Here is a 71,236-nt window from a genome sequence, read left to right on the forward strand (position 1 = left end):
GTGCCGGATTTAGCTCAAAGCTAATTTCCATCCGCAGTCCTCCGCCCTAGCATCACCTCACGTTATTTATTTGGGGTTTCCAACTTAGATTTTGGTCAATTATCACCTTAAAAAGGTATTTTGGTAGAGCCGATGCTTACTGCGACCTGCGTTTCAGGAGGAATGGCTCTCTGACCAAACAACATGAAATGACTTTTCCTAATATTGAAAGAACTGACGGACGACGTCCTCCCTTTAGGTGCTGAACGAGGTCCAGCAGGTGGAGCTTCCTCTGATCCAGGACCAGCTGCAGCAGCTGAACCAGGACCTGTCTCAACTACAGAGGACCACCTGGGGCTCTGAGGGTCAGACACACACACACACACACACACACACACACACACACACACACACACACACACACACACACACACACAGATCACACCGTGTAGACCTGACCTCTCCGCTCCTTTCCGACTCTGTTGTGAACGGCGGAGCAATTTGGACTCATTAAAGTCAATTAAAGTTATTCCACCACGTGCATTGCAGTAACTGTGTGTGTGTGTGTGTGTGTGTGTGTGTGTGTGTGTGTGTGTGTGTGTGTGCAGGTGTGCAGCAGCTGGTGGAGCAGCACAGACACACGGTGCAGATGTTTCACTCCTCAGTGCAGGAGGCCAGAGCCAACATGGAGGCCATGACACACATCATCCAGGTGAGTCAGCTGACCTCTGACCTCTGACCTCAGACCTCAGACCAGTGTTTCTGACTGCTCAGTGTGTCCCGGTGTGTGTGTGTGTGTGTGTGTGTGTGTGTGTGTGTGTGTGTGTGTGTGTGTGTGTGTGCAGGGCTGGGCGGAGCTCCAGCTGCTGCAGCGTTCAGCTGAGAGTCTGCTGCAGCCGGGAGCAGCTCAGAGCAGCGCCGCTCGCCTGAGGGAGGAGGGAGAGGAGCTGCTGCGCCTCACACAGGTAACACCAGAGACCAGAGCGGCATCTGAGAATGACTGATGCATCCTGGGTAATTTAGGGGCAGCGCCCGGCATCCCTCCATTGAAAAGTTCAGCCTAACTGTCTTGACAAACTAACTAACAAAAAGTTGTCTATTAACAGGCTATTTACAGACAACACTGAGCCAAAACCTCCCCGGTGATTCCACCAAATACGTGTAGATGTCTGGGTCAGACATTTCTGGCCACTGTGTGGAGTCATTGATCACTGTGGGAGGCTAAAGGAGCATACCGCTAGATTCATTCATTGTAATTTTTCAAGATAGCGTGAACGGTGGGTTTCAAAGAGGGTGTCAAAATAATTATGAGACAGATTTGTTTTGACTAGAAATGACATTTTGACTAGAAATAAGACAAATATTCTTGCTAAGATACTTGAGTTTTTGCAGTGTAATGCTGCATTAGCATCAAAACAAAGAAGGCTAAATAAAAAACCATAATACATACGTAGTCTAAGAAAAAAAAAGGAAAAGTTAGGGGGAGGGGCCCACTTTAGTATTCTTTAAGGGGGCCCAGAATTCATAGCAACGGCCCTGCATCAACGTGGCCAGTAAGATTTCTGGGAGCGGCCGCGTTGACGTATCGTACAGCAGCGTCAGAGGCGGCATCTATGTGTATATATCTCTGGGTAACACAGGTAGATGGAGGGGGGCCGGGGGGCCAGGTGAGCTGACCCTCCTCCTCTCTCCTCCTCCTCCTCCTCCTCCTCCTCCTCCTCCTCCTCAGGTGAACAGGAACTTGTACGGAGCCGCTGAGTCCTCTGAGTCCTGGACCAGATACCTTGACCACATCGATGACCGAGTCCAGGACGGACTGAGACAGATGCTGCTCACGGCGCTGCACTTCCTGTCTGACAACACACACAAAAAGGTACACACACACACACACACAGGTACACCAGGGTATCCACGGGGTCTTGAAAAGTATTAAAAGGTGATAAATCAATTTTGGGAAAATTAAGACCCTTAAAAGGTATTAAAAAGTATTTTCATGACTTTATAAAGTCTTACATTTTGAAGGTATTTTTTCTGAATTAGCTGTCCAAGAGTTTGAGTCCTAAAAAACATTGTAAAAGTGTGTGAATTTATTCATTTTATTAAAAAACAAAGATGAACCGGTACATAAAAAGAAAAGAAAGTTGTTTTTGTTTTTTGAGAGTGGAGCAATTTTTTATTTTTATTTTTTGATAAACTTTGCCTATAATTTATTATCCTAGCTTATTTTGAATTCTGTTGCATCATAGTGGTCTATAGTCTTTATCACAAACTAGAACTGTTAAGTTAAAAGTGTCACTGATGTAAATGGTTACAGCTTGAAGTGGTGGTGAGGTGTTGAAAAATATTGAGAAGGTCTTGAAAAAGTCTTAAAAAGGTATTAAAATTAACTTCAAGATTCACACAGTGCACCTCAGTGTAACGCTGTGTGTGTGTGTGTGTGTGTGTGTGTGTGTGTGTGTGTGTGTGTGTGTGTGGGTGTGTGTGTGTGTGGGTGTGGGTGTGTGTGTGTGGGTGTGTGTGTGTGTGGGTGTGGGTGTGTGTGTGTGTGTGTGTGTGTGTGTGTGTGTGTGTGTGTGTGTGTGTGTGTGTGTGGGTGTGTGTGTGTGTGTGTGTGTGTGTGTGTGTGTGTGTGTGTGTGTGTGTGTGTGTGTGTGCAGCGTTGCCGTGCTGCTCTCTTGTCCGTCTCTCTGCAGCTGCAGGAAACAGGAAGTGTGTTTGATCCGTCGGTGGGCGGCGGCCTCTCTGTTGTCATGACAACCATCATCAGCAACATTTACACGGCGGCCAGTCTGGTGCCGAGGATCTCAGAGGGTCGTCACGGCAACTACCAGGTAACCGTGACATCACGCCGACACCACAAAGTCAGCCATGTCTCTACCTGTCTGTCTGTCTCTATCTCTGTCTCTAGCTGTGTTTACATGAGCAAAACTTCTTAATCAGATTAAAAATTTGAGGGATCGGAAAATCCGAATCCACTGTTTACATGGGCACAAAATCAAATAATCCGATCATGACGTGCGTACACATGCACCAAGCTTTATTCAGAATAACAGCATTTTGACATGTGCAGAGCTGTCTTTTTCCCTAAAACAACAGCAGGAGAAGAGTTGTACTTCCTCTACTACTGTAAACAAACCAATAAACCCGGAAGTGGCTCAATTTATCCCGTTCAGTAGCCTACTCAAAATGGACCTGCACCAGATTTTAAGAGCTGTTGCTGTACTCCTATTGTACATCATAATTAAGCCGACTCAGCAACGTGTAGCCTACTACTGTTCTTGCCATTGATAAATCTCACCAGACCCATGAAAAGTACGGATGTGAACACGCCATATATGGTCAATGCAAATCAGCACGTGCATATTAATTAGCCATGTGCTAAAGCGAGATACACAGCAATATCGGGTCGGTAGGCTACTACTCGCTCTCTTTTTTCTATCCTCTCGTCAGCTCCAAACTCACTCCTTTACACCTCGTTAACTCAGCTGACAGAATAACAAGTCTCAGTAGATCAGTGTGCGCTGCTGCCAGTGTGTTTTTAAACTTAGCGGGTTTGATTCCTGTCGGACGTCACACTAGAGTGTGTAAAAGCAAAAAAATAATAAATAAATAAGAACCGAGTAGAACCGTGTCGAGCCGTGTCGCGCTAGTGGGAAAGGACCATAATAACCCCAATAACCCCCAAACAGGAAGTAACGATCGGAATAAGTGTTTACATGGACGTCGTTCAGAATAACGATCGGCATAAACCACCCCTCTCAATCCAAACAGAATTTCTTTCGGATCGAGCCGAATCCGATCAGAATCTTCCAATTGACGTGTTTACATGACACATTTTTATTCAGATCAGCCCTTTATTATGAATATTTGTGTCCATGTAAACGCACCTTCTCTCTCTGTCTGTCTCTACCTGTCAGGTGTTGCTGCAGCAGAACGTGGAGCTGTCTGCGGTGGAGCAGGAAGTGAAGCAGCACCTGCAGCAGGTGGGGGAGGAGGCGGAGCTTCTGAGGACGGGTCTGGACCGGTTCTCTCACCTGTGGCAGAGCGACAGACCGTCTGTGATGCAGGAGTTCCTGACCTACAGCCGCCAGCTGGGAGCGGAGGAGCTGGAGGCCGAGGAGACTCCCCCCACCCTGAAGGACTTCCAGAGAGAGGTCAGACACACCTGAGCTCACCTGAGACACACCGGAGTTTAGGTTAATAGGTTAAAGGGATAGTATCATTTTTTTTAAAGTGTGGTTGTATGATCTCCAAATAGCCCCTAAGTACTTTAATTGCAGTAGAAGACTCTCTGCACTCCTCCCGTTAGCAACGCCAGCCCATAATAGCCCTGCCCAGAGATTTACAACATACAGTGTTGTGAACAGACCCAAAGAAACGGCCTATTTTCACGGCCTAAAAGAGGTTTTACCTGAAAAAAATACACAGTTCCATTGTTCACTATAATATAATGTTTTCCAGCCCTTCAAAGTGCAGGAAAAACACAGTTTTTATTTGGACCTAACCAACTGCTGATCGGCGGGCGCTAACCCTAGGGGGATACGTGAGTTGGTTAGGTCCAAATAAAAACTGTGTTTTTCCTGCACTTTGAAGGGTTGGAAAAAATTATATTATATATTATATCAGTTTACAAAATATTGACGTAATTGTCAAAACTGACGTTTAAGGGGTGAGGAGGCACTCCGGATACGCAAATACACATACTAAAACAATGAAAAAGTGAGTTTTGCATAATATGTCCCCTTTAATGCTGACATGACTGGTTTCTTCTTATCCATTTTTTGACTTCCTGGGAAAAAACATTGAAGTCTGTACAAAGTTTCAGATGAGTTGGAAGATTGTTCCATGATTTGACAGATGTAAAAGAAAAGGCAGATGCTGGTGCTGCTGCTGGTCCAGTATCAGCTGAATCCTGGTCTGTGTTTTTTTTTATTTTTTTTTATTTTACTTTTATTTGCTCTTGCATTTAACTCTGTTTTTATTGTTTTGTTTGTTTTTATTCTGTCTTATGCTTCTTTTTTTTTTTAAATGTTTTGTCTTTATGTAAAGCACATTGAGTTGCCTTGGTATGAAATGCGCTATATAAATAAAGATGCCTTGCCTTGCCTTGTGTTTCAGATCGAGCTGCTGGGCTCTCTGGGCCGGGAGGTGTCTCAGCTGGAGGAGGTGACGGTGCTGCACGGCTGGCTGCAGGTGGATCAGCAGCCCTTCAGAGACTCACTGCTGTCCCTCATCAGCAGCTGGAAGGACATGTACACAGACTACCTGCTGAGCTCCGTCTGCAGCAGGTAATCACCTCTCACCTCACTGCATGTCCATATGACGGTTGAGAACGGAGCTCACTTTTCTTCGTAACAAAAAGACACACCAAAAAACATCCAGATACCTCCATAGTGCTCGTATGTAATGTCCCTCTTGTATTGAAGCCCCGACATGAGAAATTGTTCCGGAAAAATTAAATAAGTCTATGTTTTAAAGCAGATATCAGTGGAATGTTTTTGTTAATATAAGTCCTAAATAGTCCTATTTTCCGTCAGCAATCACTTACATGAAGTATTTCAGCCTAAACACGAGTCTCTCCGTCACTCTGCTCTGCTGTAACCCGAGGAGAAAATTTTCCTTGTGGGATACAAGTGTTATCCAATGAGGAGAGAGAACGGCATGAAGGGCTGTGTGTGCAGCCAAGGGATGCGCGTGAATGTGGTGACGTAGCACGAGGACCAATTGATGCCTGACAAGGGCGGGGGCTGCTAACTCATGGTGCGTTCAAAGAAACTCGTACTTTGTGTTTTTCCTTCCTGTGAAGTCATACCAGTTCGATCTGGTACGAGTTCACGGGTCGGAAGTTACGAGTGGCCGTTATAGGGAACTTTCACAGACAACAGGATGGTAAAAACACGAGCTACGGGTTACCTGGAACGCTACCAAGTCGTAGTTGTGACTTGAAGCTGTAACTTACGGTTTCAAAAGCCTGCCTTGAACGCAGCATTAGCCGAAACGGCCGTGAAGCTGATATCTGCTTTAAGCTTGTTTTGATTTGGACGGACCAGGAAGAGCAGTGCTGGGAGCTTCCGCTACAAACAAGCTTAAAATATAGACTTATTTAATTTTTCCGGAACAATTTCTCATGTCGGGGCTTCAATACAAGAGGGACATTACATACGAGCAGTATGGAGGTATCTGGATGTTTTTTGGTGTGTCTTTTTGTTACGAAGAAAAGTGAGCTCCGTTCTCAACCGTCATATGGACATGCAGTGCTGCACGGAGCCCCGCTGGAACTCAGAGAAGGAACGGAGGACTCTGAAACTTGACTTAACGTGTGTGTGTGTGTGTGTGTCCAGTCTGCAGCAGGTGAGCCGTGCTGCTGATGACTCCTCCTCCCGTGGCTCTAGTTTCCCTCTGACAGAGAGCATCCTGCTGCTGGAGGCTGCAGGGGTGGAGCTTCCTGAACACCTGGCGGAGCAGCTGCAGGTGAGTCAGCAACTAGCTGTCTGTCTGTCCACCAATCAGCTGACCTGCTGTCTCTCTTTATCATGTCCAACCCTGTAACTATGTAAATGTACTTCTTCTGTTATCTACTGGTCCTCCGTGTTTATGGACTCTTTATGTTAATAGTTGTATTGTTTTGGGGACTACGGATGTAATTTAGCACATGTGCTAAATCTGGTGTATTTACTGTGGGAACTCTAGAGCAGTGGTTCCCAACTGGTGGGTCGGGACCCAGAAGTGGGTCTAGACCCGTTCTGGATGGGTCGCGGACAGCTGGTCAAAAAAGTAAATAATATTTAATGCACATCTGATGTTGGACATGTCTTTTATTTTGAAAAATAACTTATTTTGAAAGGCACGAGACACGTGAACACATGCAGTTGTAATGCTCCTCCTCACTTTCTTATTATTTGCTCTGAATGCAAAGATATCAGTTTCTTATTAATGTGGCCTGATGCAGTGAATCTGGTTTTGTTTTGTGGGTCTTTATTTTGTGCAGTTTGATATTTATCCACTTTTGTGAACATGCTCTGAATGCAGAGATGCATTAGAAGTCAAATATATCGTTTTGTTGGTCTCCATTTTTTTATTCACTTCTGTACATGCAGTTGTCATGGTAACTCCTCAGTTTCATTCATGTGCTGTGAAATGCACTTTGCTCAATAAAGAGCTAAATGAGTTTTTAAAGGCTTTAAAAAAAATCTTGGTTTGAATTCTATAAAAGTGGGTCGTGACTTAATGACCATGGGAAGATGTGGAGCCCAGAGTTAGACTAGTTAAGTTGAGAACTCCTGATCTAGTACTCACTGTTCATTAATATGCACTGTCCCGACTAAATAAACAAATAAAGTAAAGTGTTTCAGTGTCGACCAATCAGGTGACCGGCTGTCTGTCTGTGTTTCAGTGTTGACCGTCTCCAGGAAGTGACATCATCACCTAATGATCCAGATGTGTTAACGAGCTGAGAATGTGTTTCCATGACTCTGATGACAATAAAGACTGTCAGCTGATCTGAGGTCAGGATGTTCTCACCTGTTTCCTGTCTGTCTCCACCTGTCCTCTTCACATAAAGGTGCAGCCCTCATCAAAGGGACACAATGAAATGAAATGAACATTTAATTATTTTAATAGACCTAAATAAATTCAGAATAAGTGACGTTTACCACATTTACCAACTGTTGATCAGCTACATTGACCTGAGGACTCTGAATGAAGCAGGAGACACTGAACCAACCAATCTGTAGTTTAACACCTCACTTTTGATTTTGTATTAGTTTGATGTAGGGATGTCACGATTACTTGTTTTCACAATTAATCGTGGTATTAAACGCCACAATTAATTAATCGCAAAGATTCCCAAATAAGTTTATGTAGGAACCGTATCGGCAGATGTGGCGCCAAAATAAAGGTGAATGCTCAGATACTGGTCCACTTATCTAACGTAACATTGAACTGGTTGGAATTTAAATGTTAGTGTGTCATTTGTATTAAAAAACTAAACAAAAAAGGAATAAAAACGTAAACATTTGGTCTAGATGACAATTTATGACCTGAATAGGGGGATTAGGAATTGGTCATATATTAATAGATACTTGAAATATTTTGTGTAGATAATGAGTAATGTAATTATATTTAGACTATATTTGATTTTACACATTCATAGAGTCATGAAATTAATTAATGCATAATAATCGTGATAATCGTAACACTGTGATTATTTCTCTGACAATAATCGTACCAAGAAAATTTATAATCGCAACATCCCTAGTTTGATGGTTTAATTTAATGTTTTTATGGATGATATATTATTTCATGTCTATTGGAGGTTTTCTGAACATTAATGAAGTTAATCTTCACCTTAATCCTGCTCCAGACCATGATTGGCCGGCAGCATCAGTCACCATGGTTACAACAAGGCTGCTGGCATTCATGCTAAAACCACTTTGATGGGACGTAGGTCTGGGTTTAGCCGTTTCCATGGTTACCGAGGTGGAGCCCACAGCTCTCACCAGCGTCAGTGAGACACAAAGAACAACGACACGTTAAATAAACAATTTAATAGAATTTCTCTTTTGTCAAAAGATCTAATTTACACTGACGACTTCCTGTTCTCACACTCACACTCGCACACACTCACACACACTCACACACTCTCACGCACACACTCACACACACTCTCTCTCTCAGGTGACAGACAGGCAGGTGAGGTGTTACAGTCTGGCAGTCGACAGAGACCAGAAAGTAAAAGAGGCACGATAAAGAAGATGAAGATGTTCAAACTACAGAAAGAAACCAGATCTAAAAAAAAAAAAAAAAAAAAATCAAAGTCATTGAGTCCTCGTTCACACTCTACGTCTCCATGGCAACAGAAATAAAAACAAACATCAAGTCTCTCGGCGGCCGGCCGGCTCCGATACCACAGACAGACAGAGAGCCCCGCCCCCCCCAGCTGCTGACGTCACCGCGGCAGCCAATCAGAGAGCAGCTAGCTAGCTAGCGGCGGTAGACCCCGAACATAGATATATATACTGACTAGATGGCGCCTTCTGCTCCTCAGCGTACGTCAACACGGCGGCCATCTTGGTACAGAGTTACTGACCATAGACATAATATAGTCTGACCAGCAGTCAGACCAGTCAGACCCTGTAGAACATGTTTCACTGTATTTATGCATGTGGGTGTGTGTCTGAGTATCTAAGTGTATGTTTAATACATAAAAAAGAAATAATAAAAAAAATTCCCAAAATGTTTGTTGTTGTTGTATCATAAATATCTGTCTGACATTTATAATAAACCAAACGGCTTGAAAATCGGTTGAATATTCGGTGAGTTATGGTGATTTTAATGGTTGATAGACCTCTAGTGCAGGAAGAAGACACGGCTTCCCCCTGACCAAGATGGCCGCCGCGTTGACGTATTCCACTCAATAGAGCTGCCTGGGAACGCTGCATCTAGTCAGTATATATATCTATGGACCCCGAAGGCCACCAGGCTGAGGAAGATGGTGACTCAGCCAATCAGAGAGCAGCTAGCTAGCGGCGGTAGACCCCGAAGGCAGCCAATCAGAGAGCAGCTAGCTAGCTAGCGGCGGTAGACCCCGAAGGCAGCCAATCAGAGAGCAGCTAGCTAGCTAGCGGCGGTAGACCCCGAAGGCAGCCAATTGGAGAGCAGCTAGCTAGCGGCGGTAGAGCAGCTAGCTAGCGGCGGTAGACCCAGAAGGCAGCCAATCAGAGAGCAGCTAGCTAGCTAGCTAGCGGCGGTAGACCCCGAAGGCCACCAGGCTGAGGAAGATGGTGACTCCGACCAGCGAGGCGGTGGCCGGCGCCGTGAAGAACTGGCGGTACTGGATCTGACAGTACCAGAGCACGGACAGCATGAGCACCAGCAGCGGCACCATGAGGCTGCCCACGTTGAGCGCCACGGCGACCTGGTCGGCCGGCCGCGGCCCGGCCCCCCGGCCCCCCTGCTGGGAGATGTGGCAGTGCAGAACACAGTTATGGGCCAGGTTCAAGGACGCCAGCGTCTGGGCGTCGTCCTGCAGCAGCTGGCCCTGGTAGATGAGCCGCACCTGCTGCTCCTGGCCCGCAAAGTAGGTCCTGAGGGGTCAGAGGTCAGAGGTCAGCATAAGTGGTCACATATCACTACTGATTATGAAATTAAAATCATTTTAACTTCTCTCTTTAAGGGGCTGTGTCCACCAAACGCGTTTTTAGCTGCTTTCCCAGCGCTTAGCGCTCTCTCTCTCCCTCGTCAGAATGCCGCTGTTGCTAGGTTACAAAACAAGTCCGCGTGGTAACGTATGTCCGCTGTGGTAACGTAAGTCCCGCCCCTTCTTGATTCTGATTGGTCCGTGCGGGGAAAAGTGACATTGACGAGCGCGGCGCTGTTCTAAAAGTTGAACAGATTTCAACTCGAAGCGCTCTGAGCGCCGCGACAAAAAGAAGCAAGCGCCGAGGGCGTTTTACCGCCGAGGGCGCTGAGCGCTGTGAGCGCCGACTCAATAGGGTTTGAATGGAAAGTAGACGCCCAGAGGCTGAAAACACGTCTGGTGGACACAGCCCCTAAAGGGACATTGTGTAGGAATTCCTCCCATCTAGCGTTGCGGTTGTATATCGCAAGCAACTCAATGGTATTTTTCATGCTGCATTCACCTGAAATTGGGCAGACAGCAGACTAGTGTTGTCACGATACCAACATTTTGGTACCGGTACCGTATTACAGTAGTATTACTGCAGTATTTGGTACCGTTTGATGTATCTGATGCTGTCCTGTGGTTTATACCAGTAGTACTACAGTATTACAGTAGTATTACTGCAGTATTTCGTACCGTTTGATGTATCCGATGGTGTCCTGTGGTTGGACCTGAGCCGTTCTCTCTGTGTCGTTGAGGAACTTCAGTCTGACCACCATGTTCCTCTGGGACGATGAAGCTTCTTCTCCTCCTCCTCCTCCTCTGCTCCTCAGCCCATCTGTTCCTCCTCCTCCAGGCTCCTCCCCCTCCCCCCGCTGCCCCCCCTCCCCCCGCTGCCCCCCCTCGCCCTGCCCCTCCCCCTCCTCCTCCTCCTTCTCCTCAGGGGAGGAGGCGAGGGGGGGTTCTGTGATGGAGTCATCGCTGACGGAGCTGGGGGGTGAGGAGGAGGAGGAGGTGTTGGAGGAGGCGAGGGGCGTGTCCTCCTGGTGGGCGGGGCCTGTCCTGTCGGAGTGGGCGGGGCCTGTTCTGGCGTTGTGGGCGGGGCCTGTGGCGGCGGCGGGGGAGGTGAACAGGTGCTCCGAGGGCTCCGAGGTGCGCGTGGAGACCCAGGCGAGCAGCAGCACGGCGAGCAGCAGCAGCGAGCCGAACAGCAGCGTCACCTCGTCGCCCACGCCTTCGATCAGAGCCATCGCCCCGGCAACAACGCCCGCTGTGATGTCAACACAGGTCACACACACACCTGCACAAAAAAAAGGGGGCGGGGCTTAGCGTCAACAACACCTGACACGGTTACTCACATCCTGTTAGACATTAACCAATAAGAACCAATCAGCTCATTTCAAACAAAAGTTGTACCTCACACCTGTACCTCCTTTACCCCACACCTGTACCTCCTTTACCTCACACCTGTACCTCCTTTACCCCACACCTGTACCTCCTTTATCCCACACCTGTACCTCCTTTACCCCACACCTGTACCTCCTTTACCTCACACCTGTACCTCCTTTACCCCACACCTGTACCTCCTTTACCCCACACCTGTACCTCCTTTACCTCACACCTGTACCTCCTTTATCCCACACCTGTACCTCCTTTACCCCACACCTGTACCTCCTTTACCCCACACCTGTACCTCCTTTACCTCACACCTGTACCTCCTTTACCCCACACCTGTACCTCCTTTACCCCACACCTGTACCTCCTTTATCTCCTTTATCTCACACCTTTATCTCCTTTACCCCACACCTGTACCTCTTTTACCTCACACCTGTACCTCCTTTATCTCCTTTACCCCACACCTGTACCTCCTTTACCTCACACCTTTACCTCCTTTACCCCACACCTGTACCTCCTTTACCTCACACATTTACCTCCTTTACCCCACACCTGTACCTCCTTTACCTCACACCTGTACCTCCTTTACCTCACACCTGTACCTCCTTTATCTCCTTTACCCCACACCTTTACCTCCTTTACCTCACACCTGTACCTCCTTTACCTCACACCTTTACCTCCTTTACCTCACACCTGTACCTCCTTTATCTCCTTTACCTCCTTTACCTCACACCTTTACCTCCTTTACCCCACACCTGTACCTCCTTTACCTCACACCTGTACCTCCTTTATCTCCTTTACCCCACACCTGTACCTCCTTTACCTCACACCTTTACCTCCTTTATCTCCTTTACCCCACACCTGTACCTCCTTTACCTCTACCTCACACCTTTACCTCCTTTATCCCCTTTACCCCACACCTGTACCTCCTTTACCTCACACCTGTACCTCCTTTATCCCACACCTGTACCTCCTTTACCTCACACCTTTACCTCCTTTATCTCCTTTACCCCACACCTGTACCTCCTTTACCTCACACCTTTACCTCCTTTACCCCACACCTGTACCTCCTTTACCTCACACCTGTACCTCCTTTATCTCCTTTACCCCACACCTTTACCTCCTTTACCCTACACCTTTACCCCCTTTACCCCACACCTGTACCTCCTTTATCTCCTTTACCCCACACCTGTACCTCCTTTACCTCACACCTGCACCTCCTTTACATCCTTTACCCCACACCTGTACCTCCTTTATCTCCTTTACCCCACACCTTTACCTCCTTTACCTCACACCTGTACCTCCTTTACCCCACACCTGCACCTCCTTTACATCCTTTACCCCACACCTGTACCTCCTTTATCTCCTTTACCCCACACCTTTACCTCCTTTACCTCACACCTGTACCTCCTTTACCCCACACCTGTACCTCCTTTATCTCCTTTACCCCACACCTGTACCTCCTTTACCCCACACCTGTACCTCCTTTACCTCCTTTACCCCACACCTGTACCTCCTTTATCTCACACCTTTACCTCTTTTACCCCACACCTGTACCTCCTTTATCTCCTTTACCCCACACCTGTACCTCCTTTATCTCCTTTACCTCACACCTTTACCTCCTTTATCTCCTTTACCTCACACCTTTACCTCCTTTACCTCCTTTACCAGGATGACCTGGTTCTGGTTCTAGTAGCTGGTTAACTATCTGGTAGCTGGTTAACTATCTGGTAGCTGGTTAACTATCAATGACCTGGTTCTGGTTCTGGTAGCTGGCTAACTATCTGGTAGCTGGTTAACTATCTGGTAGCTGGTTAACTATCTGGTAGCTGGTTAACTATCTAGTAGCTGGTTAACTATCTAGTAGCTGGTTAACTATCTGGTAGCTGGTTAACTATCTGGTAGCTAGTTAACTATCTGGTAGCTGGTTAACTATCAATGACCTGGTTCTGGTAGCTGGTTAACTATCTAGTAGCTGGCTAACTATCTGGTAGCTGGTTAACTATCAATGACCTGGTTCTGGTTAACTATCAATGACCTGGTTCTGGTTCTGGTAGCTGGTTAACTATCTGGTAGCTGGTTAACTATCAATGACCTGGTTCTGGTTAACTATCAATGACCTGGTTCTGGTTAACTATCAATGACCTGGTTCTGGTTCTGGTAGCTGGTTAACTATCTGGTAGCTGGTTAACTATCAATGACCTGGTTCTGGTAGCTGGTTAACTATCAATGACCTGGTTCTGGTTAACTATCAATGACCTGGTTCTGGTAGCTGGTTAACTATCTGGTAGCTGGTTAACTATCAATGACCTGGTTCTGGTTCTGGTAGCTGGTTAACTATCTGGTAGCTGGTTAACTATCTGGTAGCTGGTTAACTATCAATGACCTGGTTCTGGTTCTGGTAGCTGGTTAACTATCTGGTAGCTGGTTAACTATCAATGACCTGGTTCTGGTTAACTATCAATGACCTGGTTCTGGTTAACTATCAATGACCTGGTTCTGGTTCTGGTAGCTGGTTAACTATCTGGTAGCTGGTTAACTATCAATGACCTGGTTCTGGTAGCTGGTTAACTATCAATGACCTGGTTCTGGTAGCTGGTTAACTATCTGGTAGCTGGTTAACTATCTGGTAGCTGGTTAACTATCAATGACCTGGTTCTGGTAGCTGGTTAACTATCTGGTAGCTGGTTAACTATCTGGTAGCTGGTTAACTATCAATGACCTGGTTCTGGTAGCTGGTTAACTATCTAGTAGCTGGTTAACTATCTGGTAGCTGGTTAACTATTTGGTAGCTGGTTAACTATCAATGACCTGGTTCTGGTAGCTGGTTAACTATTTGGTAGCTGGTTAACTATCAATGACCTGGTTCTGGTAGCTGGTTGACTATTTGGTAGCTGGTTAACTATCAATGACCTGGTTCTGGTTCTGGTAGCTGGTTAACTATTTGGTAGCTGTTTAACCATCGATGACCTGGTTCTTGTAGCTGGTTAACTATCAATGACCTGGTTCTGGTAGCTGGTTAACTATTTGGTAGCTGGTTAACTATCTGGTAGCTGGTTAACTATCAATGACCTGGTTCTGGTTCTGGTTAACTAGCTGGTTAACTATCGATGACCAGTCGTTATTGATGAATCACAGATGTCAGACCTCACACTCAGCTCACCTGACACACACGGTTAGTACCGGTTTATCCCTGGTTTATCCCGTTTTAAACCCGGGTTATCCCAGGTTTATCCCGGGTTATCTCCGGCTGTGTGGTGCTGATCAGCCGGGTATCGATCCCAGCTTCACTCCAACAGCCTGGAGAGTCTGTGGGGATCGATGCTAACCTCTGAGCTAACGGCTAACGGCGCTAGCCTCGGCTAGCAGCGGAGCTAAGCTACATGCTACATGCTGCTACCGGAGACCGGTCGGAACCGGTCTGAGCCGGGTCACGGAGAGTCCGAGTTCACGCGGATTAAAGATCAATAAAGTTTAAACTCACAGTTCAGCTGGTGGACGTCACATCCCCGCGCTAGCCCGAAGCTAATCAGGCTAATCTGCTCCGCTGCTGCACTTCCTGTTCCCTCTTCTTCTGCGGCGTCGCCGAGCAGACGCACCGTGACGTCATGCTGCCCCCTGCTGGCGCTGTTGAAGCAGTGGAGGTTGATAACATTGCACAAATCTCTTACCATCTAAAGTAAAATTCATACAGCACAAATACAAGTGACCAAAAGTGCAATGGGTGAAAATGAATTGAATATAAGAACATTCTGCAGTCTGATGCTTCAATAAATTGCAGATAACAATGTTCAAATGAGGTGTATAAATTATCTGGAAGGTGCCTGCTCATGCAATTGTATTCTTGTTTTCTTCCCTCCCTATAATAGTCTTGTAAACCAGTCAACAAACAATGCAATAGAAGTAGGTCGGTTTAAGTCAGTACCTGATGATGAAAGACTATGCACATTATGTAATTTAAATGTAACTGAGGATGAACTGCATTTTGTGTTTCATTGTCCGTTATATCACGAAGCCAGAACAGGAAGTTTTTGTTTCAGAAAATGCAAAATGTGAAGCCTGAGTTGTTTTGGGCTGATGATGATGATGATGATGATGATGATGATGATGAGGTAAAGTTGGAATGGTTCTTCAGAAAAGAAGTCTTTACTAGAGCTACTTTCATAAAAAGTGCCTGGTCAAAAAGAAAAAGTGAATTATTGATGTGAACTCCATGTGGTTTCTGTTTCTGTTTGGTTTTGTCTGAGCTCTGATGATTTAGTTTGGTGTCTAAATATGATGATAATGTGTCTTGTAACTAAGCCCTGATAGGCTGCATGGGCGCCTTAGACACGTAAATAAATATAAATTCATTCATTCATTCAAATTCATGTAATCCTTCCTGCTTTTCTGCCGGGTCTGAGATGGACCAGCAGCGGCTCCAGCAGCAGCATCAGAGGACGTCATGACAACAGGAACGTGATGTCATCGATCACCTGACATGATGTCACTCTTATTGTGACATCACAGAGGAGCTGATTGATAATCAATAAAACAAGTCATCTATTTATAAACAGGAAACATCCCAGGCCTTTTCAAATTAAGGGCTTTTTGATGAATGGTCTTGGATTTTCAAAGTAAAAGACGGATGAGGGTCTCTGACTTTGCTCTGGGTGATTCACTTCATCCATAAACACAAACACAAACACACACACACTCTCTCTCTCTCTCTCTCTCTCTCTCTTTAATGTGTTCAACATCCGGGGCAGCAGGTGGCGACACACACACGCACGCGTGCACGTCGATGGAGGGAGGACGGTCTTTAATGAACCTTATTAATACACAGATCCACTGTGGAGTAGCACACACACACACACACACACACACACACACACACTGAGGGCCTTTATTTATTCATTCATTCTGTTTATTTTGGGACAAAGTTGATGAAGATGTAACAGTCTGTATTTAATAGAAAATATATTTCATTTATAGAAGAACACTTTGTCTCACACACACACACACACACACACACACACACACACACACACACACACACACACACACACACACACACACACACACACACACACACACACCTATAGACACTTTGCACAGAGGACAGGTGTATGGATAGGTTTGATGTATGGATTGATCGGCTGTGTGTGTGTGTGGGAGGGGACCGGGGGACCGGGGGGTCGGTGAGCTCCCAGCCGGAGGAAGGTGTGTGCTCAGCGGGCAGGATGCCATGTGGATGCCGCTGCTCTCCTCCAGGAACCAGGGGACTGAAGAGCCGCTGAAGAGCCGCTGATGAGCCGCTGAAGAGCCGCTGATGAGCCGCTGATGAGCCGCTGAGAAGCCGCTGATGAGGCGCCACAGGCCGGGGAAGCAGCGCGGAGCAGCGGCCGGAGGACCAGGACTCTTCCCCCCCTCTCTCCTCCCTCTCTCCGCCCGCTCTCCGCACCGAACCTCCGGCCAAAGTCCTGTCGGCGGCTGGCCTAACCTAACCCGGGTCCACATCTGGACCAGGACCAGGACCAAGACCGGGACCAGGACAAGTGGTTCTGGTCTGAAGGCAGGATGCACTGAGGTGAACTGGGACTAAAAGACTCATTAAGAATAAGAAGAATTCAGTTAATTATTATTATTATTAGTGTAAATCAGGCAGTTTTCTGCGGCTGTGGCTGGTGTCTTAGCCGCTGTCTCTAGTTTCATCCTCCGCCTTTGTCCTCATGTTTTCCCCCGGAGTTCCTCCCCCTGCGGCGCTGGGCGGAGTTTCATACCGGACTAGACGCTCCTTTTGTCGGATTCGTTTCGACCTGACTCCCCGGGGTTTACGGCTCAAAAAAACACACTTTGAAAGTCCAGAAATCCTCCGGACCACCACGGTGCTGTGCGGAACCAACCCGGGTTTCTGTCGGACTCAAAAGGTGAGCGTGAAGTCGTGATTTTAGAGCAGATTTCTGCGGTTTTCTGCTCGTTTGTCCCCGAGTCTCCAGAACCTTCATGGCGGCTTCGCAGTGGAGGCTTCTGGGGCAGCGGCGCCGCATCCAGCCCGCTCTGCGACCCAAACCCCCGGCCTGGACCCCCGCCGCTGCACCGCTCGGTACCGGACCAACACGTCGTCGTTTTACCGTCGTTATTTTTATTTTTTATTTTATTTTTTTTTACAACCGATGTCGACACATTTTATCATTTTAACGGTTTTTTCCTCAAAATAATGAGATAATCCGCTGCACGTGTCGCTCGGAGCTTTATAAAGGTCTTTATTTTAAACATCTACATTTATTCGTGTTTTTATTTTCCAGGTTTATTTGGTGGATTTTTTCGTATTTAACCCAAAAGGTGAACGTTAGCTCCTCGTCTTTAGCTCTCGTCGTGCCAGCGGAAGCTACGTGGTGACTCCTGCCGGAGGACGGAGGGCTCCTCTCGGCCTCAGCGCGGCCTCGGACAGGGCCGTAGCTAGGAATTCTGGGCCCCCTTAAAGAATACTAAAGTGGGCCCCTCCCCCTAACTTTCCCTTTTTTTTCCTTCTTAGACTACATATGTATTATCGTTTTTTATTTAGCCTTCTTTGTTTTGATGCTAATGCAGCATTACACTGCAAAAACTCAAGTATCTTAGCAAGAATATTTGTCTTATTTCTAGTCAAAATGTCATTTCTAGTCAAAACAAATCTCATTCTACTTAAAATAAGACTCATCATATTAAAAGTAGCTTGTTTTTAGACACTTTTTACTTCTTTCAAGCAGATTTTCACTTGGAATAAGAAGAAAAAATCTAGATAGAGGTAAAGATAGTTGAGCAAGTTTTTCTTCCTTATTACAAGCACAAAAAACTTACTTTCACTGGCAGATTTTTCTATTTATTGTGAATTTAAGTGAAAATGATCTAAAAACAAGTTCATTTTTAGGTAATGAGTCTTATTTTAAGTGGAAAGAGATTAGTTTTGACTAGAAATGAGACATTTGGACAAGAAATAAGACAAATATTCTTGGAAAGATGTAGAGTTTTTACAGTGTACTATGAGTATTAGTCAGGGTCTTACGCAGAATAAATCAGTCATACAAAGATTAGACTACTGGGGTTTTTTATGGGCCCCACTGGGCGCTGGGCCCCTAGAATTATCATCACCTTTCTCCCCTATACAACGGCCCTGCCTCAGCCCGGCCTCTCACCGCTGGCCCGGGCCCGTGAGGCGTTCAGGTGCCTCGGAACCAGAACTGTGTCGAGTCGACGGACCGAAGTTAATTTACCCAGAGTTGAGCGTTGTAATAAGGAAGAAAAAGTTGCTCCACCATCAGATTTTTTCTACTTATTTCAAGTGAAAATCAGCTTGAAAGAAGTAAAAAGTGTCTAAAAACAAGCTGCTTTTAATATGATGAGTCTTATTTTAAGTAGAATGAGATTTGTTTTGACTAGAAATAACATTTTGACTAGAAATAAGACAAATATTCTTGCTAAGATACTTGAGTTTTTGCAGTGTAATGCTGCATTAGCATCAAAACAAAGAAGGCTAAATAAAAAACGATACATACATACGTAGTCTAAGAAAAAAAAAGGAAAAGTTAGAGGAAGTATTCTTTAAGGGGGCCCAGAATTCATAGCAACGGTCCTGGCTGCAGCTGCCAGTTCAGCCAGGCTGAGGGTTTATTTACTACAGACATAAAGTCTGGTTTTAGCTCGGTGTTCATATAGTTTCTTTATAAACCCACAGGTTTGTACTCGGACTGTTTAAAGGGATAGTTCACCCAAAATTGAAATTTGACTCATTATCTACTCTCCCCCTCATGTGGACTAAGGACTGGGAGAAGTTTCAGAGTCCTCCGTGGCTTCTCTGAGTTACAGGGGGTCTCTGTGTAGCAGTGCATGTCCATATGACGGTTGCAAATGGATACCAACTGTCTTCGTAACAAAAAGACACACCAAAAAACATCCAGATACCTCCATGCTGCTCGTCTGTAATGTCTTGTATTGAAGCCCCGAAATGTGACATTGTCCCGAAAAAAATTAAATAAGTCTATATTTCAAGCTTGTTTTGTAGCGGAAGCTTCTCGAAGCTCCTCTTCCCGGTTCGTCAAATTTGGACGAACTACGCCGAGACCCCCTGTAACTCAGAGAAGCCACGGAGGACTCTGAAACTTCTCCCAGCCCTTAGTCCACATGAGGGGGAGGAGATCATGAGTGAAACTTCAATTTTGGGTGAACTATCCCTTTAAACTCTGCTCCGAGCTCCGGCACCAACACATGTCACAGTGCCCACAAACAGAGCCCTGTCTGCGGGTTGACCTTGTCAGTGGCTCGCTGTGACCAGCAGTGATGGGAATAACGGCCACTAATAATAATATCAAAATAACTAATAAAGACAAAACGATATTTATCTAAATGGACCCAGTAACAAGTGGTAACTTAACCAGATACAAACTCCTCCTTGTTGCTTTTTTAAAGTAACTTTTGTTGTTGACCCTTCATTATTCTTCATTAGTTATCAACTGTTAGGCTACTGTCTTTGAGAAATGAGAAATGATTACCGGTAGTTCTTTATTTGAAAAGACCCCCCCCCCCCCCCCCCCCCCCCCCCCTTCAGAAGCCCTGCCCCCAGTATAAATAAATGGTAATAAATGTGTTGCTATGGCAACGACTCAGTTGTTGGAAAAAACATTTTATTAATCAACAAACAGAAAAACAGAGTTACGTTATAAACTACAGTGGGAGGTTTAGATTGTTTTTGGTACATTACAGTGACACAGGAGTTTTACAGTTACAGTTAACATGAAGCTAATATGGAGCTGAAGGTATCATGACGCTAATATGAAGCTAACATGAGGCTAATATGAAGCTTTTTTCTTTTTTTCTCCCCTTTTTTTTCCAATAAATCTTCATTGACAGAAATATAATCAATACAAGGCAGTTATTATTAATGTACCTTCAAAAAAACAATTGAACAACAGCCAGGGGATAGGCTATTAAATAAATACAGAGAATAAAGAGCACAAATCATACGTTTTCATAGCTTTCTCTAATATGAAGCTAACACGGAGCTAATATGAAGGTATCAATCATAGTGCGAATTACAGGGGGGTTTGACCATCCCAATTACGACTTCGACCCCCCTAAAAGAGGTACAAATAACAGATAGGGGGGGTTGAAACATTTATCTTTCTTATTGGTAATCATAAATACTACAATAAACAGTATTTACCATAGTCATGCCAGGAAGATGCTTGTAGTAACATTCCAGACCCCCCTATAGTGGACTAAACCATTTCATTGCCTGAGAACTGCGTGTCACTGACTGGCTCACATCCAAGTCGGAGCAAAAAAAAAAAAAGACTTCACGCCACCTCATGGAGCGCTATAAATTAGTGTAAGTAGCTACCAAGCTATTTAATACACTTACTAACTAACTTTCAGACTTTCTGAATTATATTGTGTCTGTATGCCTCTTACCTTTAGTTTATTGTTGTTGCTAGGAACACCTGGCCTTTACCTGCTCGTCCTTCTCTGGCGTCTTCATGTTGGTTTTCATATCGCTGCTTCCTCTGACTCTTTAACGTCACTATTCCTCACCGTCCGTTTGATTTTTCCTATGATAAATGGGTCCATGTTGTGCCCTGTGCAGTCACTCTGGTTAGCGAAGCTATCGTAGCCTGCTAGCTGCACTGTGCTAGGTTGTAAACAAAGCCGCATGCTGCGTTGCCAGGTTTGACATTTCCCCCCTTTTGGAAACAACATAATTGAAGTGAATGAGTTCAGTTCAGTTCAATTTTATTTATATAGCACGTTTAAAAACAACCATTGTTGACCAAAGTGCTGTAGAAGTCATATCAGACACATTATATCAAACACATTCAGCACAAATAGACAGTTGCACAGTATACATAGTAAACATAGAGTTGAGTTGAAGGATTTTAATGTGGATGTTAGCCTGTTTGTAGTGCAGTGTTGGGCTATTTGTGTAGCCTATATGTAGCACAAAAAAAATTCATTTTAAAGGTGTACAGAAAAGAAAATTGAATTTGAGCCCACTCTGGGTCATAAAATTAATGTAATAACTCATCTATCAGACGTTGTAGGCCAAACTTTGTGCAAAATTCTATTTTTGAGTAAATCCGGGATGAAAGTGTGTTTTTTTTCCCGCATTGGATAATGTAGGCGCACGGATTATACGTCAACCTGTACACGATTCACCAGCCACTGATATTGGATCTGTAATCTGTCAATCAAACGTCTGACACACGCACGCACACACACACACACACACACACACACACACACACACGGAGCATATAATATGACGCTAACATGAAGCAAATATGAAGCTAACATGGAGCTAATATGAGGCTAACATGGAGCTAATATGAGGCTAACATGAAGCTAATATGAAGGTATCATGACACTAATATGAAGCTAACATGGAGCTAATATGAAGGTATCATGACGCTAATATGAAGCTAACATGGAGCTAATATGAAGGTATCATGACGCTAATATCAAGCTAACATGGAGCTAATATGAAGCTAACATGGAGCTAATATGAAGGTATCATGACGCTAATATGAAGCTAACATGGAGCTAATATGAAGCTAACATGGAGCTAATATGACGCTAACATGAAGCAAATATGAAACTAACATGGAGCTAACATGAAGGTATCATGACGCTAATACGAAGCTAACATGAAGGTATCATGACGCTAATATGAAGCTAACATGGAGCTAATATGACCCTAACATGAAGCAAATATGAAGCTAACATGGAGCTAATATGACCCTAACATGAAGCAAATATGAAGCTAACATGAAGGTATCATGACGCTAATATGAAGCTAACATGAAGGTATCATGACGCTAATATGAAGCTAACATGGAGCTAACCTCACCTATTTTCCACTTCGGTGACCAGGATAGATCACGTACTCATCACTAACGACTGTAGACGACATGATACACACAACATACAACATTGAATTAACTGTGTGTGTGTGTGTGTGTGTGTGTGTGTGTGTGTGTGTGTGTGTGTGTGTGTGTGTCTCCAGAGGAGGGCAGGGCGGAGTCTTCTCCGTCAGGTTCTGCATGATGAACGGCAGCAGCAGCGTCTCCACAGCTCAGAGCTCGAGGGGCAAGGGTGAACCAGGTAACACACTGCCTTCATCATCATCATCATCATCATCATCATCACCATGACATCATCATCACAGGCTGCTCCAGCTCTGCTGTCGAAGGGACAGATACAGGAAATCTTTCCTGCCACCTGCCATCACACTGTATAATAACAACTGAAAAACTCTGCTCATAACTTACAGTCACTACGCACTTTATTTTCTACACCCAGTTACACACATCGCACATGTTCTACTTTGCACTAAAATCAACGCTGACAATTTGTTGTTGTTTATACTTTTGTACATCACATTTTATTTTATTTGCTATTGCTATTTTATCATGTATAGTTTGTTCTTTATATTCTTATACTAGATGTTGTTATCGTCACTGTGTGTCTGTGTAATGCTGCTGCTGCACTGTCATTTCCCAGCTTGGGATCAATAAAGTCTATCTATCTATCTATCTATCTATCTATCTATCTATCTATCTATCTATCTATCTATCTATCTATCTATCTATCTATCTATCTATCTATCTAATGACGCCTGTGTGTGTGTGTGTGTGTGTGTGTGTGTGTGTGTGTGTGTGTGTGTGTGTGTGTGTGTGTGTGTGTGTGTGTGTGTGTGTGTCAGATGACTGGACTAAGGAGGACTGTCTGACTCTGCTGGAGAGGATTCGCAGTCTGCTCCCGGACCTAGACGGCATGAAGTATAAAACCACCGAGTCGCACTTCGACTGGGAGAAGGTCTGCTTCGGAAGCTTCACCGGAGACATGTGTCGCCAGAAGTGGCAGAAAGTCTCAACAGAGGTACCTGAGTCACACCTGGTCCTTACACCTGTCTACACCTGGTCCCTATGGTCCTTACACCCAGGGCCGTTGCTATGAATTCTGGGCCCCCTTAAAGAATACTAAAGTGGGCCCCTCCCCCTAACTTTTCCTTTTTTTTTCTTAGACTACGTATGTATTATCGTTTTTTATTTATCCTTCTTTGTTTTGATGCTAATGCAGCATTACACTGCAAAAACTCACGTATCTTAGCAAGAATATTTGTCTTATTTCTAGTCAAAATGTCATTTCTAGTCAAAACAAATCTCATTCTACTTAAAATAAGACTCATCATATTAAAAGTAGCTTGTTTTTAGACACTTTTTACTTCTTTCAAGCTGATTTTCACTTGGAATAAGTAGAAAAATCTGATAGTGGAGCAAGTTTTTTTTCCTTATTACAAGCACAAAAAACTTACTTTCACTGGCAGATTTTTCTATTTATTGTGAATTTAAGTGAAAATGATCTAAAAACAAGTTAATTTTTAGGTGATGAGTCTTATTTTAAGTGGAAAGAGATTAGTTTTGACTAGAAATGAGACATTTGGACAAGAAATAAGACAAATATTCTTGGAAAGATGTAGAGTTTTTACAGTGTACTATGAGTATTAGTCAGGGTCTAAGCAGAATAAATCAGTCATACAAAGATTAGACTACTGGGTTTTTTTATGGGCCCCACTGGGCGCTGGGCCCCTAGAGTTATCATCACCTTTCTCCCCTATACAACGGCCCTGTCTACACCTGGTCCCATGTAAACCAGACTCACCCTGTTTGTGCTGCAGGTGCGTAAGTACCGGACGATGACGGAACTGATCGTGGATGCCATCGAGTTTGTGAAGAACCCGTACAAAGGAAAGAAACTGAAGGTGAGTCCGGACCAGACTCTGATCCTGGATCTTAAAGGGATAGTTCACTCAAAATTGAAAAAGTTCCCTCATTATCTCCTCCCCCTCATGTGGATTAAGGGCTGGGAGAAGTTTCAGAGTCCTCCGTGGCTTCTCTGAGTTACAGGGGGTCTCGGCGTAGCAGTGCATGTCCATATGACGGTTGCGATCCCTCATCAAACTCATCAAATACAAAATCCCAAAACTCCAAAACGCTTTCGTGGACAAGTTGTGAGCTGCACATTCACCACGCTATGAGATAATAACACAACGTTACCACACAGAGTTGTTTTAGAGGGAAATACAGAGACTGTTGATGAAAAACTGTCCCTGAAGGCAACGTGCATCAGCGGTTTTGCATGAATTTCCCTCTAAAACAACTCTGTGTGGTAACGTTGTGTTATTATCTCATAGCGTGGTGAATGTGCAGCTCACAACTTGTCCACCAGAGCGTTGTGGAGTTGTTGGATTGTGTATTTGATGAGTTTGATGAGGGAAACCAAGAAATCCCATAATGAGCCTCCGTAGCGTAGCTCTGAGCAGCTCACGGCTCTGCTCCGCCGTTCTAAAAACAGCTTGCACCGACAATTAAAGGTAACGAACCTACTGCTATGACTATAGGGATTATGGTGATGGGACAATTTGACTAAATGTTGAACTATCCCTTTAATGAAGTGAACACACACTCATCACGTGACCCCGTTGACCCCGTTGACCTCGCTGACCTCTCTCTCTCTCTCTCCCATTCAGACTCACCCAGACTTCCCTAAGAAACCTCTGACGCCGTACTTCCGCTTCTTCATGGAGAAACGAGCCAAATACGCCAAAATCCACCCGGAGATGAGCAACCTGGACCTGACCAAGATCCTGTCCAAGAAGTACAAGGAGCTGCCCGACAAGAAGAAGGTGAAGCCCGAGCTTTTTAACAACTTTATTGACAACAAGAGTATACACAGGACTGAATACAGTTAGATGAAATAAGTGTATACAACATTAATACACAACCAAACCATCATAAACACCCCAGGGGTTGACAGCAAGACAGAAAAAACATAAAGTTAAATAAATATTTAGTAAAGCTGACAGAGATCAGACGTTTTAACAGCTTTTTATTCTCACTATCACAGAGGGAGGAGATATATTATATTGACCAACATGCAGACAGTTCCAAGAAGTTTGGCTTCTTACCAGAACATTTAGACTCATGTATATACAATTTGGATAAAATAATTAACAAATGAATCATATAAAACTGAGAATTTAGTTTTTTTTATCATATTCAGTGAAGCCAAACAAAACATTTTTCCAGCATAAATGAAACTGGGGATAAATATGATCAGTGATAAAGCGTGCTGGTCTTAATGTTCTTCTTCTTTATTCTCCCGCAGCAAAAATACATCACAGAGTTCCAACGAGAGAAGGAGGAGTTTGAGAAGAACATGGCTCGATTCAAGTCAGTTCCCTTCATCTGTCTTCACCTTCCTTCCTGACTTACTGCTGCTGCTTTAGAGCAGCTTGTAACTGCATTTGTACTTTACTTGAGTATTAGATTTCTTTGGTACTTCTTACTCTTACTTGAATACATTTCCAAGACGAATATTTTTACTTTTACTCAAGTTAATTCCTAGGAAGGCTGAAAAGTACTGGTTACTTTCAGGTCTTTTTCTAAACTCCTATTGCACTGCAAAAACTCAAAATCTTTCCAAGAATATTTGTCTTATTTCTTGTCAAAATGTCTCATTTCTAGTCAAAACTAATCTCTTTCCACTTAAAATAAGACTCATCACCTAAAAATGAACTTGTTTTTAGATCATTTTCACTTGTTTCAAACTAATTTTGAGTTTTTTGTGCTTGTAATAATTAAAAAGAGTTAAAAGCTCCTTACATTCATTTACAAACAATTAGAGTCATTCATTGATGTGAAGAATAAGACATTTACTCTGACTCTTACTTTGACTTAAAGGGACAACGAGGAGTTTTGTTAAAGCGAAGTGTTTCCACACTACATTTATGAGCCTCCGCACCGTGAAATTCTTTGACCGGTGCAAGACAGACTCATGTTTTCATTCATCAAGAATTAAAGTCAGAGGTTGGAAGACGATCACATACCGTCGTAGTTCCCACCATAAACGGAGATTCGGCGGCGTTATTCTCATGACTCGCCACGAAACCTAAAGTAAAGAAACGCTGGTCGGCTCGCCCAGCATTTCCACCACCACTAATAATAACAAAATAACCATAGAGACAAAACCATAGATTTATCTAAAATGGACCATTAACAAGTGGTAACGGAGATTCATCCACATTAATATGAGACTTTTTATAACCAGATAGAAACTCCTGGTTGTCCCTTTAAAGTACATTTAAAAGCAAGTACTTTTTTACTCTTACTGCAGTAACATGTCGACTGAGCTACTTTTACTTGTAACGGAGTAAATTTTGACCAGTAGTATTTGTACTCTTTCTACTCTGTCCATCTGTGCTGCAGTCTGATCTGTTTCCTTGTTAGTCTGATCATATAAAACGATAAAAGGCCAAAGTAAATGACTCCTCTGACGGTGTGAAAGAGGAAGTGTAGCATCATGGTGGCTAACGCTAGCTGTCTGCAGGGAGGACCACCCCGAGCTCATCGAGGAGAGGAAGAAGTCCGACCTGCCGGAGAAACCCAAGACCCCCCAACAGCTGTGGTACAACCACGAGAAGAAGACCTACATGAAGCTGCACCCGGACGTACGTACGCTCACCCGACCTCACCCCTTTTTATTTTATTTTATTTAATTTTTTTATTTAAAGCAGATATCAGTGGAATGTTTTTGTTAATATAAGTCCTAAATAGTCCTATTTTCCGTCAGCAATCACTTACATGAAGTATTTCAGCCTAAACACGAGTCTCTCCGTCACTCTGCTCTGCTGTAACCCGAGGAGAAAATTTTCCTTGTGGGATACAAGTGTTATCCAATGAGGAGAGAGAACGGCATGAAGGGCTGTGTGTGCAGCCAAGGGATGCGCGTGAATGTGGTGACGTAGCACGAGGACCAATTGATGCCTGACAAGGGCGGGGGCTGCTAACTCATGGTGCGTTCAAAGAAACTCGTACTTTGTGTTTTTCCTTCCTGTGAAGTCATACCAGTTCGATCTGGTACGAGTTCACGGGTCGGAAGTTACGAGTGGCCGTTATAGGGAACTTTCACAGACAACAGGATGGTAAAAACACGAGCTACGGGTTACCTGGAACGCTACCAAGTCGTAGTTGTGACTTGAAGCTGTAACTTACGGTTTCAAAAGCCTGCCTTGAACGCAGCATTAGCCGAAACGGCCGTGAAGCTGATATCTGCTTTAAGGAGGACAGTGCACATTAATGAACATAATAAAAGGTAAAGGTAAAATTCGTGGGGCAGATACTCTCTCTATTTTCAAAAATCGACTTAAAACATTCCTTTTTAATAGAGCATATAATTAGGGATCTGACTATGGTATCTTTTCTTTTTCTTTTTTTTTTTTCCTCAAATTGATTTGTTTTTAACTTGGCCTAATTTTATTCGTATGATTGTTTTAGTTTTATCACTGCTACTGTTTTATTGTCACTGTATTTTTACTGCCTGATTGTTGATTAATATTGTTTTTAATTGTTTGATGATTTGTTTAAAGCACCTTGAGATGCATTTTATGTATGAAAGGTGCTATATAAATAAAATTATTATTATTATTATTATTATTAAAGGTGCAAGTTTTAGCTAACGGCTAGTTTCCGACAAAAACTAGCAAAAACTCAAAATCTTTCCAAGAATATTTGTCTTATTTCTTGTAAAAATGTCTCATTACTTTTCAGATAATTTCCATTTGTTTCAAACTAATTTTCACTTGAAATAAATAGAAAAATCTGCCAGTGAAAGTAAGTTTTTTGTGCTTGTAATAAGGAAGAAAAACTTGCTCCACTATCAGATTTTTCTACTTATTCCAAGTGAAAATCTGCTTGAAAGAAGTAAAAAGTGTCTAAAAACAAGCTGCTTTTAATATGATGAGTCTTATTTTAAGTATAATGAGATTGTTTTGACTAGAAATTAGACATTTTGACTAGAAATAAGACAAATATTCTTGGAAAGATTTTGAGTTTTTGCAGTGTAGTCCTCCTGGAAAGGTGTTAAAAGCCATTAAAATGAACAACAAGGACATAACATCATTCATAAAACAGGAAAAACACACATGCATCCAACAGAAACCAACAGACATAAAAACTACAAAGAAAGACAATTAACATGACACTATTATAAATCAAAAACAGGAGCTGGTTGCTATGGAAACCTGAGTGAGCCTGAGTCTGGTCTGTGTTTGTTTCAGGTGAGCCAGAAGGAGCTGAAGGAGGCGCTGAGGAGGCAGTGGTCCCAGCTGTCGGACAAGAGGAGACTCAAGTGGATCAGCAAGGCCCTGGAGCTGCAGAAGGACTACGAGGTACCAGACTCACTGAACCTGGGTCCATGGTTGTGTCCGAAACCATGGATACAACCATGGTAACGGCCGGTGTAGCATAGACCTACGGGTGTATAGGTACCAACATAAAAAGAGGAGTAAAGCAATATATTAATAATAATAATAATAATACATTTTATTTGGGGGCGCCTTTCAAGGCACTCAAGGTCACCTTACAAAGCAGAGAAAAATAACAATAACAACAAGAAGTAAATACTAAATCACTAAAAAACAAACAACTCTGCGATCTTCAAAAATGAAAGATGCAGGGGGGGGGGGGGGCAACGAGAGTTTAGAGGGAGTAGGCCTGTTTAAAAAGGTGGGTTTTCAGGTGGGATTTGAATGTGGAGAATGAGTCAATGTTCCTGATGCTGGGGGGGAGGGGGTTCCAGAGACGGGGGGCAGAGCGGCTGAAGGCTCTGGCCCCCATGGTGGTCAGACGGGCAGGAGGCACAGTGAGGCTGATGGATGAGGCAGATCTGAGTGTCCGGGAAGGGGTGTTGATGTGGAGGAGGTCGGAGAGGTATGGGGGAGAGAGGTTATGGATGGCCTTGAAGGTGTGGAGCAGAATTTTGAAGTTGATGCGGGATTGGACCGGAAGCCAGTGAAGCTGTTGCAGAACAGGTGTGATGTGATTGATGGATGGGATCCTGGTGATGATGCGGGCAGCAGAGTTCTGAACCAGTTGGAGTTTGTGGGTGAACTTGTGGGGGAGACCGAAGAGAAGGGAGTTACAATAGTCCAGGCGGGATGTGACCAGGGTGTGGACCAGGATGGCAGTGGAGTTGGGAGTGAGGGATGGACGGAGACGGTTGATGTTGCGTAGATGGAAATAGGCTGACCGGGTAATGTTATTGATGTGGGTTTGGAATGAGAGAGTACTGTCAAGGACGACACCCAGACTCTTAACCTGGAGGGAGGGGCAGACAGAGGAGTTATCGATGGGGACAGTGAAACTTGGAGTGTTAGTGAGAGTGGATTTAGAGCCAATGAGGAGAACCTCGGTTTTATCGCTGTTGAGTTTCAGGAAATTGGAAGAGAACCAGGTTTTGATTTCTTGTAAACAGTCACAGAGGGAGGAGGGCGGGAAGGTGGAGGTGGGTTTAGAAGAAAGGTAGAGCTGGGTGTCGTCCGCATAGCAGTGGAAATGGATACTGAATTTACGGAAGATCTGACCAAGGGGGAGGAGATAGATGATGAAGAGGATGGGGCCAAGTACAGAGCCTTGGGGAACACCAGAGGAGACGGGTGATGGTTGGGATGTGAAGGTTTTCAACTGAATGAACTGTGTGCGGCCAGAGAGATACGATTTGAACCAGTCCAGGGGTGTGTCGGAGATGCCAATAGATGCTAATCTGTCAAGGAGGGTGGTGTGGGAGATGGTGTCGAAGGCCGCACTCAGATCGAGGAGGATGAGGATGGATAATAGTCCGGAGTCAGCTGCCATCAGGAGGTCATTTGTGATTTTGAGGAGGGCTGTTTCTGTGCTGTGACGTGGGCGAAATCCAGACTGGAACTGTTCGTAGAGGTTATTGTTATGGAGATGTGCGTGTACCTGAGAAGCCACTGCTTTTTCCAGAATCTTGGAGAGAAATGGTAGATTAGAGATTGGCCGGAGGTTATTGAAGTCACTCGGGTCTGAACCAGGTTTCTTGAGTATGGGTGTAACGGCAGCAGATTTAAGAGTGGATGGTACAGAACCAGAGGTGAGGGAGGAGTGGATGATGGCAGTTATCAGGGGTAACAAGGAGGGGAGACAGGCAGTGACGAGGGAGGTCGGCAGGGGGTCAAGTTGACAGGTAGATGTTTTAGATTTCTGGATGAGGTCCGAGATGTCAGCAGCAGAGGGCAGTTGGAAGCTGGAGAGTACTTGAGAGAAGGGGGGGTGGAAGACCGGAGGGGATGGAGTGCAGGGGTTTGGAGCGGTCAGTTGCTGGTGAATCCTGTGTATTTTTTCGTTGAAGAATGACATTAGGGAATTGCAGTGGTCTGAGGAGTAAAAATGTGGAGGAAGTGAGGTCGGAGGGCGTAATGTGTTGTTGAGCACTGAGAACAGGGCTCGAGTATTCCCAACACCAGCACTGATTAGACCTGCATAATACTGGGATTTAGCTGAGGAGAGGGTGTCTTTGTAAAGGAGGATGTGTGTGTGATACATTTGTTTGTGAACAGAGAGTCCGGTTTTTTTGAAGAGCCGCTCTAGTTGACGTCCCTTGGCTTTGAGTTGACGTAGATGGGGAGTGAACCAGGGAGCAGAGTTGGTGAATGACACAGTCCGAGTTTTAACAGGAGCAAGTGAATTCAGCAGGGAATGGAGGCCATCGTTGTAGTGAGTAACCAATTCATCAGGAGTGGATGAGTAACTGAAATTGGGGAGACTGTTAATGCCTGAGATGAGAGCTGCTGAGTTAATATTTTTGATGTTACGGAAAGAAATGAGCCGTGACTGCTTAACTTTGGAAAGTGTTAAGCGGGCAGTGAATGATATTAACATGTGATCAGAGATGGGAAGGTCATCAGCAGAACAGTTAGAAGGAGTGATACCAGAGCAGCAAACAAGATCTAAAATATGGCCTTTAGAGTGAGTAGGGAAATCAATATACTGTTTTAAATCAAAACTATCCAGGCAGGATGTAAAGTCCTTGGAGAGGGCCTGATTGAAATTGTCCATATGGATATTAAAATCACCAAGCAGAATTATATTGGAGGAGAGTGAGGTGAGGTGGGTGAGGAAAGCAGAAAAGTCATTAATGAAATCCTTATTTGGCTTAGGTGGACGATAGACAGTGACTAAGACAGTTGGAGTGGGACCATTCAGTTGAAGAGCCATGGATTCAAAAGATGAATATGCTGTCACAGTGACAGGCGAGACCTTCCAGGTCTCGCGATAGATTATCGCGAGACCTCCACCTCTTCCGGTGAGACGGGGATGACAGGTGTAAACAAACCCAGGTGGTATAGCTTCATTGAGCTGGGAAAAGTCATTAGGTTGTTGCCACGTCTCAGTTAGACATAAAAAGTCATACTTGCGGTCGTGGAGGAGGTCCTGCAGCAGATGTCCTTTGCTTGTCAGGGAACGGATGTTAAGTAATCCTATTTTGACGTCGCTACGTTCGTTGGTAGAGCTAACGTTAGCCGCCGCTCTGGGTAGGCGAGCTAACACACTGCGGTCCACTTTGCGGCCGGAGTTTCTCGGTCGATGACGGGTCGTGGACCAGATGGAGTTTATGGCAGTGGAGTCATCGATGTGGAAGCTTCGTCGGGAGCCACGGTGGGTGTATTTCCGATATGGTGGGGGAGCGATGTCCGGGCAGAAGCGCTGCATCGGTGGAGGATCAGGTGGATGGAACCGAAGCTGGAGGAGCTCAGCAGCGGTGTATTGGAGTAAGGCTGACGATGGATTTAATATGATGGACAAGACAGCCCAGAGGAGCACAAACCTCACAGTCAGGTAGATCCACATGATGAGCGAGGGAAAAGCACCGGGAGACAGGAGTAGGAGGAGTGGGAGCACCACAGGCAGGTAAAAAACGTCCAAAGAAAACACACACGGTATTAACAGCCAGATCGTTGCAGTGAGGACGAAAAAGGGGTGCAGTCTAAATAACAGTTAAAATCACAAGCAATTAAAATCACGAAAGAGCCGGAGAGCAGCGGCAGCTAAACGCGCCAGCGTTCACTCAGCCCAGTGGTAATAAGTGGTAATATAAGAATCAAATATGTTAAATCAAATCCACATAGTTTGAAACAACTTTCAAAACACACACAGCCACTCACAACTAATTTAAGCATAAAGTCAGCTAGCTTAATGCTAACGTATAATGTAAAACCTCATAGACTGGCTAACAGAAATTAGCCTTGCTATCCAGAGCCTGTGGTCAGTTTATAACGCTTGTTAGGAAATTTGCTCCGACATTTGTTGTGGGTGTCTGTGGAAGCCGCAACACATTTATTTGGTAGCTACACCGGTCACTACTGCATTTATTTGGTAGCTACACCGGTCACTACTTGCATTTATTTGGTAGCTACACCGGTCACTACTGCATTTATTTGGTAGCTACACCGGTCACTACTGCATTTATTTGGTAGCTACACTGGTCACTACTTGCATTTATTTGGTAGCTACACCGGTCACTACTGCATTTATTTGGTAGCTACACCGGTCACTACTTGCATTTATTTGGTAGCTACACCGGTCACTACTGCATTTATTTGGTAGCTAGCTACACTGGTCACTACTTGCATTTATTTGGTAGCTACACCGGTCACTACTTGCATTTATTTGGTAGCTACACCGGTCACTACTTGCATTTATTTGGTAGCTAGCTACACCGGTCACTACTTCATTTATTTGGTAGCTACACCGGTCACTACTTGCATTTATTTGGTAGCTACACCGGTCACGACTTCATTTATTTGGTAGCTACACCGGTCACTACTTGCATTTATTTGGTAGCTACACCGGTCACTACTTGCATTTATTTGGTAGCTACACCGGTCACTACTGCATTTATTTGGTAGCTACACCAGTCACTACTACATTTATTTGGTAGCTACACCGGTCACTACTGCATTTATTTGGTAGCTACACCAGTCACTACTACATTTATTTGGTAGCTACACCGGTCACTAGTGCATTTATTTGGTAGCTACACCGGTCACTACTACATTTATTTGGTAGCTACACCGGTCACTACTGCATTTATTTGGTAGCTACACCGGTCACTACCTCATTTATTTGGTAGCTACACCGGTCACTACTGCATTTATTTGGTAGCTACACCGGTCACTACTTCATTTATTTGGTAGCTACACCGGTCACTACTGCATTTATTTGGTAGCTACACCGGTCACTACTGCATTTATTTGGTAGCTACACCGGTCACTACTTCATTTATTTGGTAGCTACACCGGTCACTACTTCATTTATTTGGTAGCTACACCGGTCACTACTGCATTTATTTGGTAGCTACACCGGTCACTACTTCATTTATTTGGTAGCTACACCGGTCACTACTGCATTTATTTGGTAGCTACACCGATCACTACTGCATTTATTTGGTAGCTACACCGGTCACTACTTCATTTATTTGGTAGCTACACCGGTCACTACTGCATTTATTTGGTAGCTACACCGGTCGCTCTGGGCCGCTGTGGTAACAGCCATCCGTGACCGCAATGCATGATGGGATATCTTGCTCCAGTTAGTGACCATCGGATGTTCACTACATTTCGCGGTGGTGAATTCTGTGTGTGTGTATGTGTGTAGGACAGCATGAGGGTGTATCACGAGGCTCATCCAGATGCGAACTCAGACGAACACGTCCGGTCCGTCCTCACCAAAGCTGAGCGACAGCTGAAGGACAAGTTTGACGGACGGCCGACTAAACCCCCACCGTGAGTCCACAACTGATGATAACGATGCTAACAGAGGAGCTAACAGACACACAGAGGAGCTAACAGACACACAGAGGCTAACAGATGAGCTAACAGACACACAGAGGCTAACAGACAGGCTAACAGGCACACAGAGGCTAATAGAGAGGCTAACAGACACACAGAGGCTAACAGACAGGCTAATAGACACATATAAGCTAACAGAGAGGAGCTAACTGACACACAGAGGCTAAAAGAGAGGAGCTAACAGACACACAGAGGCTAACAGAGAGGAGCTAATGGACACACAGAGGCTAACAGACACACAGAGGCTAACAGAGAGGAGCTAACAGACACACAGAGGCTAACAGAGAGGAGCTAACAGACACACAGAGGCTAACAGAGAGGAGCTAACAGACACACAGAGGCTAACAGAGAGGAGCTAACAGACACACAGAGGCTAACAGACAGGCTAATAGACACAGAGAGGAGCTAACAGACACACAGAGGCTAACAGAGAGGAGCTAACAGACACACAGAGGCTAACAGAGAGGAGCTAATAGACACACAGAGGCTAACAGAGAGGAGCTAACGGACACACAGAGGCTAACAGAGAGGAGCTAACAGACACACAGAGGCTAACAGAGAGGAGCTAATAGACACACAGAGGCTAACAGAGAGGAGCTAACAGACACACAGAGGCTAACAGAGAGGAGCTAACAGACACACAGAAGCTAACAGAGAGGAGCTAACAGACACACAGAGGAGCTAATAGACACACAGAGGCTAACAGAGAGGAGCTAACAGACAGGCAAACAGACACACAGAAGCTAACAGAGAGGAGCTAACAGAGAGGAGCTAACAGACACACAGAGGTTAACAGACACACAGAGGAGCTAACAGACACACAGAAGCTAACAGAGAGGAGCTAACAGAGGAGCTAACAGCTGTGTGTTACAGGAACGGCTACTCTCTGTACTGTGCTGAGCTGATGGTCAACATGAAGGACGTCCCGAGCACCGAGCGCATGGTGCTGTGCAGCAAGCAGTGGAAGATGATGACGCAGAAGGAGAAGGACATGTTTCAGAAACGCTGTGAGCAGGTGAGTGTTAGTTAGTTAGCGTGATGAAGAACACGCTAACAGGCAGCATGAAGTTTTTTTTTTTTTTTTTTTTTTTTTTTTTTAATCAACAGCTTTATTTAAAAGAAGTTGACAGGTACAAATAGTATACAGGGAACAGTAGCCTATACAATGAAAACACAAAGAACATGTGCCAGGGGTGATGTTCATTATACAACAAGGTTATACATATTACAAGGGTCTATGGTTTTAAAAGCCTTTTCATTTGCTGATTTGGTGATTAGCTTAAAATAATTAGTTCCATTTCTTTTTGAAAAACATAAAAGCAAGGGGTTTTCTTAGAAAATTTACTTTTATGAATATGACATTTTGCAAAAAATAAAAACAGATTTACTAAAAAGTAACATTTTCCTTCTTTCTTGGGATAATTATGGAAACCAAAAACAACATTTTCCCAAAGATGGATGCAAATTACAGAAAGAGCAGTTAATATTAAGCATGAAGTCATACCTGTCTCACCTGTCTCACCTGTCTGTCTGTCTGTCTGTCTGAGCAGAGGAAGAAGCAGTATGACATCGACCTGCAGAGGTTCCTGGAGGTACCACACTCACACTCTCACACACACACACACACACATACTCTGGGGTCAAAGGTCACAGAGTGAATAAGTGATGTCATTCTACAGAGTCTTCCAGATGAGGAACGAGACCGAGTCATGTCTGAGGAAAAGATGGGCGGAGTTAGACAGGGAGGGGGCGTGGCCGCCAGCCCACACAGAGCCAAGTCTCCATCTGTTAAGGTCTGAAACTCCCGTCACTTTAAAGGGATAGTGTCATTTTTTAAAAGTGTGGTGGTATGATCTCCAAATAGCCCCTAAGTACTTTAATTGCAGTAGAAGACTCTCTGCACTCCTCCTGTTAGCAACGCCAGCCCATAATAGCCCTGCCCAGAGATTTACAACATACAGTGTTGTGAACAGACCCAAAGAAACGGCCTATTTTCACGGCCTAAAAGAGGTTTTACCTGAAAAAAAATACACAGTTCCATTGTTCACTATAATATAATTTTTTCCAGCCCTTCAAAGTGCAGGAAAAACACAGTTTTTATTTGGACCTAACCAACTCACGTATCCCTCCGCCCAGGGTTAGCGCCCGCCGATCAGCAGTTGGTTAGGTCCAAATAAAAACTGTGTTTTTCCTGCACTTTGAAGGGCTGGAAAAAATTATATTATAGCGAACAATGGAACTGTGTATTTTTTTTCAGGTAAAACCTCTTTTAGGCCGTGAAAATAGGCCGTTTCTTTGGGTCTGTTCACAACACTGTATGTTGTAAATCTCTGGGCAGGGCTATTATGGGCTGGCGTTGCTAACGGGAGGAGTGCAGAGAGTCTTCTACTGCAATTAAAGTACTTAGGGGCTATTTGGAGATCATACAACCACACTTTAGAAAAATGCTACTATCCCTTTAAGTTTAACGTTTCTGACATCCCGTGTCACTGTGAGCTCACCTGGGGGGGCGGGGTTTACCTGGTTTACACCTCAGGAGCGGTGTCGGGAGGCGGAGGCAGAGGCGTGGCCCGCTGCCGGAGGGGCCAAAGACAGAGGGAAGAAAACAGCGAAGCTTCCAGAGACGCCAAAAACCGCCGAGGAGATGTGGCAGCACAGCGTGATCGGAGACTACCTGGCTAAGTACAGGGTGAGTGTTCAGCCGGTAGTCAGTCAGGTATTCAGCGGGTAGTCAGTCAGGTGTTCAGTCAGGTATTCAGCTGATGTTCAGTCAAGTTTTCAGCGGGTGTTCACAGGGATGCAAACAGCGCTCCGAAAAGCACAACTCGCTTTTCTGTGGCCAATTAGATGACTTTTGTGAATCGTGCAGATCTGAAGAGTTTTTTTTTTGGAGGGGAGGTGGGGGGGTGTTCAGCAGATGTTCAGCAGGTGTTCAGCTAGTGTTCAGCAGGTATTCAGCAGGTGTTCAGCTAGTGTTCAGCTAGTGTTCAGCAGGTATTCAGCAGGTATTCAGCAGGTTTTCAGCAGGTTTTCAGCTAGTGTTCAGCAGGTATTCAGCAGGTGTTCAGCTAGTGTTCAGCTAGTGTTCAGCAGGTGTTCAGCAGATGTTCAGCAGGTGTTCAGCAGATATTCAGCAGGTGTTCAGCTAGTGTTCAGCTAGTGTTCAGCAGGTATTCAGCAGGTATTCAGCAGGTGTTCAGCAGGTGTTCAGCTAGTGTTCAGCAGCTGTTCTCCTCCACAGAGCGACCGCAGGAAGGCTCAGGCGGCCATGGAGGCAGCCTGGAAGTCCATGGAGAAGAAGGAAAAGATTCCTTGGATCAAGAAGGCGGCGGAGGACCAGAAGCGTTACGAGGTTCAGTACAGACCTGTGGTCAGTGAGCCACGCCCCCTCCCACTCTGACCACGCCCCCATGTGCCCCCACCCTCCATGGACCAGAGCGCCATCTTTATGCAAATGAGAATGACTGATGCATCCTGGGTAATTTAGGGGCAGCGCCCGGCATCCCTCCATTGAAAAGTTCAGCCTAACTGGCTTGACAAACTAACTAACAAAAAGTTGTCTATTAACAGGCTGTTTACAGACAACACTGAGCCAAAACCTCCCGGTGATTCCACCAAATACGTGTAGATGTCTGGCTCAGACATTTCTGGCCACTGTGTGGAGTCATTGATCACTGTGGGAGGCTAAAGGAGCATACCGCTAGATTCATTCATTGTAATTTTTCAAGATAGCGTGAGCGGTGGGTTTCAAAGAGGGTGTCAAAATAATTATGAGACATAGTGCTACAAAAGAAACACAAAATAAAACATTCAAATTGATTGTTAGTTAGTCTACGCTCCATCAAAACACAAAAAGCCACTGAGTGCAATGTAAAAATGCCGGGTGCTGCCCCTAAATTACCCAGGATGCATCAGTCATTCTCATTTGCATAAAAATGCCGCTCTGGTCCATGTTGTGGCTGTGTGTGTGTGTTGTACTGACTGTCGCTGTCCTGCAGAGGGAGCTGTTGGAGATGAGAGCTCCGCCCACAGCGCCGCCTCAGAGGAAACCCAAGTTTGAAGGAGAACCAAAGAAACCTCCAGTGTGAGTGGGACACAGATGTTTTTCCAGCTGCAGACAGACAGCTGCTCATCAGTAGAGCGCTGGAATAAGAGAGTAACGACATCATCGGTCCAGTGGCAGCGCCTCCTGGTGGAGGAATATGGGTTTTGCAAAAGAACTGACATCTCTGCATTGTTGGTGAATGAGCAGTGTGGTGTTTTCAATAATTTAAGGACATTTATAGATCACCCACGTTAATAGCATCATTGAGGATCCTTTACAGATAAACATTAACACATAGGAGAGTAAAAAAAAAAAAAAATAGTTATCTACATTAAAGCAGAAGTAAGGTGAATATGTGTGTTAATCTAAGTCTTAAATAGTTGTATCTTCCGACAGCAATCACTTCTATAGAGTGTTTGGTCTGAAACACGGGTCTGTCAGTCACTCTGCTCTGCTCTGAGCCCAGGAGAAAACTTTCCTTGTATCCTACAACCTTTATCCAATGAGGAGAGAGAACGGCATAAAGGGGCAGTCCTCTCTGTGTGTGCAGCCAAGGGATGCGCGTGAATGTGGTGACGTAGGGACGAGGACCAATAGATCCATGACGAGGGCGGGGGCTGCTAACTCCATCTGCTGACAGGAAGTTAGACAAAACCACCGGATCGCTCACTGCTCCTTTAATGTTTCAATCTACATTTTGTAATAAACAAATTATAAGTATAATCTGATATGACCAAGACACCTAAAAACAAAAACACGGCCGTTTTCATCAATTTACCAGCAAGTGGGCAACACACATACATTGGAGTGAATGGGTTTTCTGGGCGCTTTTGCAATACCCATATCCTGCCACTAGGGGGCAAAACCCTTAAACCCTTAAACCCTTAAACCCTTACCACGGGAGTCAGTGGAGGGGTCCTTACTCTCTTATTCCCGTGCTCTACTCATCACCGTCATCTACTCCATTCATTCATTCATTCACCACGCGTCACCGTCACATTAAGCCCCGCCCCCCTCCCCTCTGTGTGGTCCAATAGGAGCGGCTACCAGATGTTCTCCCAGGAGCTGCTGACCAATGGGGAGCTGAACCACTTCAGCCTGAAGGAGCGCATGGTGGAGATCGGCAAGAGGTGGCACAAGCTGAGCCAGACCCAGAAGGACAAGTACAAGAAGATGGTGGAGGAGCAGCAGACGGAGTACAAGGCCGAGCTGGAGGCCTGGATCAAGGTGAGGAGCTGCTGCCATGGCAACAACATCCACAGTTAAAGGACAGTTCCAGCTAAATCCAACCTGGGCTCTAGTTTCTAATATGTGACCTGATAACATCAAAATGAGTCACAGTGACCCCAAATTTCAAAGTTGAGATTTTGGTATCAATGGAAAAAATATGAAAATAAGCTTTAAAATGATACCCTAGTCAAAGTCAAAGTCAGAGTCCTACATTTGATGGTTTTCGAGATGTGGCCATTTGAATTACGATCTCCTACTCTCTTATTCCGTTCTAAAACCTGAGAAAATTGCATTTACCAGTTTTTGCCAGTGACTCTGGCGTCTGTTCCTGTACCACATGCAGGGCCGTTGCTATGAATTCTGGGCCCCCTTAAAGAATACTAAAGTGGGCCCCTCCCCCTAACTTTTCCTCTTTTTTTCTTAGACTACGTATGTATTATGGTTTTTTATTTAGCCTTCTTTGTTTTGATGCTAATGCAGCATTACACTGCAAAAACTCAAGTATCTTAGCAAGAATATTTGTCTTATTTCTAGTCAAAACAAATCTCATTCTACTTAAAATAAGACTCATCATATTAAAAGTAGCTTGTTTTTAGACACTTTTTACTTCTTTCAGGCAGATTTTCACTTGGAATAAGTAGAAAAATCTGATAGTGGAGCAAGTGTTTCTTCCTTATTACAAGCACAAAAAACTTACTTTCACTGGCAGATTTTTCTATTTATTGTGAATTTAAGTGAAAATGATCTAAAAACAAGTTAATTTTTAGGTGATGAGTCTTATTTTAAGTGGAAAGAGATTAGTTTTGACTAGAAATGAGACATTTGGACAAGAAACAAATATCCCCTATACAACGGCCCTGGGTGGTGACATCACCTGTTTATATGTCATCTGTCTGTTTATACATGATGATGATGATGATGATGATGATGATGATGATGATGATGATGATGTCGTCGCCTTCCTCCCTCTCCTCTCCCAGTCTCTGTCTCCTCAGGATCGAGCCGTCTACAAAGAGTTCTCCACCACAGTAAGTTTCCTCCAGCTAACAGCTAAATGCTAAGCTAACTGAGCTAATGGAGCTAATGTGGCTAACACTGTGGTGAATATACAGTAAGTAACCTAGCTTAGCTAACTGGCTAAGTCAGTGAATGTAATGTTGAGCCGGTAGCAGTTTAGCTTAATGCTAAGCTATTAGCGTATTAGCAGGACACAAGCTAACATAACATTAGCAGGGTCTTAGCAGCACTTGGATTAGCATCATAGTGTCATCATCGTCGTCTCTGAGATAGTTATTGTTCCACGCAGTTGTATTAAAGGGATAGTTCAACATTTTTGTAAATTTGCCAAATAATATAACGTATAATTATGTAACATTACGACACATGAAGCAAATACTCTGAACTACTTGTGCTTTTGAAATCCCTCCGTCTTAGTCTTTGTGTCATACTGTCATTTTAGTCTATTATTATTCTAATAGTCTAGTGTTAGTTAGTTAGTGGTTTTAATCTCTTTCTAGTGTTGTCATTCTGTTTAACCCAGTCAGTATAATAGTCCAGGCAAAATAGCGTTTTCCGACAGACTAATTGTAACAGAATGTTTTTCACCATACATCATTTCTATGAGGTGTCCAGAACAACATACTAAAAGTCCTAAGAAATCCTAGTTGGAGAAATATGTTTAATTCTCATCATTATTTACTGTATAAAGTCTATGGTGCCGATACAATACACCCCAATGGGGCTATTTTTTCCCTTTACTCCTATCACAATGAAACTTTACACAATGAAAGTAGACATGAAATGTAACATTTTTTGTATTACAAGTTTCTTTTAAAATGAATTTGAATATGCAAATGAGCCTTACACTAATCAAATAAAATACACCCGAATAGGCTTATTTTTTTTCCTTTACTCCTCCTCCTCATTGGCAAATTAAAATTATTTTCAAGAAACTTGTAATACAAAAAATGTTACCTTTCATGTCTACTTTCATTGTGTAAAGTTTCATTGTGGTAGGAGTAAAGGAAAAAAAAAAAGCCTATTCGGGTGTATTTTGGGCATATTCCATTAGTGTAAGGCTCATTTGCATATTCAGATTCATTTTAAAAGAAACTCGTAATACAAAAAATGTTACATTTCATGGATACTTTCATTGTGTAAAGTTTCATTGTGGTAGTAAAGGAAAAAAAATAGCCCCATTGGGGTGTATTGTTGTCGGCACCATAGACTTTATACAGTAAATAATGATGAGAATTAAACATATTTCTCCAACTAGGATTTCTTAGGACTTTTAGTATGTTGTTCTAGACACCTCATAGAAATGATGTATGGTGAAAAACATTCTGTGACAATTAGTTCTATTTTTCGGTCCAAAATGAGCCAGATTACCTGGACTACAACAGAACCACCTGGTCTAGTAGCTACAGACCAAACCACGTGTTTCTTTGAGTCAAACCCTTTCATGGTCATGTTGTTATTATATTACTGTTGCCTTCAAGTAAACATCCGCTCCAGACTGGAAGATTGTGTAGTGTGTCAACTGTTTGTGTGTTTGTTTGTGTGTGTGTGTGTGTGTGTCGATCAGAAACGTCGCAGCACGGCTAAAGCTCGCAGCAGCCCCGGAGCTAAGGTGCGCGTGACGGCGAAGGGGAAGGCGGTAGGTTCCAGAGCCGCGGCACCGGGGGTCGGGGTGGGGAAGAGGGCCATGGCGTACCGAGCCAAGGTAACACACTACACACTACACACTCTAACACACAGCACACACACTCTAACTCACTGACGAGCCGGTGTGGACGAGCTGCTGTGATAGAGAGCCGAAGCGGAAGCAGGAAGTAACGTCAAGTGCAAGTCCATTTAGATAATATGTTACAAAATACCTTTAATCACAAAACATAAAATATATAATGTTTTTACCTTTAAAATATAAGAAAAGGTTGTAAACATGGTCTCAGGGTGGGTTCATGCTATGTAAGTCAATGGGACTCCATTGCGTTGAATGCACCAGGAATTTTCCATATTTGCATACTGTTGCCATATGGCAACAAATGTATTTTAGCATATTACAAAAATACTATTACATCAAAACTGAATTAAATTTAAAAAAATTAAAGTTTACTTTCCCCAGATAGTGATTTCAATTTTTTTTTTGATGAAAATTTTCCAAAATTCTGAATAAAAGACTCTTCGGGAGCCCCACACAATGATGTTTACATGTCAAATGTCCATGAGCAAAAGGGAAACAGGATATTCTGCTCATTTGACCTCATAAATTGGATGTCCTTCAAAGTAAAAGCCCAAACAAAAAAATATCATAGCTTTTTAGAAAAATGAAGATAAAGTAATTGTTGCCATATGGCAACACTATGCAATAGAGGGTTAAACAGGTAGAGGTCATATTTTATTCTCATGGCGCAATTCAAACGGATCACGAAATAAAACTTTGACTCCTGTTCATTTGTATGGAGACTTTTTTTGAATTGAGGTCCCATGGTGACGTTACTTCCTGCTTCCGCTTCGGCTCTCTATTGGTCGGTAGAGGAGGAGGAGGAGGCGTGGGCCCCTCAGCGCGGTCTGACAGGCTGCGCCCCCTCTGACCCTGACTGTTGTCTTCCAGCAGGACATGTCGGACACGGACGAGGACGAGGAGAAGAGCAGCGACTCCGACTCGGACGAGGATGACGAGACGTCAGGAAGCAGCGACAGCGACGAGGACGAGGACGAGGACGAGGTGATGATGAGTTCAGGGACTGTTGGACAAAGTTTATCTGTCAGCTGCTTTTAGGCAAAGAGAAGTGGAAAGAAACGGTTTTATTTTACTTCATTTCATCAGTTTTTTCCAGCCCCTCAAAGTTCAGGAAAAACAGTTTTTATTTGGACCTAACCAACTGCTGATCGGTGGGCGCTAACCCTGGGCGGAGGGATACGTGAGTTGGTTCGGTCCAAATAAAAACTGTGTTTTTCCTGCACTTTGAGGGGCTGGAAAAAATTATATTATAGTGAACAATGGAACTGTGTATTATTTTTCAGGTAAAACCTCTTTTAGGCCGTGAAAATAGGCCGTTTCTTTGGGTCTGTTCACAACACTGTATGTTGTAAATCTCTGGGCAGGGCTATTATGGGCTGGCGTTGCTAACGGGAGGAGTGCAGAGAGTCTTTTACTGCAATTAAAGTACTTAGGGGCTATTTGGAGATCATACAACCCCACTTTAAAAAAATGATACTATCCCTTTAATGAGTCGCCATGGCAACAGTGTGAGTTAATAACTTAACTTTGTCCCGTGGTGGTTTTGGTTTCCCTCAGAACGACGAAGAGGATGACGAGGACGACGAAGACCAGTCGTCCTCCGAGGACTCCAGTGACTCTGACTCGGACTGAGCTCCGCCCCCTTCGCCCTCATTGGAGAGGACCGGCTGTGCAGGCCACGCCTCCTCACATGCCAATCATCCTGGCGGACTAATGAGAAACGGTGACGTCACCCCCCCGGTCAGAGGGGGAGGAGCCTGTTGGAGCATTTTGTTACTTTTTGTTTCTGTTTTTTATTGAGTGTTTGTTGGTTTTTATCTGACGGACGTTTTAACCGGGCAGAAGAGAAGAGGCGGCGCCGGGTTTGTTCCTGTTGAGGCGCCGGTGTGGGTGGGCGGGGCGGAGTTTGTACAGTTTTACAGGCAGAGGCGGGGCGAGGCGAGGGGGGCGGAGCCTATGGTTGTCGTTAGCTACCGCTGATGGGAGGAGTCACAGTGTTCATCCTCCAATCAGCTGCCTGCCTGCCTGACAGAATGATTAACAAATAAATGCACTTTTTTCTCACTTGTGTGTGGCTCATTGTGACCTCATTGAGACCTCTGGTTGTCACGGCAACCTGTGACACGACGACGCTGTTCTCACCTGGCTCAGGTATATATGTCAAGCCATTTTAACATTTAAAAGCCAGACTGGATGTGTGTTGCAGATCTCTGTAATTCAGTTTTGCCTCTTGTCAAAAAGAACATTTCAGATCCACAACTACGTTCTTCCTTCACTGTAACATTCATGTGTATGGGGTTTGTCATTACAGATATCTACAGTTCAGTTGCAGATATCCACTATGTGAATTACAGATATCTGTAACTGAATTACCACTAGTACTAATTCCAGTTTGAGATAATCTACAGTTTGATTCTGACTAGTCATAATTCCAGTTCTAGATATCTGTAATTCACCTCAATTAAAGATATCTACATGTCCCCGTTCAGATATCTGCACTGCAAAAACTCTACATCTTTCCAAGAATATTTGTCTTATTTCTTGTCAAAATGTCTAATTTCTAGTCTAAACTAATCTCTTTCCACTTAAAATAAGACTCATCACCTAAAAATTAACTTGTTTTTAGATCATTTTCACTTGTTTCAAACAAATTTTCACTTGAAATAAGTAGAAAAATCTGCCAGTGAAAGCAAGTTTTTGTGCTTGTAATAAGAAAGAAAGAAAAACTTGCTCCACTATCAGATTTTTCTACTTATTCCAAGTGAAAATCTGCTTGAAAGAAGTAAAAAGTGTCTAAAAACAAGCTGCTTTTAATATGATGAGTCTTATTTTAAGTAGAATTAGATTTGTTTTGACTAGAAATAAGACAAATATTCTTGGAAAGATTTTGAGTTTTTGCAGTGTGTAATTAAGTTTTGACTAGGAGAAATGAAGTTATATCTGTAACTGGAATTAGTACTAGTGGTAATTCAGTTCCAGATATCTGTAATTCACATAGTGGATATCTGCAACTGAATTGTAGATATCTGTAATGACAAACCCCATACACATGAATGTTACAGTGAAGGAAGAACGTAGTTGTGGATCTGAAATGTTCTTTTTGACAAGAGGTAAAACTGAATTACAGATATCTTGAATAAAAAATCCAACTATATAAAATGTAGTTAGGACCAGTCAGAAAGACGTTGTTGATATCTACAATGTTAATTCTGGAGAGTCAAACTTAGCTGTTAAATGTTAAAAAATCCTCTAGACGACCAACAGGGAGAAGAACTGAAGCTGTGATGTATCGTCAGTCAGATCAGACTCATCAATTCCTTGGAAAATTATTTCCCACATGGCGACATTGGAGCTCAGTGTGACGTCAGGTGACACCGCTCATCAGAGGAAACGCCGCCGCTGTCGTAAAGCTCAGAGATCAGAGTGGTGGACGACTGCAGACTGACTGAATCATCCAAAACTAGAATCACAACTCAAGTTCCTTTCACACATGAACAGTTGTGCAGCACTTTGCCTGAATGATGATGAGCAGTGGAAGTTGATTCATTGCACAAATCTAAAGTAAAGTTCATACAGCACAAATACACTGCAAAAACTCAAATATCTTAGCAAGAATATTTGTCTTATTTCTAATCAAAACAAATCTCATTCTACTTAAAATAAGACTCATCACATAAAAAGCAGCTTGTTTTTAGACACTTTTTACTTCTTTCAAGCAGATTTTCACTTGGAATAAGTAGAAAAAAATCTGATAGTGGAGAAAGTTTTTCTTTCTTATTACAAGCACAAAAAACTTACTTTCACTGGCAGATTTTTCTATTTATTTCAAGTGAAAATGTGTTTGAAACAAGTGAAAATGATTTAGTTCATTTTTAGGTGATGAGTCTTATTTTAAGTGGAAAGAGATGAGTTTTGACTAGAAATGACAAATATTCTTGGAAAGATGTAGAGTTTTTGCAGTGTACAAGTGGCAGAAAGAGCAACAGGTGAAAATGTATTAAATATAAGAACATTATGCAGGCTGGTGCTTCAGTAAACTGCTGATAACAATGTTCACATGAGGTGTATAGATTATATGGAAGGAACCTGCTCACACATTTAACTTTATTCTTATTTAGCGCCTATATATTATATAACATATTATATATAGGGACACATATGAGCTGGATATGAAGACCATTATTATAACATAGAGAAAGTGGAGATTAACGTATTAAAATAAATTATTTTCCAACAAAGTAAAGATAGATGGGCATTAGATATTTGGGGTAAACCAAAACTGCATATACTTACTGTGACATAAAACAGGTATTTGGCCCAGAAAATTATGTTTTGTATCATTTGTCTAAAAAGAAAAGATCCCTGTGTTTCATATGAGAGCTGTGTTCTTGGTCTTCATATGGAGACAGGCAGACATGTTGTTGGCACAGCAGAACGATAGAGTTTGTAATTTATGTGACATCCAAGAGGTGGAGAATGAAATTCATTTTGTGTTCTACTGTCCTTTCTATGACTCTATAAGACAAAAAGTGTTTAGTAAAGTAGATCCAAATAACGAATGTGTGTGGTTAGACGATGCTGAGAAGCTAAAACTTCTTTTTCAGTTGAATATTTTTGCATTTTCTTTATTTCTTGAAAAGTCCTGGGCAATGAGACAAAGAGCGATAGATAGTTGAGTACTGAAAGTAATCTTTGTGTCTCACCTGTGTGGCAGGTAACAGCAACAGGAAGGACTGTCTAGTCTTTGTTTTCTTGTATTTGTCATTAAAGCAGAACTATGCAACTTGGCCGGAAATAGCTCGCTCCTTCGTTGGTTTCTCTTTTTTTCCCTCTCCGGGGCTCCCCCACAGTTCTGGGAGGCACATGTCACTGTCGTAAAAAAAAAAAAACTCGCCGCCGCCACCTCCTCCACCCCCTCCCTACACGTGCTTGTGTTTACTGCTGAAGGTAGAGAGCGGTGTTTGCTAAGCACGGAGCTAATGCTAACACGGAGCTAACGCTAACAGGGAGCTAATGCTAACACGGAGCTAACGCTAACAGGGAGCTAATGCTAACACGGAGCTAACGCTAATACGGCCACACACAGACAAAGACACAAAGACACAGACATACACACACACATGAATAAAGGTTCCAAAACGCGAAGGCGTGTGTGTGTGTGTCATGATGTATTACATTATCTTATAAAAGATCCATGGTGTGTGTGTGTCTGTTAGCATTAGCTCCGTGTTAGCCACAAGCCGAACTTCATCAGTACAAACATGTTTCCATGGTTTCCTCCGACTTTCCGAACTCAAACCAATCACGATTCATAACATGCATGACGTCATCTGCGTTCTTATCTCGTACTGCCGTAAGGCAGTTTCTCACGATAGTTCTATCCATTGATGAGATTTGTAACACCGAGACGGAGGACTGATCTTGCAAGTGCGGTTTTCAGCCAGTGGGGGGGGTGAGCACATTGGCCTAGACCCCATTCACCTCATAATAGGTCACTCTACCATCACAGTGACTCTGAGCCACAATAATTACAGCCGAAATCCTGCATAGTTCTGCTTTAAATGTGTCTTGTAATCCCATAGGACAGTGGTTCTCAACCTTTTGTAAATCAAGGACCATAAATTGACACAAATTAGACCACAGACCCCCATTGGACCAAATGTAAACACCAGAAATACACAATACATTTAAATTAGGGCCAATGGCGTGAATTATTGGAAATATCATAGAGAAACTTCTGGAGAAAAGTGGTCCAATTTCTCTAAAAACATTTAAACATTTCTAGGAAGAAGTGGTGAAAACAATTCTCCAAAAAAAGGAAAAAATAAAAAAAAGTAAAAATTTTCTCGAAAAAAAGTGGTAAAATTTCTCATAAAAAATGTTACAAATACAAATAAAAAAGGAAAAAAATTCTAGAAAAAAGTGGTAAAATTTCTCCAAGAGCAAAGTAAAAAAGAAACTAGAAAAAGTGGTAAAAAAAAATAAAATAAAAAATAAAACTTATAGAAAAAAGTGGTAAAATTTCAAGAAAAATCGGGGACCCCTTCAAATCTGTCAAGGACCCCTCGGGGTCCCCGGACCCCACGTTGAGAACCACTGCCATAGGGGATGGACACAGTGGTGGCATGACACCAAAATAAAATAAAAATCATTAAGTATATAATGAAATCTGTTGCTCTTTCTGCTCCGTTGCTTTTCATGAGAAACCAGTGGTGAAGTCGTCTACTAGTGGTCACAGGAAATATCATCTGTAACCGATGGACACAGGCCTGTATGAATGATTATCTCCCAATGCCTGTTTGTGAACAGAGCTGTATGAATGTGTGTGAAAGGGTGAATGCAACAAAAAAAGTGTAAAGCGCTTTGAGTGACTAGAAAAGCGCTTTATATAAGTGCAAGTCCATTTTACCATTTACCAGTTATTGTCTGAAGACAGGGCCGTTGTATAGGGGAGAAAGGTGATGATAACTCTAGGGGCCCAGCGCCCAGTGGGGCCCATAAAAAACCCCAGTAGTCTAATCTTTGTATGACTGATTTATTCTGCGTAAGACCCTGACTAATACTCATAGTACACTGTAAAAACTCTACATCTTTCCAAGAATATTTGTCTTATTTCTTGTCCAAATGTCTCATTTCTAGTCAAAACTAATCTCTTTCCACTTAAAATAAGACTCATCACCTAAACATTAACTTGTTTTTAGATCATTTTCACTTAAATTCACAATAAATAGAAAAATCTGCCAGTGAAAGTAAGTTTTTTGTGCTTGTAATAAGGAAGAAAAACTTGCTCCACTATCAGATTTTTTCTACTTATTCCAAGTGAAAATCTGCTTGAAAGAAGTAAAAAGTGTCTAAAAACAAGCTACTTTTAATATGATGAGTCTTATTTTAAGTAGAATGAGATTTGTTTTGACTAGAAATGACATTTTGACTAGAAATAAGACAAATATTCTTGCTAAGATACTTGAGTTTTTGCAGTGTAATGCTGCATTAGCATCAAAACAAAGAAGGCTAAATAAAAAACCATAATACATACGTAGTCTAAGAGAAAAAAAACGAACTAGAACGACTTGGAGAAAAGAGTTCAGCATCTGTTACCGTGGTGATTTAGTGGCGTAACCCTGACAACCAGGAAGTGAAGAAGGAGGAGGCGGAGTCGGTTTGTTTCATCTTTTATAGACATTTGAATTAATAGATTTATAGAATATAAACGAGCTTCTTCCCTCTGACGTCACCTGATACACAAATAAATAATCTGAGTCGCCGTCGCCGTCGCCAACAACGCTCCGGCGTTTTGGCACGCGCCACGTTACCACGGCAACACCACCCTCCCCCTCCCCACGTTGAAACCACAGTTCCCATCAGCCCCAAAAAGCATCAACCTGCAGCTCCGAGTCCCACACATGCATCATCGTCATAACTGTTACCATGGTTACCAAACATTATAAAAAGGGACTCCCCCCCCCCCCCCCTCTTCCCGCCCCCAAGACAAAAAACGTCTGTTCATCCACACAGCGACCAATCAGATCACAGCCTGTGCTCACCGTCCCTCAGCTGTGAGTCTGTGAGGTCACCTGCTCAGTCCAGGTGAGACCCACCTCTAAACCTTTAAAGGGATAGTTCACCCAAAACTCATTATCTCCTCCTCCCCCTCATGTGGACTAAGGGCTGGGAGAAGTTTCAGAGTCCTCCGTGGCTTCTCTGAGTTACAGGGGGTCTCGGCGTAGCAGTGCATGTCCATATGACGGTTGCAAATGGATACCAACTGTCTTCGTAACAAAAAGACACACCAAAAAACATCCAAATACCTCCATGCTGCTCGTATGTAATGTCCCTCTGGTATTGAAGCCCCAACATGAGAAATTGTCCCAAAAAAAATTAAATAAGTCTATATTTCAAGCTTGTTTTGTAGCGGAAGCTCCTCTTCCTGGTCGGGAAATCGCATTTCGGGGCTTCAATACAAGAGGGACATTACATACGAGCAGCATGGAGGTATCTGGATGTTTTTTGGTGTGTCTTTTTGTTACGAAGACAGTTGGTATCCATTTGCAACCGTCATATGGACATGCACTGCTACGCCGAGACCCCCTGTAACTCAGAGAAGCCACGGAGGACTCTGAAACTTCTCCCAGCCCTTAGTCCACATGAGGGGGAGGAGATAATGAGTGAACTATTCCTTTAACTGAGTCAAGATGGACACGTTTCATAGACAAACTGATCAATACAGTTATTACAACTGTTTATTATTGTAAATTCAATTATTTTTTTATAAATCAATAATGAAAATGATCGTTAGCTGTAGCCGTGATGATGTCACTGAGTAGGTGAATCCTCACAGAGAAACACAAACAGCCGAGACCCCTACACACACACACACACACACACACACGCACACACGCAGACACACACACACAGAGCGTCATAGTGGGACGTCCAGCAGCTTCTTGTGCAGGTACTGCTTCACCTCCTCGATGCCGTTCAGCTTCTCCAGCTCGTGGTACGGCAGCTGAGAGGGGACAAACACAGACTGAGCATCAAACCCGATCAATACCAGTTTTATCAGTTTAGTTTAGTTAGTTTAGTTAGTACATATTTAAATTAATGGTGCATGGTGCAGGGCCGTTGCTATGAATTCTGGGCCCCCTTAAAGAATACTAAAGTGGGCCCCTCCCCCTAACTTTTCCTTTTTTTTTCTTAGACTACGTATGTATTATGGTTTTTTATTTAGCCTTCTTTGTTTTGATGCTAATGCAGCATTACACTGCAAAAACTCAAGTATCTTAGCAAGAATATTTGTCTTATTTCTAGTCAAAATGTCATTTCTAGTCAAAACAAATCTCATTCTACTTAAAATAAGACTCATCATATTAAAAGCAGTTTGTTTTTAGACACTTTTTACTTCTTTCAAGCTGATTTTCACTTGGAATAAGTAGAAAAAATCTGATAGTGGAGCAAGTTTTTCTTCCTTATTACAAGCACAAAAAACTTACTTTCACTGGCAGATTTTTCTATTTATTGTGAATTTAAGTGAAAATGATCTAAAAACAAGTTAATTTTTAGGTGATGAGTCTTATTTTAAGTGGAAAGAGATTAGTTTTGACTAGAAATGAGACATTTGGACAAGAAATAAGACAAATATTCTTGGAAAGATGTAGAGTTTTTACAGTGTACTATGAGTATTAGTCAGGGTCTTACGCAGAATAAATCAGTCATACAAAGATTAGACTACTGGGGTTTTTTATGGCCCCACTGGGCGCTGGGCCCCTAGAGTTATCATCACCTTTCTCCCCTATACAACGGCCCTGGTGATCAGTAACAAATAGAGACAATAGAAATAAGGTACAAAAGATTCATGAATTGAAAACATAAGAAGACAGAGTGAGGATGTAAAAGACCCTTATACCTGCAGGATGACGTATCCCAGCAGCCTCAGGTGTCGGTCTCTCATGGCTCTGGACCCGACCAGAACCTCAGAGTTGTGGCAGTAGTGCCACTTGTCGTTGACGGACATGACGACCCTGAGGAGAGAGGAGGACCGAGACAACCGGGTCAGTTCTGTTCTAAAGGTTCTGCTCTATCCACCACTTTATTTTCCCATGATCCATTGCATCACACCACAACGGAAGTGGGTTTTCAACTTCCGTTTCACTCCGTATTAGCATTCTAGCGAGCGGCTAACTGGTAGCGTTAGCCACCGGTTCTAGCGAGCGGCTAACTGGTAGCGTTAGCCACCGGTTCTAGCGAGCGGCTAACTGGTAGCGTTAGCCACCGGTTCTAGCGAGCGGCTAACTGGTAGCGTTAGCCACCGGTGTAGGTACCAGATGTGGGGGCTCCGGGCTGCCAAAACCATTTTGACTAAATCTGATGTTTGTTAAGTCTATAAAACTAATTATTGAACAAACATTACTATTTCTGTGTGCACGTTTTTGTAATTAGTCATGGTTGTCGTAGTTGTTAGCTTAGCTGCTGCTGACAGCTAACAGCAGCAGCTAAGCTAACATCAGGACGTCAGCTGTTAAAACCCTCCCGTTGTGGGACACGACATGAAACTACTCCAGTTAGCTCAGTCATGTTGGAACTAGGATATCCGCTGGAAAAATGTTTTTTTCATGGGCCGTTTATTGAGTTATTGTTTATTGACACTGCTAACGGCTAACAGCTAACGGTTAGCCCAGCTAATCTAAAATGTTTGTTCAACAATTGGTTTTATAGACTTCATAAACATCAGAGTAGTCACAACGGTGATATAGTGACGTGAAAATGTGACATAAAGCTAAAACCTCGTCCGTATTGTTCTCATTAAAATTATGTGATGATTATAAATAAAGTCATCACGGCCGATGTCTATCAACCAGTCTATGATGGCGACACCCAGCGGCATTCTCTGGAAAGTGGTGGATCGACCGAATCTCCTTGTTGTTTACATTCTACTTCCGGGTAGAAAACCAGCACGTAATTTGAATGAGATCAATAGTAACGAACGAGAGTTTAGCTATATATCATATTTTTCACGTCCTATCACCGTTTAGACAAATCTGAAATGATTGAAGAAACATTACTATTTCTGTGTGTGTGTTTTGTGTTGCTATGTGTTGTATTTATTCAGTTTGGGGGAATCACAGTGTCTAGAAAGCATCAGTGGCTCAGCTGACAGGGACAGCTAACAGTAGCTAAGCTAACGGCGGCAGCTAAGCTAACGGTAGCTAAGCTAACGGTAGCTAAGCTAACGGCGGTAGCTAAGCTAACAGCAGGACGTCAGCTGTTAAAACCCTCCCGTTGTGGGATGATAACCATGACTAATTACAAAAATGTGCACACAGAAATAGTAATGTTTGTCCAATCATTGGTTTTATAGACTTTACAAACATCAGATTAGTCTAAATAGTGATGGACGAGAGTTTCACTATATTTATCTAATTTTTCATGTCACTATATCACCGTTTAGACTAATCTGATGTTTGTAAAGTCTATAAAACCAATGATTGGACAAACATTACTATTTATGTGTGCACATTTTTGTAATTAGTCATGGTTATCATAGATTAGCCGGGCTAACGGTTAGCTACCTGTTTAACTTTAATAACTCAGTGACTCAATAAACGCTCCATGAAAAAATATTTTCTCCAGCGGATATCTGAGTTCCAACATGACTGAGCTAACTGGAGTAGTTTCATGTCGTGTCCCACAACGGGAGGGTTTTAACAGCTGACGTCCTGCTGTTAGCTTAGCTACCGCCGTTAGCTTAGCTACCGTTAGCTTAGCTACCGTTAGTTGTCCCTGTCAGCTGAGCCACTGATGCTTTCTAGACACCGTGATTCCCCCAAACTGAATAAATACAACACACAGCAACACAAAACACACACACATGCATAGTAATGTTTCTTCAATCATTTCAGATTTGTCTAAACGGTGATAGGGCGTGAAAAATATGATATATAGCTAAACTCTCGTTCGTTACTATTGATCTCATTCACATTACAGCTGGTTTTCTACCCGGAAGTAGAATGTAAACAACAAGGAGATTCGTCCTCTAGGTTCTGTTCTCTGGTTCTGACCTGTGGAGCTGCCTCTGGTCCGGGGGGGGGTTCTCTGGTTCTGGTCGGTTCCCTGTGGGGGGCGAGGGGCCCGGCTCGGCCCCCGGCCCCTCTGGATACGCCATGCCCTCGTAGAACGCCGGCAGCTCACAGTCCGAGCCCCGCCCCCCCGCTGCTGCCCCCCCCGGCCCCCCCTCGTCCTCCAGGATCTTCCCGATGGAGAACTGGAACAGCGAGTCGCCGGGCGCCCCCCCCGCGGCCCCCGGCCCCCCCGGTGCCCCCCCCGTGGCGGCGGCGGGTCCCGGGGGGGCGGCGGCGTCCGAGGGGGGGCTGCTGAGCGTGGAGCTGTCCTGACTCTCCAGCGACTGCTCCTTGGCCAGGCTGCAGTAGAACTCTGCAGCGGGGATGTAGTAGGCGCCGTAGTCCAGCGGCCCGTTGCCCCCGGCGACACCGGCCCGGACCGCCGCCGCCACGGGGCCGCGCAGCTGCTGGCCCATGAAGGACCGCGTCGTCTCCGTGGCAACGCCGCCCAGGGCCTCGCCCGGCCGCTCCCCACCGCCGCCGACTTCATCCTCCGCCGCCGCGAAGGGAGAGAACCTCTGGAACTCTGACGTCACCACGGCGACCGCTCCGTCGGCCGACTTGGACGCCACGGCGACGCAGGCCGGAGAGACGATGCTCAGGGCCAGACCGGGTCCAGACCGGATCGGTAGAACCCGACCAGAACCGTCCATCCACAGCAGGAAGTCTGAAAGAAAGAACCGGTCACAACCACGTTACGATACGATAAGATAAACTTTATTGTCCCGTTAAGCTCTGTTCCCTCTAAGTCAGGGGTGTCAAACTCATTTTAGTTCAGGGGCCACAAACAGCGCAATCTGATCTCAAGTGGGCCGGACCAGTAAAATGAAAGCATGATACCATATAAATAAAAAGAACATTGAATTGTTCCCTTTGTTTTAGTGAATTATTAAGATGTTTACAGTTAAAGCAGAAGTAAGCGATCCGGTCGTTTTCGCTAATGCTGCGTTCCAGGCAGGCTTTTGAAATCGTAAATTACAGCTTCAAGTCACGACTTACGACTTTGTAGCGTTCCAGGCAACCCACTCGTGTTTCTCCGACCTGTTTTACCTGTGAAAGTCACTATAACGGCCACTCGTAACTTCTGACCCGTGAACTCGTACCAGATCGAACTGGTACGACTTCACAGGTCGGAAAAACACGAGTTACGAGTTTCCTTGAACGCACCATAACAGTCCTCGTCCCTACGTCACCACATTCACGGCGTTCCTTGGCTGCACACACAGCCCTGCATGCCGTTCTCTCTCCTCATTGGATAAAAACTGTAGGATACGATAAATGTTTTCTCTTCGGCTCAGAGCAGAGCAGAGGGACTGACAGACCCGTGTTTCAGTCCAAACACTCTATATAAGTGATTGCTGTCGGAAGATATAACTATTTAAGACTTATATTAACACAAATATATCACTCACTTCTGCTTTAATGAACTATTCTTTTACAAACCAACTTGACATTTCTTGATTAAATGTGCAATTTCAACAATATTATGCCTCTTACAGTATGTCTTCTGTAATTTTCACAGTTGGCAAATTCATCCTGAGGGCCGGATTGAACCCTCTGCCGGGCCGGCTCTAAGGTGTTTTACTGTGCAATTGCACACTGCTCCCCACCTCTTTGCCCAGAAGACAAACTAGTACTCTAGTAATCTCAGGTTCAGGTTATTTTATTGATACCCAAGGGTAAACTAGTTTTGCAGTCAAGAGTCTGTAGTACTGTAGTACTCTGTAGTAATGTGTAGCGCTGTAGTACTCTGAGTGTAGTACCTGTGTAGTATCCTGGAGCCAGTACTTCGTCCTGTTTGTAGTTCTGTTCTCCGACCAGCTGACGTAACGCCTCGGCCACCAGACCTTTGTAGCTGAGGGAAACAAATGTCTTATTCTCCACATCAATGAATGACTCTAATAGTTTGTAAATGAATGTAAGGAGCTTTTAACTCTTGTTAGTGAGAATGAACTCTTTGAAAGCAGCTGCACTGATGTGCTGCTTTTAGGGGTTAGGGTTTCCTTCTCTGACACAGCTTGTGTCCAATAGGATTTTAGAAAAAGACCTGAAAGTAACCAGTACTTTTCAGCCGTACTACTAATTAACTCCAGTAAAAGTACAAATATTTGTCTTGGAAATGTATTCAAGTAGAGTAATAAGTACCAAAGAAATCTAATACTCAAGTAAAGTACAAATCCTCTGGATATGTACTTAAAGGGATAGTGTCATTTTTTTAAAGTGGGGTTGTATGATCTCCAAATAGCCCCTAAGTACTTTAATTGCAGTAGAAGACTCTCTGCACTCCTCCCGTTAGCAACGGGAGGAGTGCAATTTTTTCCAGCCCCTCAAAGTGCAGGAAAAACACAGTTTTTATTTGGACCTAACCAACTCACGTATCCCTCCGCCCAGGGTTAGCACCCGCCGATCAGCAGTTGGTTAGGTCCAAATAAAAACTGTGTTTTTCCTGCACTTTGAAGGGCTGGAAAAAATTATATTATAGTGAACAATGGAACTGTGTATTTTTTTTCAGGTAAAACCTCTTTTAGGTCGTGAAAATAGGCCGTTTCTTTGGGTCTGTTCACAACACTGTATGTTGTAAATCTCTGGGCAGGGCTATTATGGGCTGGTGTTGCTAACGGGAGGAGTGCAGAGAGTCTTCTACTGCAATTAAAGTACTTAGGGGCTATTTGGAGATCATACAACCCCACTTTAAAAAAATGACACTATCCCTTTAAGTACAGTACTCAAGTCAATTTACTCTGTTTCTGTCCACCACTGTGCCTACGTACCTGTACTTGCGGTTGACCTCGTCGGCCGTCAGGGCGTGGTCAAACATCAGGACCTTGTGTGCGTCCTGCAGCCGCGGCCCGGTGTAGTCGCGGTACTCCAGCTCCACGGCGGCGTCCAGCAGAGACAGGTAGCGCCGCACGATGAGCGCGTACGGGCTGTCTGTGGGGAGACGACAGGTGAGCAGCAGTTCTACTCAGGGCCGGCCCTAGGATGTTGGTGGCCCCCTAAACAAGGTTTTTGTTTGTGGCCCTGCACTCTAAGCACAAACACCAAATCACTGGTTAAAACTGAACACAGACGTGTTTATCCCTCTGAGGTTTGAGGCCATTTTCTCCACTTTTACATATTTTCTTAAATGTATCTTTTTAAGATACTTGCAGATGTAACAATACTCAAGTGTTTCATGTCTAAATATTAGAACCTCCGCTGTAAGCACACTGAGGCCAGTTTGTCCTACAACACTGTAGAAAGAAATAATTTAGGCCAAATGCTGGAAATTTGAGGTCTGCTTTTTGAAAAATGTCCAATCCCTTGTGAAAACACTCCTTCAGTCATGAGAATGAACTGTTTTGGTGCTTGAAATAGGATATGAATACAGTAATAGATAAGTGTAGAAAACAAGTCTAAAATGACATTTTGTAAGATTGCTTTTTGAGCACAAATGTTGTCATTCTGCCGTTCTATTTTCACCAAATGTCTCAAATGTGAGATAAAAGAAGCTGAATATTGACTTCACATTACATATAAAGCTCATAGCTGCACGTGCAGACCTCAGGATGTTTAAATGACTTGATGAACCCCGGTACCTTTCTGATCATGTGGCCCCCCACCTAACGGCTGTGGCCCTAAACAACCGCATAGAGGGTTTATGTCAGGGGCCGGCCCTGGTTCTACTGGTTCTACTGGTACTGACTGGTGACGTTGCTGATGAAGGCGGAGGAGAAGACGCGGTGCAGCACGAGGCCCGGGAAGTGTCCGAGCTGGAACAGAGACATGAGGATGTTGACGGTGGCGAGCGGCGAGCTGAGCGCCTTCAGCTCCACCACCTCCTCCAGCCGGGAGAAGAACTGCTGCTCGCCCACGGGACGGTAGCTCATCCTGCTGAACGGGAACACCAGCTTCTGGATCACCTGGGGGGGGACATGACACACCTGAGGACACTGAGCCTGGAATAATACCTGTATCACAACCGAAATCACGACACTCAGACCCACAAACTTGTGTCGCCGTTTGAAATTACAGAACCACGACAGAACCCCTTCAGCTCCCAGACAGCGACAGCGACGTGAGCAAGGAGAAGTGAATGAATGAATGAACGAATATATATTTACGTATCGTGCACCAATTAAGGCGCCCAGCCTATAAGGGCTTACAAGACACAGGATTAGAATGAGAAGTGATTAGAATGCGTTACTTTTCAATCATCTTATTTTGTTTTATTATATTTCGTTCTATTTTTATTTTGTCTTTATGTCAATTTTCCTTTGTTGTGTCATAATTGTTATCAGGTCCCTATAAGCAGGTAGGTTGTATGTAGGTTTTTGTTCCTATTGGACCTCACATTATTTTGTGACATTTCAAAACTTTTTTTTTGCAACTTTCGCTGTCTCCCGCAATTTAATCGCAACAAAAGTGTTTAAAACATCGCAACATGCACTGCAATTTTTTCAAAATGTGGCCGCAAAATCAGGCATTTAGGCCTCACCTTACTGTCCAGGTACTCGGCCTTCTTCACCAGGAAGTCTGCGATGGTGTCGAGGAGGCGTGTCTCTCTGAGGCGGTGGCGAGCGATGTACTTGGCGATCAGGGCCATGGTGTACGGCGTGATGCTGTCCACCTTCTTAGGCAGCTCCTCTGACGGAGACAGAGAACAGGTCACATGGAGGCTCCGCCCCTCAGGGGATGTCATGGTAACACTTTACTAGAATACGTGTTCATAAGACTGACATAACACTGTCATAAACATCAATGAATACTTCTGACAGCTGTGGTTAAGTGTCATTCGGTAAGTTATGTCACTTTTGATGCAAAGTTGACATTGTTTGAGATGTTTTTGTTCTGACAACTTGACATCATTGTTAAAGTTTGTCCATTAGGTCTGCTATGACAGTTTAAATTGTCTTTATGTCAAGTTGTCAGAACAAAAACATCTCCAACAATGTCAACTTTGCATCAAAAGTGACATAACTTACCGAATGACACTTAACCACAGCTGTCATAAGTATTCATTGATGTTTATGACAGTGTTATGTCAATCTGATGAATACCTATTACAGTAAAGTGTTACCGTCCATCTGTCCTGAAACCCATCAGGTCACTACACAAACAAGCTCTGAAAATATTAGACAGAAAGTCACGACAGTATCATCACTGTGAAATACTGAACAAATATAAAATGCTTAGCTTTGATAATTTAATGATGTATTCTAATGTCCGTCTAGTGTACAAAATAATTCATAATGTTGCCCCACTGAAAACCTTTGTTAAACTCTGCTCTGAGCTTGAAGATCTGTCTCAAGTGGAGATTGTAACATCCCTAAGCGTAGCTCTGCCTTTGCTCAATCTGCCTTTTCTTTTAAATCTGTCAAATCATGGAACAATCTTCCAACTAATCTGAAACTTTGTAGCTACAGACTTCAATGTTTTCTCCCGGGAAGTCAAACAATGGATCCTAAGAAATCAGTCATGTCAGCATTAATCATTAAACATGAGCCTAAATTATTTTTAACCTTGGCAAAGTGTGAAGTATTTTAATAACTGTATGTTTCTTTCTGATATGAAAGAGGACTATGTCCTGAGTGTTTGTGATGAGTGAGAGGGTGTATTATGTATGTGTATGGATGTTTAGAACGCTGTGTAAATTGATAATTCTCACCTTTCTATTGTTTTTATTCACCGGCCCAGGGACGACGGATGGAAAGTAGCTAGTCAGATAAATCCGGTACAAGGCATCTCCTCTCATTTCCAGACTAATGTTATCCTGTACATTGTCCCTGATACAAATAAACTTCTTAAACTAAACTAAACATCAGCGGCGGGGGCGGGGCTCACCTGCCAGGCTGCTGATGAACTTCTCCTGGCGGTTCTGGTAGAACAGGTGAGAGCTGAAGATGAGCTCCAGACTCTTGTTGCTCGCCTCGCGGGCGCACGCCGCCAGCATCTCGTCCAACAGCGCCATCTCCTGGTCACGCACGCCGCTGACGCTCGCCAGAGTGTGTTTGACCAGACGCAGGATCTTCCTGGACACACACACACTGACGTCAGAGTTACTGAACGACTCACATGTAGCACACACACACAGACAGACAGATAGGGGTGGGAGAAAAGAATCGATCCATGTAAGAATCACGATTCTTATCCTCTACGATTCTGGATCGATTCATAATCCTCAGAAATAGATTTTTATTCACGTTACCTCCGTCTCAATACGCGCCCTCACAGGCTCCCGTACAGAGCGCTGTAGCAGTTTACTTTAAAATGGTTCAAATATATTGCTGCTGAATGAACCTGCAACATGTGATGTGCATTTTTTGGGGGGAAATATGGCTCCTGATATACTAGTCTGTAGACATCATCATCACTCAACTTTTTCACATAGTCTGGTGTTATAAAAGCAAACTAAAAATCGCAAAAATAAAAATCAAGAATCGTTTTGAATCGACAATCGATTTTGAATCGAATCGTGACCCGTAACTGTGTGTTCACACCAAAAGCTTCCAAAGTGTCAAAACGCCGGAAGTCAATTCATTTTCAATGAGAACCCGGCGACACTGAGCGTCCAAAGCTTCAGACGAGAAATTGAGCCCTGGTTAACTTTAGGGTAATTAGCTATGACGCGGTTCAGCGGCAGCCTGTCAGAATAGAGATGTCCGTCGGCTCCTTTTTTTTCTTTTTTTTTGTATTTCGGCCCCAATGACCAACGCGATCGAACTTTGACGTCAGTCACCTGACGAGCGGCCAAAGCGGCTGAAAATATTTGCCCTTTTGGAAGCTGTTTTGTCTGAAGCCCAGCCTCGAGCGTTTTTGACTAGGGGTGGGTATAGGACCTCATGATACAATACGCATCACGATACTTGAGTCACGATACGATACAATATTGCGATATCTAAATTTTGCAATATATTGCGATATTCTACGATATTCTACATAGTTCACTGAAAAATGTAAAAGGCATTATGCATCTTAAAATCCGAGTTGTATGTACATCAGATGATAGTGATAATTTATGGGACAAACTGAGTCAAAACAATGTAATTCACATTATCCATGCCATTTTATACAAGTGCAAGTTACAACAACATATTTGCATGAACAACACACTGTCTGAGGCAGCAGCACAGTGACACCTCGCGGAGCAGAGGTGCAGAAGTCGTACTGGATTTACGTCTGAAACAGGATTTATTATTTGAAAAGATATCGATATTGGGGGGCATCGAGTGGAACAGGAGGTTGAGGAGGCGCCTCATGTAGAGGCTACAGTCCTCAATCCCCCCTCTCTCCGTCTCTCTCAACTATACTATCAATAAAGGCATCAAAAGCCCCCCCCAAAAATCAATATTTAAATATTGAATATCGATATCGTATCGCGATATAAAGTATTGCAATATATTGCCATATCGATATTTTTGCCCACCCCTATTTTTGACGCTTTGGAAGCTTTTGGTGTGAACGCACAGTAAGAATCGGAATTCAATCGTGAGACACCCAAAGATTCCCACCCCTACACACAGACACACACACACACACAACAGGTGGTCTGTCTCACCTGTTGGCGAGCAGCTGCTCTGGGTTTGGAGGTGTGGTGTTGTTGGCGGTGTTCGTGGCGCTGCCGGCAGCAGCAGCAGCAGCAGCAGCCGGCTCCTGCAGCGAGCGCCACTTGAGCCGGTAGTAGGACAGCAGCAGGAAGAGCGTCTGTGGGTGGCGCTCCCGCTCCAGGTTCTTCTCCAGGCCGGACAGACAGGCCTCGGTCAGCGGGTGCTGGCTGCCCGGGTGCAGCTTCATGCTGGAGCTGAACACCATCGACACGTCCTTCTGGTTGAACTGGTTCAGTCTGGACTGAGACTCCGCCTCCAGCACCTGCACCACCGGGGAGTCGCTGGGCAGACCTGCAGGAGAGACCATAGATATAGAGTCAGAGGCCAAGCAGGTGACTGAGGGGCGGGGCTTAAAGAGACCAGTCAGGTGTGTGACCAGGGCTGTGTCCGAAATCACTCCCTCATTCCCTCCTCCCTACTCACTATATAGTGAATTCAATATAGTGACTATATAGTAACTCACTGGTCAAATAAAAAAACACTTTCAGACACTACTCCGCCGCACAGTTAAAATGTTCCGACCGCGATCGTAACGGCCGGTGTAGGTACCATGGATACCACCACGGTAACGGCCGGTGTAGCGTAGACCTACGGATGTACCAACATAAAAAGAGGAGTAAAGCAATTTATTAAGCAGTAATATATATATTTAAGAATCAAAGATGTTCAATCAAACCCACGTAGTTTGAAACAACGTTCAAAACACACACAGCCAGTGTCACAACTAAGCATAAAGTCCGCTAGCTTAATGCTAACGTACAATGTAAAACACCATAAACGGTCTAACAGAAATTAGCCTCGCTATCCAGAGTCTGTGGTCAGTTTATAACGTTTGTTATAAACTGAGGTTTGTTTTGGGAGTCTGTGGAAGCCGCGACCGGACAACTCTGGCAGCTGGACACATTTATTGAGGCTGCTGCACTACTGCATTTATTTGGTAGCTACACCGGTCACTACTTGCATTTATTTGGTAGCTACACCGGTCACTACTTGCATTTATTTGGTAGCTACACCGGTCACTACTTCATTTATTTGGTAGCTACACCGGTCACTACTTGCATTTATTTGGTAGCTACACCGGTCACTACTGCATTTATTTGGTAGCTACACCGGTCGCTACTTCATTTATTTGGTAGCTACACCGGTCACTACTTCATTTATTTGGTAGCTACACCGGTCACTACTTGCATTTATTTGGTAGCTACACCGGTCACTACTTGCATTTATTTGGTAGCTACACCGGTCGCTACTTCATTTATTTGGTAGCTACACCGGTCACTACTTGCATTTATTTGGTAGCTACACCGGTCACTACTTCATTTATTTGGTAGCTACACCGGTCACTACTTGCATTTATTTGGTAGCTACACCGGTCACTACTTGCATTTATTTGGTAGCTACACCGGTCACTACTTGCATTTATTTGGTAGCTACACCGGTCACTACTGCATTTATTTGGTAGCTACACCGGTCGCTACTTGCATTTATTTGGTAGCCACACCGGTCGCTACTTGCATTTATTTGGTAGCTACACCGGTCACTACTTCATTTATTTGGTAGCTACACCGGTCGCTACTTCATTTATTTGGTAGCTACACCGGTCACTACTGCATTTATTTGGTAGCTACACTGGTCACTACTGCATTTATTTGGTCACTACTTCATTTATTTGGTAGCCACACCGGTCGCTACTGCATTTATTTGGTCACTACTTCATTTATTTGGTAGCTACACCGGTCACTACTTCATTTATTTGGTAGCTACACCGGTCACTACTGCATTTATTTGGTAGCTACACTGGTCACTACTGCATTTATTTGGTCACTACTTCATTTATTTGGTAGCCACACCGGTCGCTACTTGCATTTATTTGGTAGCTACACCGGTCGCTACTTCATTTATTCGGTAGCTACACCGGTCACTACTTCATTTATTTGGTCACTACTTCATTTATTTGGTAGCTACACTGGTCACTACTGCATTTATTTGGTAGCTACACCGGTCACTACTGCATTTATTTGGTAGCTACACCGGTCACTACTGCATTTATTTGGTAGCTACACCGGTCACTACTGCATTTATTTGGTAGCTACACCGGTCACTAGTTCATTTATTTGGTAGCTACACCGGTCGCTACTGCATTTATTTGGTAGCTACACCGGTCACTACTTCATTTATTTGGTAGCTACACCGGTCACTACTGCATTTATTTGGTAGCTACACCGGTCACTACTGCATTTATTTGGTAGCTACACCGGTCACTACTTGCATTTATTTGGTAGCTACACCGGTCACTACTGCATTTATTTGGTAGCTACACCGGTCACTAGTTCATTTATTTGGTAGCTACACCGGTCACTACTTCATTTATTTGGTAGCTACACCGGTCACTACTGCATTTATTTGGTAGCTACACCGGTCACTACTGCATTTATTTGGTAGCTACACCGGTCACTAGTTCATTTATTTGGTAGCTACACCGGTCACTACTTCATTTATTTGGTAGCTACACCGGTCACTACTGCATTTATTTGGTAGCTACACCGGTCACTACTGCATTTATTTGGTAGCTACACCGGTCACTACTTCATTTAGGGGGGTTTAGGACACAGCCCAGGTGTGAGGTCAGGTGACTCACCGAGCGCGGCGACGGCGTACAGACAGTTGACGATACTGAAGTTGTCGAACTTGGAGCAGTCGTTGACGATGGCGTTGCACAGAGTCTGAAAGTCCTGATGCTCCAGGATCTGTCGTCCGTCGCCACCGCCGCCGTCGGCCCCGCCCCCCACGGCGGCGGCCTCGGGGTCGTCCCCCCCGGCGACCCGTGGTGGCGGCGGTAACGGCGGCGTGCTCTGCAGCAGCTGGCCGATCTTCTGCAGAGCGACAGGGTAGTGGTTGTGTGAGATCTTGGCGGGGTTCTGCGTGACCCAGCGCAGGACCTCGTCCGGGCGCCGCGAGCGCTCGATGAGCCGCTTCATGGTGAAGAACGTGTCGTAGCTCATCTTCTCATGGATGAAGTTCCACGTCTTCTTCCTGCCGCCGCCGCCCGAGGCCGCCACTGCCCCCCCCCCGTAGGCGTGGAAGTGGGCGTGGTGCTGGTAGTGGTGCGGCGGCGGAAGCGTGGGCGGGGCCATGTGGTGCGGTTGCGGCGGCGGCGGGTGGGAGTGGGGGTGGGGGGGGTAGTGGTGGTGGTAGTGTGCCGCTCGGTGCGCGGCCGCGGCGTCGGGCCGGTACAGCGGGTAGGAGGGGGGAGGGGCGGCGGCGTGGGCGTGGGGTTGGGGGTGGGGGTTAAGGTGTGGCGCCTCCATCGATCTCCGCCCCGGTTTGACTCCTCCCCCTCCCCCTCCCCCTCCCCCTCCTCCTCCTCCCCCGCTCCCGCCGCCGCCGCCGCCGCCGTAGAGGCGAGTGGTGGCGTACATGGCGACGGACTGAGCGGTGAAGTGGGGGGGGCGAGCTCGGCTCAGGAGGCGGCGCCACCCAGTGGACAACAGACACAGCATAGTCCGAGAGCCGGGACGCCACGAGGGAACAGGACGCCGCTCCTGCAGAGGAGGAGGAGGAGGAGGAGGAGGAGGTTAGATTCGATAGAGTCGATTCATAATCTTCAAAAATCTATTTTTTATTAAAGGGGACATATTATGCAAAACTAACTTTTTTCGCTAATTAGCGACTTTAGGTGGAGGCAGGCTAACACTACCCATACACTTCCAGTGTTTGAGCTAAGCTAATTAGCGACTTTAGGTGGAGGCAGGCTAACACTACCTATACACTTCCAGCGATTGAGCTAAGCTAATTAGCGACTTTAGGTGGAGGCAGGCTAACACTACCCATACACTTCCAGCGTTTGAGCTAAGCTAATTAGCGACTTTAGGTGGAGGCAGGCTAACACTACCTATACACTTCCAGCGTTTGAGCTAAGCTAATTAGCGACTTTAGGTGGAGGCAGGCTAACACTACCTATACACTTCCAGCGTTTGAGCTAAGCTAATTAGCGACTTTAGGTGGAGGCAGGCTAACACTACCTATACACTTCCAGCGTTTGAGCTAAGCTAATTAGCGACTTTAGGTATGAGGCAGGCTAACACTACCTATACACTTCCAGCGTTTGAGCTAAGCTAATTAGCGACTTTAGGTGGAGGCAGGCTAACACTACCTATACACTTCCAGCGTTTGAGCTAAGCTAATTAGCGACTTTAGGTGGAGGCAGGCTAACACTACCTATACACTTCCAGCGTTTGAGCTAAGCTAATTAGCGACTTTAGGTGGAGGCAGGCTAACACTACCCATACACTTCCAGTGTTTGAGCTAAGCTAATTAGCGACTTTAGGTGGAGGCAGGCTAACACTACCCATACACTTCCAGTGTTTGAGCTAAGCTAATTACGGCAATATGGCTCTATCTCCCTTGTTACTGCACGCACAGTCGAAAGGATGGTGTCTATCTGCTGGTCATGGACTCGGGCTACAGGTCGTATGTGTCCTGTTACCTGAAATGACATCTTGTTGATCTCCTTCAACTTAAAGGGATAGTTCAACATTTTGACAAACTGGCCCATTGCCATAATCCCTATAGCCATAGCAGTAGGTTCGTTACCATCAGTGGTTTTGCATGAATTTACCAGACAGGGGCCTGTGTGGAGGGATACTGGTGTTGGCTAGTTCCTGATAAACAGCTTTTTCTGACCAGTTGATGAACTGAAACAAACGTGTTTTTTGACGTACTAACAGGTGTGTTATCATTTAGAGACAGGACTTGTTGACTCAAGTAGCGGTTCATCTTATTGTCAGTAACGGTAACAGAGTTGTAACGGAGTAACAGTAACTTTCTGGATTACTGTTACTGAAGAGGGTAGTGCTGCTGTCGGTAACGCTGTTATTCCCGCCACTGCCTCCAGGTGACGTAGTAACTATTTAATCTCCAAACCTAAAGAGTCTGTCTGGTTTTTATCTTAAATATCATGTTTATGTTCTGTGAAGGTGAAGTGAAGCATCTGAAGCAGAGTCAAACTATCAGGTAGATCATCAATATGAAGCTGCCTGCATTCATCTATACATCACACACACACACACACACACACACACACACACACACACACACACACACACACACACACACACACACACACACACACAGACCTGTCAGCTGACCTCAGTCCCCAGGCCGACCGGCTAACAGGCTAACAGGCTAACGTTAGCATGTAGCGGGTGAACGTTGCTCCGCAGCGCAGTGACAGCTACGTCACTGCCTACGTCACACTCAGACGATGACGTTACGGTTTAAATGACGTACCTTTTAAGTTCTGGGGCTAATCAGGCAGCTCCCGTGCTAACGCTGCGCTGCTGTCAGTGAGCAGCCCGGCTAACGGCGGAGCTAACAGCGGAGCTAACTGATGCTAAAGCTCCACCAGGTTAACACGGGCTGGGCTAAGCTAAGCTACATTAGCCGTTAAGTTAGCCGGCTAGCATCGCTCTGTCCTGACAGCCTGCTGCCTAGCCGGGCTAAACCCGGGCTAAACCCGGGCTGACCCGGGCTAAACCGGTCCTAACCCGGGTCGGCCGGCCGGTGTTTACCTCATAGCTCAGAACCAGGGGCCGCTCCGCTCTGCTGAAAGTCCTGAGGCCGCAGACAGTGCGGGTAGAGCAGGGAAACAGGCAGCGGTCAGCCGCTTCATTCCTCCGCACAGACCGCAGCCATTACCTGCTACCCGGCATGCAACGGGGGCAGCGCCGCAGCGACACCTGGCGGCGGCCGGCGGGGAAGAGGCAGTCAACAGGTTTTTTTTATTTTTTTTTTTTTTATTGAAGTATCTTCAAAATACATTACAAACATTAAAGGCACATTGGTAATAGATAAATGCACAGTGCTGAATCAGCTATCTTGATCAATTAAGAACAGAAAGAAAAGAGAACGTGAGGGTCTCAGTCCACAATAGTAAATAAGTCCACAAAGAAAATAACTTTAGGGCATTTTTGCTTTTCATGTAATGCAAATATTTTGTATTCATTCTGAGTTGGTTTATCCATCCATTGAAGTGGGGTTTCACTTTGAGGTACTTACATCTGTTGATGAAATGTTTTCCAAGGGAAATTAAAATGTTCACCAAAAAGTCCACGTTCTTTTCCTTTAACTGTAGTCCAACCTTGATCCACATCCAATTTAATGTGTTTAGATAACAGCCAGTTTTGAAATGAAGTCCAAAATTGTACAACATACTCGCATTCAAAGAAAATATGTTCTACTGTTTCGATATCATTCTCACAAAAACCAAACATATTATTATCCAAATTAAATCTAATATGTAGGAAGTGGTTTGATGGATAAATGTCATTCAGTATTTTAAACGTGATCTCTTTCGTTTTCTGAGGGACAGGATAAGACAAATATCACTTTCTAATCGTTCTTGCTTCCACAACATTGTAACATTTTAGTTGACAAGGGTAATACTGTTCAGTCAAAATATTTCTAATAGAGTCAGTGAAGAGTTACTAACATGAACCTGAAGGATTATTATGGTTTATTCAACATTTATTCACAGTGACCGACAGGTGTTTGTCTCTGATCAGACTCACTCATAGTCACAGATACACACGGTCATTTACTACTACAACAACAACTACTACTACTACTACAAGGCAAGGCATCTTTATTTATACAGCGCATTTCATACCAAGGCAACTCAATGTGCTTTACATAAAGATAAAACTTTTTTTTTTAAAGAGAAGCATAAAACAGAATAAAAACAAACACAAAAAACAGAGTTAAAAGCAAGAGCAAATAAAAGAAAATAGATAAAGTTTAAAGTTCTTAAAAAGAGCACGTGAAAAGTGCTGACAGTTGGGGCTGATCTCAGGTCTGCTGGTAGTTTGTTCCAGTTGTTGCAGCATCACAGCTAAATGCTGCTTCACCTACTACTACTACTACTGCTAATAATAATAATAATAATAATAATAATAATAATAATAATAATAATAATAATAATAATAATAATAATAATAATAATAATACAACTACTGACATTTTTACACTTAGGGCTGTAAATGTAGGAATGAGCTTCCAGAGGATGTAGTCTAGTGAACTCAACTATAATGAAATAGACTAGAATATTTTTGGTCAAATGGCTTTTGCAGACTTGTATTTCTTATTGTTTTGAGGTTATATGGGAGATTATTTTTGTATTATTTTGTTATATGTGATATTATGTATAGATTATTGAAGTTTTTAACGTTATATTTGTGCTTGTTTTTTGTATGTTGTCATTATCTTGAGTCTGATGTAGAGGATTTATATCCTGTATCAAATGTATTTTCATTAAAGAGCATATTGCAGGTTATACTTGTTAACAAAATAAATATGTAATCTCCATTTCATTAAAAGTCACAGTGAAGAGGAGCAGGGCCTCCACACCGGAGCTGCTCGGCAGGGGGCGCTGCCTCGTTTTTCTGGGAAATGTTTATGTCACAACTAACAAATGTAACTATTCCTTCTGCTAATTTATTTATTTTTTAAATCGCTTCATAGGGATGTGGAATGGAAAAAATGTGGTTGATCAGTAATACATTTTGTCTAAACAATAAGATCAAGGAAGTATCTTTCAAAATTATACACAAAATATATCCAGCAAAAAAAGAAAAAACTTGATATTGAAACTCTTGTGATTTCTGTGGCTTGTATGATGAATCTATTGCACATTAATTTTTTCACTGTTTATATTGTCAAATGTTTTTGGTTGAATGTACAACATTTTATTGAAAAGAAAACTGGACATTCAGTAGGCTACATCTGGATGAAAAGGACATTTTCTTTACATTTTCTTGTATCTTCTTTACAACCAAATGGAAAATGATTAAGTTTTTTTTTTTTTTTGTACAACTTGTTTTATTTTTAGGTAAATTTCATATCCACAAAAAGAAATGGACTGACAGCAAACCAAATGTTACACTTTTTTTGAATGAACTTTATCAATACAGCACCGACATCAATGGACTAGAAATACCAAAAGCGTTAAAAACCAATTTTATTTTGGATAAGTATTTATTTATTTAATATGATCTTCTTTACTTCAATGTTTTTATATAGATATAGATATATTTTTATATATATATATATATATATGGTATATATATATATATATATATATATATATATATATATACATGGTATGCATAAACTCTTTGTATATTTATATATATATATTTTTTATTTTCCCTTGGCATATCAAAATGTAAAAAAGCAAAAACAAAAGAAAAAGATTATGATATGATCTGATTATGAAAAAGATTTTATTCTGTGGGTAATGGGGCTTTCGGCCATGTGTATTGTATTATTTGAACTAAGATGAAGTGTGATGATGATTATTTAAATTGACATGCCCGAAATAAACAAATTGATTGATTGATTGATTGACAACAGTATTGTTCTGTACATATGTGTTAATAAAGTTTTTTTTAAAAAAAGAAAAAGAAATGCCAAAGGCTTTAAAAACTAAAATTATTTAATTAATATGATTTTCTTTACATCGATGCATTTTTTATACGTGATACTTCTATACTCTTTGTATATTTAAACTTTTATATATTTTTTCTTCCCCTGGCTCAAAAGTTTTGTTATGAATTCTTTTTTTTATTTAAACTTTATTAACATTTATGTACAGAACAATACTGTTGTGCCAGGGGAAAATATATATATATATAAATATACAAAGAGTTTATGCTTACCATGTATATATAAACAAAATAAAATATCGATATATATGTATATAAAAAAAACATTGAAGTGAAGAAGATCATATTAAATAAATAAATACTTATCCAAAATAAAATTGGTTTTTAACGCTTTTGGTATTTCAAGTCCTTTGGTGTCGGTGCCATACTGAAAAAGCTCTTTCAAAAAAAGTGCAAAGTTTGGTTTTCCGTCAGTCCATTTTCTTTTGTGTATGTGAAATTTTCCTAAAAATAAAACAAGTTGTACAAAAAAAATTAAATCATTATCATGAAACTAAAGTTTTGTTCTGTATATAGTTGTTAATAAAGTTTCCAGGGGGCGCTGTGTCCTCCGCAGACAGCGCAGTGTCCCCGTGAAGAAGCAGAGGACGTCAAAGATGGCGGCGCAGAGTGATTACAGAACCGAGCCCCGCAGCCTGAGCCGTGTTTAACGCCGCTGCTGGAGCTTCTGTTCCCGTCTGAGTCGCTGTGTCCGCGGGTGAAGATGGCCCACCGCTACCTGCGGCTGTCCGCCGGCTGCCGCGGCCTGCTCTCCCCGGGCTGCAGGGGCCTGTTCCGGCTGCTGCTGCCCTCCGCTCCGGCCAGGCTGGTGGGTGAACCGACACATGCTAACATGCTAACTGTGCTAGCCGGGGGCAGCGGCCAAAACAAGCCGAGCAGGGAGCGCTCTGAGCGGCCACGGGGCGGACGGAGAGCCGCTGGGAGAGAGCTGGAACTACCGGGCTCAGGTGTCCGACGTCAGAGCAGGTAGACTCACCTGAGAGCCAGTCAGAGGTCAGAGGTCAGAGCAGGTGTCATTGACCCGGGAGGAGACCGGTCCTCAGGTGAGCCTACCTGCTGTTCGGACAGGTGACACCTGAGTCCGGTAGTTCCAGCTCTCTCCCAGCGGCTCTCCGTCAGCCCCGTGGCCGCTCAGAGAGCTCCCTGCTCGGCTTGTGTTGGCCGCTGCTGCCCCGGTTAGCATGTTAGCATGTAGTAGTAGTAGTAGTAAACCTTTATTTTACCAGGCAAGAATTGCTAAGAATACATTCTTATTAAGGCAATGGCCTGGTAGGAGGTGAAGACCTCCTAAGGGGAAGG

At 43.8% G+C, this 71,236-nt stretch overlaps 4 protein-coding genes across 8 annotated transcripts in view; 2 read left to right on the forward strand and 2 right to left on the reverse strand.

The window, feature by feature from the left end:
* Window positions 1-8,510: 8,510 nt before the first annotated feature.
* On the reverse strand, window positions 8,511-15,076 carry tmub1 (transmembrane and ubiquitin-like domain containing 1). Its single transcript, XM_083991650.1, has 3 exons — window positions 14,979-15,076; window positions 10,796-11,399; window positions 8,511-10,064 (listed from the first exon to the last, which is right to left on the reverse strand). Exons 2-3 carry the CDS (start codon window positions 11,347-11,349, stop codon window positions 9,719-9,721), a joined length of 900 nt encoding a protein of 299 aa, XP_083847776.1. The 5' UTR covers window positions 11,350-11,399; window positions 14,979-15,076; the 3' UTR covers window positions 8,511-9,718.
* Window positions 15,077-17,260: 2,184 nt separating this feature from the next.
* ubtfl (upstream binding transcription factor, like) lies at window positions 17,261-44,268 on the forward strand. 4 transcript variants are annotated; one of them, XM_083991635.1, is made up of 20 exons: window positions 17,261-17,403; window positions 22,512-22,609; window positions 23,211-23,386; window positions 24,186-24,269; window positions 25,038-25,193; window positions 25,676-25,740; window positions 26,897-27,017; window positions 28,626-28,736; window positions 34,024-34,151; window positions 35,091-35,232; window positions 35,768-35,809; window positions 35,897-36,010; window positions 36,754-36,906; window positions 37,459-37,587; window positions 38,216-38,301; window positions 39,300-39,489; window positions 40,473-40,520; window positions 42,077-42,214; window positions 43,106-43,219; window positions 43,793-44,268. In XM_083991635.1, the coding sequence occupies exons 2-20, from the start codon at window positions 22,549-22,551 to the stop codon at window positions 43,865-43,867; spliced, it is 2,133 nt and encodes a 710-aa protein (XP_083847761.1). In that variant the 5' UTR covers window positions 17,261-17,403; window positions 22,512-22,548; the 3' UTR covers window positions 43,868-44,268. The 4 variants fall into 4 exon arrangements, with proteins under 4 accessions (XP_083847761.1, XP_083847762.1, XP_083847763.1 ...); XM_083991636.1 differs by having other exon boundaries at window positions 43,109-43,219; XM_083991637.1 differs by having other exon boundaries at window positions 37,459-37,569.
* Window positions 44,269-50,378: 6,110 nt separating this feature from the next.
* Window positions 50,379-67,144, reverse strand: fastk (Fas-activated serine/threonine kinase). The gene is made up of 11 exons (XM_083991629.1): window positions 67,007-67,144; window positions 64,075-64,978; window positions 61,388-61,727; window positions 59,674-59,861; window positions 58,328-58,476; window positions 57,536-57,752; window positions 56,622-56,781; window positions 55,614-55,705; window positions 53,791-54,517; window positions 51,639-51,753; window positions 50,379-50,741 (listed from the first exon to the last, which is right to left on the reverse strand). The coding sequence occupies exons 2-11, from the start codon at window positions 64,934-64,936 to the stop codon at window positions 50,655-50,657; spliced, it is 2,937 nt and encodes a 978-aa protein (XP_083847755.1). The 5' UTR covers window positions 64,937-64,978; window positions 67,007-67,144; the 3' UTR covers window positions 50,379-50,654.
* Window positions 67,145-70,521: 3,377 nt separating this feature from the next.
* LOC311000793 (mitochondrial inner membrane m-AAA protease component AFG3L2-like) overlaps window positions 70,522-71,236 on the forward strand; it is a 17,137-nt gene continuing 16,422 nt past the window's right edge. For both annotated transcript variants that reach the window (XM_083991631.1, XM_083991632.1), the window contains exon 1: window positions 70,522-70,745. In XM_083991631.1, coding sequence (XP_083847757.1) covers window positions 70,641-70,745 — 105 coding nt within the window. In that variant the 5' untranslated portion in view covers window positions 70,522-70,640. The remainder of the gene's footprint in view (window positions 70,746-71,236) is intronic.

The sequence above is a fragment of the Trachurus trachurus genome, assembly GCF_905171665.1.
Source record: "Trachurus trachurus genome assembly, chromosome: 17".
Taxonomy (NCBI): domain Eukaryota; kingdom Metazoa; phylum Chordata; class Actinopteri; order Carangiformes; family Carangidae; genus Trachurus; species Trachurus trachurus.

Excerpts from the sequence above, each read along its gene's own strand:
- tmub1 (XM_083991650.1), bottom strand. The coding sequence starts at position 11,349 with ATGGCTCTGATCGAAGGCGTGGGCGACGAGGTGACGCTGCTGTTCGGC. Across the intron at positions 10,065-10,795 it reads ACCATCGGATACATCAAACG|GACCTACTTTGCGGGCCAGG; the intron begins GTACGAAATACT and ends CTGACCCCTCAG.
- ubtfl (XM_083991635.1), top strand. The coding sequence starts at position 22,549 with ATGATGAACGGCAGCAGCAGCGTCTCCACAGCTCAGAGCTCGAGGGGC. Across the intron at positions 23,387-24,185 it reads GGCAGAAAGTCTCAACAGAG|GTGCGTAAGTACCGGACGAT; the intron begins GTACCTGAGTCA and ends TTTGTGCTGCAG. Across the intron at positions 27,018-28,625 it reads ACATGAAGCTGCACCCGGAC|GTGAGCCAGAAGGAGCTGAA; the intron begins GTACGTACGCTC and ends TGTTTGTTTCAG.
- fastk (XM_083991629.1), bottom strand. The coding sequence starts at position 64,936 with ATGCTGTGTCTGTTGTCCACTGGGTGGCGCCGCCTCCTGAGCCGAGCT. Across the intron at positions 59,862-61,387 it reads GAGCAGCTGCTCGCCAACAG|GAAGATCCTGCGTCTGGTCA; the intron begins GTGAGACAGACC and ends GTGTGTGTCCAG. Across the intron at positions 58,477-59,673 it reads GTTCATCAGCAGCCTGGCAG|AGGAGCTGCCTAAGAAGGTG; the intron begins GTGAGCCCCGCC and ends TGTCTCCGTCAG.